At 42.8% G+C, this 72,089-nt stretch overlaps 2 long non-coding RNA genes across 4 annotated transcripts; both read right to left on the bottom strand.

Annotated features, from left to right (window-relative positions):
- Window positions 1-33,670: 33,670 nt before the first annotated feature.
- Window positions 33,671-46,317, bottom strand: LOC124524540 (uncharacterized). Of its 3 annotated transcripts, none has more exons than XR_006965270.1 (5): window positions 45,773-46,317; window positions 39,255-39,426; window positions 35,284-36,133; window positions 34,868-35,143; window positions 33,671-34,638 (listed from the first exon to the last, which is right to left on the bottom strand). It is a non-coding gene; the product is annotated as an uncharacterized LOC124524540 (long non-coding RNA). The 3 variants fall into 3 exon arrangements; XR_006965271.1 differs by having other exon boundaries at window positions 35,538-36,133; window positions 45,773-46,315; XR_006965272.1 differs by lacking the exons at window positions 33,671-34,638; window positions 34,868-35,143; window positions 35,284-36,133 and adding an exon at window positions 38,163-39,115 and having other exon boundaries at window positions 45,773-46,297.
- Window positions 46,318-46,336: 19 nt separating this feature from the next.
- On the bottom strand, window positions 46,337-48,385 carry LOC124524542 (uncharacterized). Its single transcript, XR_006965273.1, has 3 exons — window positions 48,107-48,385; window positions 47,808-47,958; window positions 46,337-46,622 (listed from the first exon to the last, which is right to left on the bottom strand). It is a non-coding gene; the product is annotated as an uncharacterized LOC124524542 (long non-coding RNA).
- Window positions 48,386-72,089: the final 23,704 nt, after the last annotated feature.

Here is a 72,089-nt window from a genome sequence, read left to right as displayed (position 1 = left end):
CAGCAAGGAGTTTCAGACCCAGTAGGTGAGAGAAGAATGAAGAGGATCCCTGCACTTTCTATAAAGGCTTTAGGTTTTCCAAGCACTTTTACTTTTTGCCCTTGAATATTTATCCTAAGAAGTAGGCACAGAAGGTAGACATTGTTATTGCCAATTCACAGGTGGAGAAATTGAGATCTGAGGAGATACCTGACTTTCCCAAGTCTCACAGCTAGTAAGTGACAGAGCCAGGACAAGAAGCCAGGACCTGTGAGTGATTCTCTCAGAAACACACCCCCTGCTGCCATGTTGCCGTGGGGCGCCCAATTGCCCTAACTCCGAAGAGAGACAAGGCCAGAGAACAGAGTTCCAGGTGGGGACCTTGAGCCTAGAGCCCCTCCCCCCATGTCTCTACTCTCAGTATCACATGCACAAAATACGGGCCATTCTCACTTTGTGAACCGTTGTGTGTCTTGGTTGAATACGAGCTATTTAGTAGATACTGATACATTGGTTAATTTATGTACATACTCATTTATTTATCCAGATGGAAGAGGCTAGGTATGTATTTACTCGCTGTAAAAGACTTGTTTCTGAAATCAAATAGTTGTCTCCTAAATTCTCAATAGGGACCATCTTTTTGTGGCTAACTTTCACTACATTGTTTCTCTGAATGACAATTTCACTTGGGAAAAGAGAATTATTTAGTCACATGATTTAATACTTAGTCTCTCACTTGCATATTTAAAGCCTGTTGGGTTACCTTTTCTTGGCATTTTAAAGAAAGAAAGAAATTTTATCTCATTAGGGCTGGTAATCCATAGGATAAGTACCCACGCACAGTTCATTACTCATGGCATATGGCGTTCTACTACTTTCCAGTGACAATTTCCTTCTCTCTCTCTCTCTCTCCCTTTTTTTCTCTCTCTCTCCTACTTGCTTCATTCCCTTTTCTCCTCCCTCTGCTTCCCTTCTTGGACTTTCTGGGGGTGTCTAGCAGATAAATCCCTCACCTCTGGACCAAAGGGTCTTTCTCAACACCTTCTAATAGCTGATTCTATCTCCTACAAAAACCATTCCTAAAAGCTTGCTTGCTTTCTTTCCCAAACTTCATAATAGATGATTTACCTATAAAGTCAGATTTGGGTCTGGAGTTAAAAGAATTATGTGAATAATTAAGGCAAAAACCTCTACTATTGTTGAAAAGGCTATTTAAAGCTTAACAATGCAGACAACGATTTATTTGGTTAAATCAAAGTCTACTCAAATATTTACTTCACAACGCTAGAGCTCTGGGCATACATTTTAAACCTATTGTTAGTGGAATCATTCGTTCCTGCTCATGCAACCCTAACTTCTAAATAGGTTTTGACCAGAAGATATACCATATTCAAGAAATAGCAGACCAGTTGGAGTAAAATGATCGTAAGTTTGGTTCCTACCTGGGACACACTCAGTGAGTCACTTCAGCGACAGCAGAAAATTTCTGAGATAAGTTGTCAGGTTCTCAGAAGTGTCCATCCACTTAGGTCTATAGACTCTGAATGCATCCATATGTATGGAGATGTCTATATGTAGGTTATGTAAGGCAGTGGGGAAATTACCGTTCTGTCAGCTTTAATAATTAACTTTCATTAACTTTTACAACAATGGAAAGACTCCAATGTGGTCTTGACCTTTGAGACTCCGATCAGCAGAAGGGATGGTGACAACAGTTTCCTCAAGTTCCTTGTGAGATTATACCACTCATTGCACTCTGTGTGCATGTGTGTGTGTGTGTGCATGAGAGACTGAGAGAGAGTTTTATTGGTTTGCAGAAATTTACACAGAGAGGTGCACATGTAAGTTAAAAACAAATCTCTGCAAGTGTTACCTCCTTGACATTTGACCTGTCAGTCTAGAAGGGAGGTCCTAGTGACTTTCAAATGTCTAACCCCAGCCCTCCAGACCCACATATTTAACTGCCTACTCATCATCTCCACTTGGATGTCCCGTAGGCATGTCAAACTTGACACATCCAAACCTGAACACTTGATTTTTTTCTCCCCAATCCGCTTCATCTCTAATCTTCCCCCTCCCAGTAAAGACCACCCCCTGAACTCACGTCAGAAACCTGTTGCAAACACTCTTCTCTTGCACTCTCCCCACCCCCAGCCAATCTATCATCATCAAGGCCTGATGAATCGACTTCCAATATGTATCACAGAGCTATCATTTTCCATCTCCACATGTCTCCCTAGCCTGAGCCACCACCCTCTCTTGCTAGAGCCCCACGCTGCCCTTGCTTCCTCTCGGTCCTCTCAAGTCTCTTTGCCACCCATAGTTGTGATCTCTTTCTGCTAGACTCTTCGAGGAGCTAATAATTATCCTTAAGATGAAAGGCCTCCAAAGTCTTGCATGATACCCCCCCTGCTCACCTCTCCAACGTCATCTGGTCCTGCTCTCTCCGTTGTTTTCTCCACTCCAGCCACAGTGGCGTCTTTTAGTCCCCTGAATTTTCCACCTCCTTCTAGACATTGTTTCCTTTGCTTAAAAGCTCTTCTTTCCTGCCTCTCTGGCTTTACTTAGCTTCAGTTTCTCAGAGAGAGCCCATTTGATCCCGGAATCTAAAGCAGCTACTCTAGTGGTATTCTTCCGTAGCTTCCTGTACTTTTCTAACATAGCATCATAATTTTAAGATAAATGTTTTTGCAACTTCTTGTAATGGTTGCCTCCCTCATTAGAAAGAAAGCTCCATACAAGCAGGGACCTTGGACTGTCTTATTCACTACTGTGAATAAGTAGCTAGAATAAACCTATCACAGAAATGGTGGAATGACAAATGGATGAATTATATTCCACACAACACAATTCCAAAATAATTTGGATGAGTCACTAGAGTTTGTTCTAAATTAATGTCACCTGTATTTTTTAAAATCTTTTTAATGTTTATTTTTGAGAGAGAGAATGTGAGCGGGGGTGGGGCAGAGAGAGAGGGACACGCAAAACTTGAGGCAGGCTCCAGGCTCTGAGCTGTCAGCACAGAGCCCAACGCGGGGCTCGAACCCACAAACCGTGCGATCAGGACCTGAGCTGAAGTCGGACGCCCAACTGACTGAGCCATGCAGGCGCCCCAATGTAACCTGTATTTTTTAACTTGGCTCAACCAGATACTAACTATATAATTGAGTTAGATATGGCATCATTTAGAGCATATATAGTACTTTTGAACTATTGTGCATTGATCAAACTGTGTTCTTAGGTTTGGTTGCTAAAAGAATTAGAAAATAGTGCATGTAAAGATAGAATCTCAGAACCCTGAATCATACTAAAAATGATTTATTTTGGAACAAACAATAGTTTGGTGAGGGTGACAGGATACAAGTTGAACAAAGATGAATCAAAAGCATTCCTACATACTAACAAAAACTAAACAGAAAATGTAAAGAAAGAAAGGTGTCATTGGTAACAGCAACAAAAGCTATTAGGACAGGTAGGAATAAATTTTACCCAAAGACACATAAGACTTTTATAGAGAAAATTGCAAAACATTACTAGGGACCAAAGGAAACTTGAGAAAAATGTACAGCCATCTATCTTCATGAATGCAAAGGCTCAATATCAAAGATAAATTAACCTATTACAAATTACTCTGTTACATTAAATGTTACTGCAATACCAGTCTAAAAGTTTTCCCCCCATAGAACTTGAGGAACTTGTCCTGAAACTTGTATGGAAGCAAAAAAGGGCCAAGAGAGTCAAAACTATTCTGGTGAGGAAAAAATGGGAAGACTCGCTCTGTCAGGTATAAAGACGTATTACAAAGCTTTGTTAATTCACTCTCTCGTTGTGCTATGGGACACAAATGGAATAGAATGGAAGGCCAGAAACATATATTAAAACTTAATATACGATGGAGGCTGCATTATAGCAGAAAAGAGGTGAACTGCTCCAGGATGGTTATCTACGTGCAACAAGTACAATTTAGACCCCAATTTCACAACATACACACAAAAAAGTTTTTACATTGATGAAAGACCTAAATGTAAAAAGCAAAATTTTTAAACTTTCAGAAAAAAAAAAAAAGAATACCATCGAAACCTTGGGATAACGTATTTTCTTAAACAAGTCACAAAACTGTGCACATCGTAAAGGAATTTGGTATCAATAAACCCTACTCTGTTTGAATTAAAAATGAAATTCACTGTAACAAAAGTGAAGACAAGCTGTTAGACTGGACAAGATATTTGCCCCAGTTAAGTCTTCAGAAAGATTCATGTCCAGAATATACAAAGAACTTCTACGAGTCAAGAAGACAAAAGGCAAAATCTCCATATGAACTGTCAATTTCCGGGGAACCTGAACTGCCAGTTAATATATGAAAAGATGTTCACCAGTAATCTGGAAAAGTAAATCAAAACCACGGTGAGGTACATTTCACACCTTTCATTCGGAGGGGTGGAACTAGATTTGGTGGAGCCTGAAGTTTATATAATTTGTGGAGTTCATTTTAAGAAAAAGAATACAAAATTACAAATACGAAATGAGCTGTGGGGCTTTAAAGGGCCCCGGAAAAATGAAGGGCTCTGAAAGTTGAGCTCCATTTACTTCGTGGTAAATCTCTTTTGCCTGCAATCCCTGAAAATGCCAAGGGTACCAGGGTGTGGAACTATAGGAACTCTTACACTGCTGTTGTGAGTATAAACTGGGGCAATCACTTCAGAGAGCAGTTTGGCACTGTCTTGTCCAGTTGAGGACACACGTATTCTAAGACTTGGTGGTTTTCTGAAGTACATATCCTTCAGAAATGTTGCCAAGTGTTCGGAAATGTTCATAGCAGCAATGTTTTAATGGTGGTGGGGTGGATATCCTAAGTGTCCAATTATAAGACGATGGATAAAGAAATTATTCTTTGTTCATAAAATGGAATTGCATACAGTGATGAAAATTAATGTATTAGAGCTGCACATAACACGAATTCATCTGGTGAGCAGAAATCGAGTGAAAAATATTATGAAGTAAGTGCAACATGATTCTGTTCATATGAAGCTAAAAAAAACATGAAAAATACATACGATTCAGAGACACATAGCAACTGTCTAAAAGCAAGCAATGAAATGATAAGAAATTAAGGATAGAGGTTACTCTTGTGGCCAGAGGGAGGAAACTTACCGGGGGAAGACCTACTGACAGGGCTTCAACTGCATCTGTAACATTGTTAACATTTCTTTTTCCTACTGCAGATTTCTTTTGTGTTAAAATTTGAGGTATGAGTTTCCTAGGGTGACCATAACAAAGTACCATCAACTAAGTGGCTTGAAACAACAGAAATTTATTCTCCCACGGTTTCGGAGGCCAGAAATCCAAAAGCAAGGTGTCACAGGGCTCGGTCCCCTGAGAGACCCTGGGTGGAATCCTTCCTTGCCTCCTCCTAGCTTCTGGGGGTGGCCACAAGCCTGTGTTCTGTGGCTGGCAGCTGAGCAGTCCTGATTCCTGCCTCTGGCAGTGCTTGGTGCTCTCACTGTGTCTCTGTCTTCCCTTCTTTTTATAAGGAGACTAGTCATTTTAGATTAAGGGCCCATCCTACTTCAGTATGACCTCATTTTCACTAATGACAGTGGCCCTATTTCCAAATAAGGTCATTCTGAAGTACCTAGTTAGGACTTTAACATATCTTTGGGGGGGGGGTGGGGAACAATTCAAGCCACTCAAGGTGTAATTTACATGCAGCGAAATATACAAATCTTAAAGGTATGTTTTGTGAGTTTTGACAAATACCCACTTGTATTAGGTTCTATTGATCCTGTAACAAATAACCACAAATTTAGTAGCTTAAGACAGCACAAATTTATTATCTTATAGTTCTGTAGAACTCACTGGACTAAAATCAAGGTGTTGATTGAGCTGTGTTCCTTTCTGTGGGCTCTAGAGGAGAATCTACCTCCTTGCCTTTTCTAGTTTCTACAGACATTCCACATACTTTGGATCTTAACCCCTTCCTCCGTATTCAAAGCCAGCAGTGTTAACATTTCTTTGCCCTTACTTTTGTTGCCATTTTCTCTTTCTGACTATAGGTGGGAAAGATTCTCTACTTTTAAGGGCTCATATGATTAGATTGAGCCCACTCAAATAGTGTCCTCATCTCAAGGCCCTTAACGTCAATCATATTCCCAAAGTCCTTTGTGCCACTTAAGATAACATATTCACAGGTTTGGAGCATTAGGATATGGATGTCCTTGGGGGCCATATTCTGCCTGCCATCCCATGTAACACCCATGCCATCAAAGTATGGAACATTTCAGTCCCCCAGAAAATGTCTTCATGCCTCTTCTCAGTCAATCTCAGCCACCCCCAGAGGCAACCTCTGTTCTGATTTCTATCGCCTTTGATTAGTTTGGTCTGTTCTAGAACTTCATGTAAATGGGGCATACAGTATGTTCTCTTTTCTGTGTAGCTTTTGTCTCAACCGACCGAGCCACCCAGGTGCCCCTCACTGTGTAATATTTTTGAGGTTCACCTATGTTGCTACATGTATTAGCTGCCCATTTTTAAATTGTTGAATAGTATTCCATTGGACGAATGCACGAAAATTTGTTTGTACATTCTCTTGTTGACGGACATTTGGGTTGTTTCCAATCTGGGGTGATTATAAACTTTCTTGTACAAGTCTTTTTTGGACATGTGTTTTAATTTCTATTGGATAATGACTTAGAAGCATTGCTGGGTCATGACATAGGAATATATTAACTTTATGTGAAACTACCAACTTGTTTTACAAAAGTAGTTTTACCAGTTTAACTTCCCACCGTCCATGTATGACAATTCCAGTTACTCCTCATCTTCACCAACATTTCGTATTATTGATCTGTGCAATTTTAGCCATTAGATGAGTGCCTGTATTCCTTTTTTTTTTTTAAAGCAAAATGTTTTTCTTCAAACAACAAAACAAGAAATATTCCTCAAAAGGTTAGCTCAAGTTTCAAGGGTGTAAAGCTTTGGGAGGATACGTTAGCTAACTATTTTTAATGCCATTGTATGATTATAACTTAGAAGCACTCTTAAAAAATTAGCAGCTATTGAGCCTTAACATAACAAATGTTACTGATTTACACATATCCTAGGAAATAAATCTTTTCTTCAAAATCTTTTCATCATCACAATTGACATGATGCCTTGAATTAAATACTTCTCTTGGATTTTCAACATTTTCCCATTTCCTGAACATGGAATAAACAAATAAATAAGTAAACATGTGTCTTCTTTATTTATCTTTCTATCCCTGGCACAGTGTTGGAAATATCACCGGTGCTCTAAAAGGCTTTTGAGTGACTAACACAAATAAATACGCATATTGATTTAAAGCATGAATATGAAAGACCAGCGTTATCTATCTCTCTTTTAATAGAAAACAGACTTTCAAATTTGCACTAAAATTGTAATTTGATACCAGCTAAAAATTTGGGTTGAGATAAATCCTTTTTATCCCATTCTTCATTTATGGTGGAAGAATCTGCTTAATTGAAGAAGAAAATGAGCACTTATAAAAAAGAGAAGTCGAAGACATTTGATGTTCATGTTCTAAACCACGAAGTTTCCATCCACAAAGTTGTTCCAGATGTGGTATCACGTGACTCATAACACTTTCGAGATGGGTGTTTTTATTTTAGTAGCCTGGTATCACCCTCTTCTACAACATGGCGTGGCCTACGAAATGTACTGAATTCTATTAGAAGAGCCTCCGGATAAAATTTTCATGAATCAAACCCAAGTTGAATGTAACAGAAATGCCTGTCTGGGTTAGAATTCAGAAACCCCATTAGCACTCCGTAAAAACATGTGTGTGAGTGTGCAAGTGTGAATTTTTCAGTGGCCATAGTTCTCATCAGATTCCCAAAAGCCAAGAAATATGAAAATTATAGAGCAGAACTAATAGATTTAATATCGCGGCTACACTGACGTGTCAAACATATCCGTTTGTATATAACGATTAGTGGACTCATTTAAATATTTATTCATTTAAATAACTCATTTAATAACTGTATTAAATAACTATTTAAGCAACCTGATTTTTCTTCAGAGTTGACCATTTAAGTGTTTGGCTGAGTACATGAAAACAAATTTCCTGGCAAAATGAAGGTGCATCCCCAGATGTCATTGACAAAATGGGCAGAAATTACACCAGGAGGCAAATCTCTCAGTCGGGAAGAGAACTAGAAAACTTCAACTCTCCTAGATTAACTGTTAGGTCTTGACTTTCAGTCATTACTGATTTTTCTGATAGAGCCCAGGGTGTTTTTTCACAGATTCAATTTGCCCATGCAGAGCATCTTTCTCTGTTTCCTTCAGGATTTAGGCAATAAGACAGTTATTTGTTTGTTTATTCATAAAGACAGACCCCCAAACGATTCCTATCCATCAAAGAAAATAATTCCCAGTTTAATATGAATCTCTTTTAATCCCTCTTAGTGTCAAAACCAGGCACTGGATGGAAACTCGAATTTCAGAATGGAGAAAAAAGATTCCAACAAACCAGCAATCAGCGATCGGAAGCAAATCAGGAGTGTGCGGGTGGCTAAGTTGGTTAAGCGACTGGATGGATTTAGGCTCAGGTCATGATCTCACGATCTCACAGTTGTGAGATCGGCCTTGAGCTTGGCATGGAGCCTGCTTAAGTTTCTCTCTCTTCCTCTGCACCTGCCCTCATGTGCCCATGTACTCAAAAGAGAGCCCATGCTCTCTCTCAAAAAAAAAAAAAAAAAAAGAAGAAGAGAAAGAAGCAAATTAAACCTTTTGATGTCTTTTATTTTGGTTCAACTTGAGACTTGATTTAGAAAAAAGCACACTGGGAAGAGGCGAAGCAATCCCGTAGAGCACAGTCGGGTGGAAGCCTTTAGATCAGAGTGACCTCGTGGAGGCCAAGTCATCCTGGGTGAATCCAGGGGTGGGCGTGGTGCACAGAGGGAGTGGGAGGTGATGCCGAAACATTTGCAGGAAGTACATTTTGTCCAAACTTGAAGACGGTCACCTGGGGCTCACAACTCTGATTCCAAGCTTAAGTCACATTTCCTTTATTGTTTATTGTCACTCCGGTTTGTTTTATTATGTGTGGTGGTGTGATAAGACTTCTTAATAGCAATATTGGAATGAAGGATTACCTTTTATATGTTTGAAGATAATATTATAACCTTCTGACCTCACCATTCCGGGCTCCCCTCCCATCCCCCATCTTCATTGCAGAGGTGGGACTCCCAGTACAACAATGGGCGTTATTGCCAACATTCCTTAACGGTTTGGAAGGAAGCCAACTTCATCTTGGGAGGGTTGTAAAAGAGTTGGCAGGGTTTCGCACCAGCTTCATCATGGTAGAATTTTCTAGTAAACAGTAAAGGTTTCCAACAAGAAACAGTAAGAGTCACCAAGACTCCGGACATCTGGACACTCATAAGACTGAATGGATCTATTTTTATTTTATGCCAAAACAAAGGGGTCCTTTTTGGTCATTTTCTTAGTTCCTGATGTCACATGTTACACTTTTTGCTTATTTTCTGGAATTCTTATCCTTTTGTCCATGATCGTAAATTCTCTTTATTCTTCTTTTTTTTTTTTTAATTTTTTTTTTAACGTTTATTTATTTTTGAGACAGAGAGAGACAGAGCATGAACGGGGGAGGGTCAGAGAGAGAGGGAGACACAGAATCTGAAACAGGCTCCAGGCTCTGAGCAGTCAGCAGAGCCCGACGCGGGGCTCGAACTCACATTCTCTTTATTCTTCTATCTCTGAGGGCAGTCACCTTCTGGCTTGTTCTTCTATCGGCCATCACCTCTGGTTGCCTGGGCTTTGTTTTGTTCCTCCGCTTTTTTTTTTTTTTAATGTGTATTTATTTTTGAAAGAGAGAGACAGAGAGACAGAGTGTGAGTGAGGGAGGGGCAGAGAGAGACGGAGACACAGAATCCGAAACAGGCTCCGGGCTCTGAGCTGTCAGCACAGAGCCTGATGCGGGGCTCAAACTCACAAACCATGAGATCGTGACCTGAGCCGAAGTCGGATGCTTAACCGACTGAGCCACCCAGGTGCCCCTGTTTGTCTGCTTTTCTAACTCTACATTCACTCTTTTAGAGGAATTCATTCTCTTTACAGTCATGGTTCCAAAATCAGCATCTATCTCTCTCTCTACTCATTCAGGTGTAAATCTCATTCTTCTAGTTGCCTACAAGAATGTTCCCTTTAAGCCACCCTGCAGCTTCTCAAACTAAGAACATCTAAAATTACTGTTACTATGGGTCCATACTAGCACAGTTCAGGGTATTCCTCAAGCAAAGTTTTCCCACAGTCAAGCCCTTTTCCTTCCCACCCCTGAGTCCTTTCTGTAAATTCTCATTATTTGTTGAGTAAAAAACAGCAGGTAAGTGGATGAAGCCCCAAATTTGCTACTCAGTCCTCAAGAATTTGCATCAAGATCTCTCTCTATCAAAGTATTTCATTTTCTTTTCTACTTTTCCTTAATTTGACTCAAATCAATCCATTTGTCTATTGTCCTTTCCATGTTCACTTTCTACTTTTACAAGTTACGCATGCACATTGTAAAAAAAAATAGAGAAAGAGATACAGAAATACACAGAATAAAAATGAATGTCCCCTTCCACCACTTCAACTGTGTTTTTCAACAAACAAAGCTAATCAAGAGAGAGCATAGAATTTTCCATTATATCAATAGATTTAGACAAGAAGAGAAATTATAATAATCTTTTACCTTCCATATCTGTTTAAATAGCACTGACCTTTGAAGATTTTTAAAGGATTTGGTGGGTGCAAGACAAAAATTCTATTTTTCCTCTGGATGTGCTCATAGGACAGGTAGACATTGCTACCTCTGCAAATGCCGAACAGAAGAACTGGAAGCAAATAGTGGCTAAAATAAGCAAAGCAGATAAGCCTTGTATAGGAGTTTCCCAGAAGAACCAACCACGGCTGGGTAAAAGCAGATACCATCCGGTGTAACCAGGTACTTATGCCCTCGGGTTCTGTCTTCTTTCTTCTTCCCCTCCTCCCCCTCTGCTAGTGTGTGAGGCAGAGCGGTGGGCTCACCTCCCCTCATTTGACATAGATCATTTCCCAGGAACCATCTGTCTCTTGAGCCCCAGGCACAACCATTCCTAGGAGTGCTCAACAGTGCCCTCCGAGCCTCACTGATCGTCTTGACAAAATTCCTCATAGGCCCTCTCAAATAAATATCATCTGTACAGTTTGTTTTTTGGACTGCGTTGGCCATTGATTTATGTACACATTGAAAAGTGTATTAAAAAGTGTATTATTGAATAGTACACAGGCATATAATTTAGAATTGATCAGATGTGAATGCTGTGGTCATTTCTAAAAATATATGTATAGATAGATAGCATCAGGCGTTTGGTTACAAACAAACACAACTCTGCTACTGAAGCATTGTTCTTATGAGGAAATCAGATTTGATTGACAATCTTTTGATTTATTAGACCTTTTTGAGGAATGCAACCCGTTGTAATTTTAAGAACTGCTTGTCCTAGTGTTATTACTGTTTATAATCACTGGATATTTGTTGAATTCATTATGAAGAGATTGAATAGGGAAGTATAGCCAGCTTTATCGCATTCTTTACCATGTAATCAAAATTGTAGAAATAGAGGGAAAGAACATATAAATCATGGGCACTTGGGTATGAAAGGGAAGAAAAATTGACTCCCTTTATTGAAAAGGAAGGAGTTTTCTTGACAAATTCACTAATGCTAATTACAGTTAGTGCTGTTTTGCTCTATCTCCAAAAAAATTAAAAACAGGATTCCTATTGACTTTTCTCTTTTGTGCCAGTAAACATTAAAAAATATTTTATCGTGGGGCGCCTGGGTGGTTCAGTCGGTTGAGTGTTTGAGCGTCCAACTCTTGATTTCAGCTCAGGTCATGATCTCATGGTTGGTGGGATCGAGCCCTGCATCTGGGCTCTGTGCAGAGAGTGGAGCCCCCTTGGGATTCTCTCTCTCTCTCCCTCTCTCTCTGCCCCTCCCTTGCTTGTGCTCTCTCTCTTTTTCTCTAAATAAATAAATAAACTAAAAAAGATTTTTTTTACCGCCACACTCTATGATGGAAGCTAACCTAGCAAGGAAAGGCAGCCAAGATCAGAGGACAGGCTATTATCTTTAGAGACATAATCGTTAGCTCAAAGTTCATTACCTTACATTTAATTTAAGTGAGTTATCAGCCCCCAATTGTTATCTTCTACTTCAAACATTTATAGAGCCCTGAAAAATCTTCAAATTGTGTTAAGTCCCATTGGCTTGTCTTTCACTCTTCGAAACAATGTTGTCATAAATAAACTTTTGACCATCTAGTCCCTCTTCTTGATAATTAAGGTATTTGGTGAGACCAGACTCAGCAATTAAGGCTAAGACCCCTTGGTTAACCCTTTCCTGTCTGCAGATATTCATTTTTGTCTTTATCCTTTCTTTCCTGTTAGTTTGAGGTAACTCATTTCCTCATATTCAAGTTCTTAGATATTTCCCCTCTGTGTTTATAAAGGGAAAAGTTTGACACCCAAGAGTATGAATTGGATATTCCCATATCTATTGTGAGTTTCAGGGTGTGCATTGCAAAATCTCCAGTTCATGTAACAAAAATCAGCATCTTCTTGCTCTTGATGTAATTTTCTAACAAGTTTGCTGCGATTTGTCTTTTATCATCCATCCATCCATCCATCCAGCTTATTTTACAGCATTAGGAAAAAATGTTGTTTAAAATTCAAATTAAATTATATAAATGATTGCCTTCCTTCCTCTTCTCCTCTTCCTCCTCTTCTTCTTCCTCCCCTTCTTCCCCTTCTTCTTCTTCTTCTTCTTCTTCTTCTTCCTCTTCTTCATTTTCTTCTTCTCCTTCTCCTTCCTCTTCTAGGAAAATCTAAAGGATTAGTGATACATGAATTTCCTTGATTTTTACCCTGTGGAACCCACCATGCCAGCCTTGAATTACTTATGCCTCAACTGTAAAATAGGGGAGAAAATACTCCTATTTTGTTTAAACAAGTTTGAATCTCTGTAGAACAGCCAAGAAGGACCCTTGGGGTCTCTGAGACCCTTTTAGTAGATCCCTGAGGTCAACTCTATTATTATAATAATACGGTTGTAAGCTGAATAATGGTCCCTTAAAGATATCCACATTCTAATTCTTGGAACCAGTGAACACGTTACTTGAAATGCAAAAGGGACTTTGCAAATGTGATTAAGGATCTTGAGATGGGAGTTTACTTTGGATTATCTGGGTGGCCCAGTGTCATCACAGGGACCTTATAAGGTGGAGACAGGACAGCTGAGTCAGAGAAGCAGCTAATGATGCTGCTTTGCTGTTTTTAAATTTTTATTTAAATGCTAGTTAACATACAGTGCAGTATTGGTTTCAGGAGTAGAATTCAGTGATTCATCACTTACATACAACACCTAGTGCTCGTCACAAGTGCCTCCTTAATACTCATCACGCATCTAGCCCACCCCCCATCCACCCATAACCCTCACTTTGTTCTCCATCTTTAAGCGTCTCTTATGGTTTGTTTTTCTCTCTTTTTTATCCCCCTTCCCATATGTTCATCTGTTTTGTTTGTTAAATTCCACATATGGATGAAAAGATATGGTGTTTTTCTTTCTCTAACTGACGTATTTTGCGTGGCATAATACACTGTAACTCCATCCATGTTGTTGCAAGATTACATTCATTTCAATGATTGAGTAATATTCCATTGTATATATGTCACATCTTCTTTATGGATGGACATTTGGACTCTCTCCATAGTTTGGCTATTATTGTAATGCTGCTATAAACATCAGGGTGCATGTACTCCTTTGAAGCTGTATTTTTGTATCCTTTGGGCAAATACCTAGTAGTGCAGTTGCTGAATCATAGGGTAGTTCTATTTTTAACTTTCTGAGGAACTTCCATACTGTTCTCCAGAGCGGCTGCACCAGTTTGCTTTCCCACCAACAGTGCAAGAGGGTTCCCCTTTCTCCACATCCTCACCAACACCTGTGTCTTCTTGTGTTGTTAATTTTAGTCATTCTGACAGATGTGAGGCAGTATCTCATCATGGTTTTGATTTGTATTTCCCTGATGCTGAGTGATACTGAGCATTTTTTCATGTGTCGGTTGGCCATCTGGATGTCTTCTCTGGAGAAGTGTCTATTCATGTCTTTTGCCCATTTCTTTACTGGATTATTTGTTTTTTGGGTGTTGAGTTTGATTAGTTCTTTATAGATTTTGAATATTAACCATTTATAAGATATGTTATTTGCAACTCTCTTCTCCCATTCCATAGGCTACCTTTTAGTTTTGTTGTTTGTTTCCTTTGCTGTGCAGAAGATTTTTATCTTGATGAAGTCCCAATAGTTCATTTTTGCTTTTGTTTCCCTTGCCTCCAGTGATGTGTCTAGTAAGAAGGTGCTCTGGCTGAGGCCAAAGAAGTTGCTGCCTGCATTCCCCTCTAGGATTTTGATGGTTTCCTGTCTCACGTTTAAGTCTTTCATCCATTTTGAGTTTATTTTTGTGTATGGTGTAAGAAAGTGGTCCCAGTTCATTCTTCGGCATGTTGTTGTCCAGTTTTCCCAACACCGCTTATTAAAGAGACTTTTTCCATTGGATATTCTTTCCTGCTTTGTCAAAGATTAGTTGACCATATAGTTGTGGGTCCATTTCTGCATTTTCTGTTCTCTTCCGTTGATCCATGTGTCTGTTTTTGTGCCAGTACCAGACTGTCTTGATGACTACAGCTTTGTAATATAGATAGAAATCTGGAATTGTGATGCCTCCAGCTTTGGGTTGCTTTGACTATCTGGGGTCTTTTGTGGTTCCATACAGGTTTTAGGATTGTTTGTTCTAGCTCTCTGAATAATGCTGGTGGTGTTTTGATGGAGATTGCATTAAATGTGTAGATTGCTTTGGGTAATATAGATATTTTAACAGTGTTTTTCTTCCAATCCACGAGCATGGAATGTTTTTCCATTTCTTTGTGTCCTCTTCAAGTTCTTTCCAGTTCTTTGTGTCCTCTTCAAGTCCTCTTCAAGTTCTATAGTTTTCAGACTACAGATCTTTCACTTTTCTTTTTAGGTTTATTCCTACATATCTCATTGTGTTTGGTGCATTTACAAGTGGGATTGATTCCTTGATTTCTTTTTCTGTGACTTAATTTTTGGTGTATAGAAATGCAACAGATTTCTGTACATTGATTTTATATTCTGCAACTTTGCTGAATTGATGTATTAGTTCTAGAAATTTTTTGGTGGAGTCTTTGGGGTTTCCTACATGGAGTATCATGTAGTCTGCAAATAGTGAAAGTTTGACTTCTTCCTTGCAGAACTGGATGCCTTTTATCTCTTTTTGTTGTCTGATTGCTGAGGCTAAGACTTCCAGTACTATGTTAAATGTGATGGTGAGAGAGGACAACCCTGTCTTATTCCTAACCATAGAGGAAAAGCTTTTCCCCATTGAGGATGGTATTAGCTGTGGGTCTTTCATATATGGCCTTTCTGGTGTTGAGGTATGTTCCATGTATCCCTACTTTGTTGAGGGTTTTTAATCAAAAATGATGCTCTATTTTGTCAACTGGTTTTTCTGCATCTATTGACAGGATTATATGATTCTTATCCTTTCTTTTATTAACGTGGTGTATCATGGTGATTAGTTTGTGAATATTGAACGGTCCCTGCAGCCCAGGAATAAATCTCACTTGATCGTGGTGAATAATTCTTTTAATGTATGGTTGGATTCAATTTGCTGGTGTCTTATTGAGAATTTTTGCTTCCATGTTCACCAGGGATATTGGCCTATAATTCTCCTTTTTAGTGGGATCTTTGTCTGGTTTTGGAATCAAGGTGACTGGCCTTGTAGAAGGAGTTTGCAGTTGTCCTTCCATTTCTATTTTTTTTGAACAGTTTGAGAAGAATAGGTATTAACTCCTCTTTAAATGTCCGTAGAATTCCCCTGGGAAGCCATCTGGCCCTGGACTTTTGTTTGTTGGGAGATTTAAAACAAGTTTTTTAAAAAATATATTTACTTTTGAGAGACAGCAACAGAACATGAGCGGGGGAAACACAGAGACAGAGAGGGAGACACAGAATCCAAAGCAGGCTCCAGGCTCCGCACTGTCAGCTCAGAGCCCGATGCAGGGCTCGAACCCACAAACCCTGAGATCATGACCTGAGCTGAAGTCGGACACTCACCTGACTGAGCCATCCAGGTGCCCCGTTGGGAGATTTTTGATTACTGATTCCGTTTCTTTGCTGGTTATGTGTCTGTTCAAATTTTCCTATTTGTTCCTGTTTCAGTTTTGGTAGTTTATATGTTTCTAGGAATTTGTCCATTGCTTCCAGCTTGCCCATTTTATTGGCATATAATTGCTCATAATATTCTCTCATTATTGTTTGTATTTCTGCAGTGTTGGCTGTGATCTCTCCTCTTTCATTCGTGATTTTATTTATTTATCACAACAGCTTGAGCACATCAAACATGAGAATCCTGTTGTCTTTTACTAAGCTAGATATTAAGAAGTTTGCAAAAATATAAAAAACAATACCGCTTCTCTCACTAATTTTTGTTTTGTTTGGGAAATTTTAGTTATTTTTCATTTAAAATACTTCTTTATATTAACATATGAGAGGTCTCTTTGTTTTCATTTTAAATGAGTTAATAGTTTTTAAATTCTCAGTTTTAATTTCTAGTACAGTAAATACTGATATATATAACCTGCATAAATGAAAGCTATTTCTGGTTTTCAATAATTTTTAAGGATGCAAAACGATCTTAGATCAGGAAATCTGAGAACTGTTAATACACCCTAAATCACATAGTACCAAAATTGACTGTTGCAATTTCAGGTCACAAATCCACTCCCTACGCCCTACAAAAGAAAGAGAGGGCTTTCCTCCCCAAACATCAAATAGATGCGCCAGCTTTCACTGTGATTGAACCAAACTTAGGATCTCTGCCCACTCTTGTACCAATCACTGGGACAAGGGGAGGGATGACTCCGATTCAGTACTCAGGGCCCAAGCCCGGAGCTGGGGTTGGGCTCGATCCCACTTACACCGTGTGGTTGCTACATCGTCGGAGAAAGGGACATACGGATGCCGGGGCGTCAGCCAACAATAGTTACTGTACAAAATAGTAATAATGATGATTGTAAACACACAGCATTTCTTGTCAGGCTGTTCTAAGTCCTCAGTTAATTCTCACAGCCACTGAATTAGAAAGGTATTATTATTTATTGTAATATGGGGATATACCCTCTGCCACCACGTCAGCTCAGAAATATGCTTGAGGAGGGGCGCCTGGGTGGCTCAGTCGGTTGAGTGGCCAACCTTGGCTCAGGTCATGATTTTGCGGTTCATGGGTTTGAGCCCCGTGTGGGGCTTCTGTGGTGACAGCTCAGAGCCAGGAGCCTGCTTCGGATTCTGTGTCTCCCTCTCTCTCTCTGCCCCTCCCCCCGTTCACACTCCATCTCTCTCTCAAAAATAAACGAACATTAAAAAATAAATAAAAAATGAAAAAAAGAAACATGCTTGAGGAGTGTTCAAACGCTTGACTTTCCTAAGATTTTGACCGAAGCTTAACCGTTAATGAAAGGCCAGGAGTAGAGTGCGAGTTTACGGCAGAGGCTTTGGGATAGGACCGATGTTCTCACACTGTGCTCAGATTTTGACTGAGAAAATACTAGTGTTTTTAATCTAATACCTGTATGATATCCTTTATAACTCCCCTGCCCCATGGTATTTGTTAGTGGGGGAAGAGTTATATTTTACTCTGCTTAAATAGGATAATTGAAGTCAACAATGGGAACAGTCTATTTAGAGTTAAATATTCTGTTTCTTTTGGGACCGTGCTCAAGTTTGTCAGCTTCTGGCCCCCTCTTTCAGAAAGTGCTAAGTGTTTTGGGGAAAGGGTGGGAGGAGTGTGATTGGAGCTAAGTGCTAAGTGCTAAGTGCTGCTCTGTGGTGGAGGACTGTAAGAGCCTCAGAACCACATCCTGGACTGGCCTTGGCTGAGGGTGATTGGACCGGCCCCTAGGTATTCTGTGGGTGTCTGCGGCTGAAGTGGGACGGTGGTCTTCTCATTGGTTTGGTTAAGTCCCCCTTCTCTTCACGAACACCTCACCCCCATCTTGGTCTTTTTGCTTTTTTAATGTTTTAATTTATTTTTGAAGGAGAGAAAGACAGAATTCGAGTTGGGGAGGGGCAGAGAGAGAGGGAGACACAGAATCCGAAGCAGGCTCCAGGCTCTGAGCTGTCAGCACAGAGCCCAACGCGGGGCTCGAACCCACGAACGGCCAGATCATGACCTGAGCCTAAGCTGGATGCTTAACTGACTGAGCCACCCAGTTGCCCCCCACCTTGGTCTGTAGTCGGCCTGAGGACACGATGGACATGATCGCTGTTGGCAAAGTCCTCAACCAGACTCTAAACTCATGTTCCTGTCACACACTCCTGCCCTCCGACCCCAAATATCCCACATGGGAGCAGAAGTCCTTAGGAGAACTGAAGGGAGGCCCTCCTCCTGCCTAACCATGCTACATTCTGAATTTACTCCAACATGGCTGCCTCCACGTTGGTGCAGGGCAGTTCATGAGGTGGTTCCTTCCCAGAGTCCTTGGCAGAAAGCAGAGCAGAAGCCCCTCAAATTTAGGCTTTCTCTTCACCTTACCTTCTACTACTATTCTCTCAAGGACATTAACACACAGAAGGAAGATTGTGACGCATGTGTCTCCCTGCCTCTCTGATTCCACTCTTCTCTCCATAGACCATTGACAGGAGAAAGAGCAGGCTTTTCTCTATAGAGACCTCTCCTTCGTGAAAGTCTGTGATCAAGTCCTCCAGTCATGGTTCTTGATGTGGTGAAGGAGGACCTAGGAGAATTTAGAAAAATCCTTTTCTCTATTGACAAAACCCGACTTTCAAACCTGTTGTCTTGCTAAGGAATTGAAAATCTGATTTTGGATGTTAGAAGCTGAATATTCTCTCCCTCTCTCTCTCTCTCTCTCTGTCTCGTGTGCATGCACGTTCTCGCTCTCTCTCTGCATTCCTGTTATAATAATCCCAAACTCATACTCCTACCACTCCTGGATATGCCTTGGGTGCTCTGGATGGAAGATTGTATACATCTGAGAGAAAAGAATACAACATGAAAATATGTATGTGGGGGGAAAAGGTACAGCCATACACCTGGTAAGTTTACCCCAAGACATGGACAAACCCAGATTGGATCCTGGGTCCGCTACCCATTACTTGTGTACCTCTGGGCAGGTTAACACCTCTAAATTTTGGCTTCTTCGTCTGTTATTCAGAGAAAACAATAGTATCTACTTCATAGATTGGTTGTTAAGGTAAAATGAGGTAAGCTACATAAAGCACTTAGCAGAGTTCCTGCCACCCAGTAGGTGTTCCATAAATGACAATTATATATTTATTGTGAGCACATATGTTTTTTACATGCCTGCCAACCCCATTTACATACTCACTTGGTTTAGCACTTGCCCTGTGAACAGACATGCTCCTGTGGCTCAAGCTACACCTTGTTCTCAAATTAGCCGTGTTAGTCTATGTTCAGGATGAAGTGGACCTCAGTTCGTACTGTGAGAAAATGTTACTCAGTGACCGGTTAAACCACTTTGTTAGCACTTTGCTTTTCGGTCAGTTCTTTCCAATTCTTACAGACAGTGAAAAATGAGACCCCTGAGTCTACAGGGACATCTTTACCAGGTGGAAAAGTGGTCACTCCCCTTCTTGAGTGATGGAAAAGTGAGACTGGAAAGAAAGGAAGGAAGGAAAGGAGAGAGGAAAAGAGGGAGGGAGGGAAGGGGGAAGCAAGAGAGGGAGTCCCAAGCAGCATCATTATAATCTTTTTTTTAACTAAAAAATTTTTTGTCAATGTTTATTCACTTTTGAGAGACAGAGCACAAGTGGGGGAGGGGCAGAGAAGAGAGAGAGGGAGACACAGAATCCAAAGACGGCTCCAGGCTCTGAGCTGTCAGCACAGAGCCCAAGGTAGGGCTCGAACCCACGAACTGCGAGATCATGACCTCAGCTGATGTTGGACGCTTAACCGACTGAGCCACCCAGGCGCCCCTATTATAATCTTTGATACTAATTTGGCTGACCAGTAGAAGACTGCTGTCACCCTTAAGTAGAAACATCCTACACATAATGGGAAGGCAGTCTAGTTATTGTGGGAGTCTTTAATGGACAATTCAGATTTTCACATACTTTATTCAATTAACAGATTCCCTAAGCTTCTGTAAAACAGGCATGAAATTACGATTCTGCGACTAATATGGACCTGTTCTGTAGCTCACAGAAAAGTGTTTTAGATGCACAATGCATACCTATAAAGAGACAATGTAGGCAATCACCTATATCAGCATTTGGCACACTTTTTCTGTAAAAGGATAGATGGTTAATATTTTAGGCTTCGTGGGTGATCTGGACTCTACTGCAAATGCTCAGCCCTGCTGTTGTAGCTGAAAGCATATATAGACGGTACGCAAACGAATGAGCGTGGCTGTGTCCCACTAAAACTATCTATGAATACAAACATTGGAGTTTCATATAATTTTCACTAGTCGTGAAGTACATTTCTCCTCTGATTTTTTTTTCAACTAGTTAAAAATGTGGGCAAAAAGGCAGTGGGCTACATTTAGCCCCAGGTCTGTAGTTTGCTGACCCCTGATATACAATGTCATTTTGGAAACACTGAGGGCTCTTTCTACTTGCTTCCACCAAAACCCTGCAAGTCCACAGTGGGTATTTGAATCCTTTAGCATAGGGTTTCTTATTTTTGTTTTTGTTTTCAGGAGATACAAATTCCCAATTGCCAAGTGCAATGGTTCCACTTAGCAGCCTTTACAGTTGCATTGTAATAAAGTTCTGATTCTTGGTCGACTGTAGTGGGCAGAATATAGGAAGACTGTTACATGTTCTCAGGAGGAAAGAGGAGCTATCAGAGTGTGGGTAAGAGGAAAAGCTGGACTAAGGGGAAGCTTCGGATGGCGTGAAAGCCCCCCCTTGTTCAACATTTGGCCCATAATCATGGCGGCTTGAACAGACTTTAGAGAAGGAATTGATCGAGTGTGGAAGGCCTGAAGGTGATGTCAATAATGATCGTTTGAAGAGAAAATCTAGGCTATCGGCATCAACTTCACAGGGCTTTGAGAAAGCCAGTCTAAAGACATGTTGGACAACACCTGCCAGTGCCTGCTTCCCAATGGACTTTCTCCACGTGGGCATCGTCTTTTGATAGAAGCAGAAAACTCCAGTTAGGAAGCCATGGACAACACCTGCCAGTGCTAACTTCCCAATTGACTTTCTCCACATGGACACTGTATTTTGATAGAAGCAGAAAACTCCAGTTAGGAAGCCATGGATGGGAAAGATAACAGGGTTACCTTCCCCAATTGGTCAGATGAAGGGCTTGCCCTCAGTCACAAAATTCTCTAATGCACCCACCCACGCATTATTTCACTAGACTTGTTCATTCCGGCATGGGAGCTACTAGCCAGGTGAGGCTACTGGGCACTTAAAATGTGTCTAAATTGGTAAGTGCTGTCAGGTATAAAAGACACATTTGATTTTAAAGACTGAAGAGAAAAAAATGTGAGCTATCTCACGGATAATTGTAAAATATGGATTTTATGTTGAAATGACCCCAAATACATTGGGTTAAATAAAATGCATTAAAATTAATTGCACCTTTTTTTTTTTTTTTTTTTACTTTCTAAACTATGGTGATTAGAAAATAAAGTTACACGTGTGGTTTGCATTGGGTTTCTGTTGGAGGGTGCTGAACCAGACTTTGGTAGCAGAGTGCCATGAAAAAGTACTGGAGGGAAGTCAGAGGCCTGGGTCTTACTCTTCCCTTTGTTTCTTACTTGTTTTATGACTTTGGGTGAGCCACCTATTTTAAAAAAAATTTTTTTTAACCCTTATTTTTGAGAGACAGAGCACGAACGGGGGAGGAACAGAGAGAAGGAAACAGAATCTGAAGCAGCTCCAGGCTCTGAGCTGTCAGCACAGAGCCTGACACGGGGCTCAAACTCATGAACCACAAGATCATGACCTGAGCTGAAGTCGGACACTTAACCGACTGAGCCACCCAGGCGCCCAGACTGGTAAGTCACCTATTTTAATCTTCAAAATCTGAGCATGGAACTAGATGATCCCGAAAGCCTCATCTAGATGGAAAAAAAATTATTCGGGCTAAGAGTATTCTTATCATCTCTCTCTAGAGAAGCCTTTGCATCCAAACGAGGAGCAGCAGTAGTAGAATTAACTACAACTAATCTCAAACATCATTATTATTTTTATTATTTCACATAATGGAAAGCTAACATTCTTCTTCTACTTATCTCCTGGGCTTTAAAGATAAAACTATGAACCATTTATAAAATGTATCACTTAATATTCCAAAGAAAATGTAAGAAAATGCCATTTGATAATGACAGTGTCAGTGTAACTATAATTAATCTGTCTGAGGCTCTCTGCACTTTGCTTTGCCACATTCTGTCACCTCTCCTGTCTTCTGGCTCCTGAAATGGGCAGAGACCTGGCTGAGAGGTCAGTAGGAGCTTCACTGTTAGAGCTTTATCCAGCCATAGCTTCTAGCGGGTTCCGGATCTCCCTGAGACCACTGGCTTGAAATTGTCTCTGCTTTTCTTTCACCCGGGCTGAAATCACACCATTCTGTGGATGCATTTAATCACACACCCTGTGTCAGTATTATGAGTCTTCGACGAAATAGATATAAAGAGGAGAGGTCCTTCTCTCAGGGACAGAACTCAGAAACAGTAAATGAAAGGATTCTTTGGGTCTTAAACCCCACAACAATTTTTCTTGTCACTTTGATTCAGTGGACTCCTAAATAGGTCTAAACATTACTGTAACCCATGATTTTTTGTTTATTATGTTAAATCCACATATTACATATTTTTCTATTTATTCATTTTTGTTGGATGCATGATAGCCATAGCCTTTGGAAGATATGTCTGAATTCAAACTATGTTTTGGTTCCTTGGAAAGGGTGGACCTCATTTATATTTTTCAAACTGAGTTTTTTATTTTCAAATAGCTTCAGATTTACAGAAAAATTGCAAAGTTAGTACAGAGAGTTCCCATATACCTGACACCCAGGTCCTCTAGGATTAACGTCTTAGTGTGGTACATTTGTTTTGATTCATAAACAATATTTGTACATTATTAGTTCAAGTCTGTACTCTCTTCAGAGTTCTGTAGTTTTATCTAATGTCCTTCTTCTGTTCCAGTGTCCCACCCAGGATACCACATGACATTTGCTTATCATGTCTCTTTAGATTCTTCTCTTGGATTGTGGTGGTTTCTCAGACTTTCCGCTTATGTATTTGTTTGTTTATTGAATCTTTGTGGGTTTTTTCTCTTTTTTATTTGTATCATTTTTTAAAGATTTTATTTTTATTTATTTATTTAATTTTTTTTTTTTTTAGTGTTTATTTATTTTTGAGAGAGACTGAGAAAGACAGAGTGTGAGTGGGGGAGGGGCAGAGAGAGAGGGAGACACAGAATCTGAAGCAGGCTCCAGGCTCTGAGCTGTCAGGCCGGAGCCTGACACGGGACTCGAACCCACGAACTCAACTGCAAGATCATGACCTGAGCTGAAGTCGGATGCTCCACCACCTGAGCTGGCCGGGCTCCCCGCTTCTGTCTCTTTTTAAATCGAGCTATAATTAACATACAATGTTATATCAGTGACTGTATGAGTTAGGGTGCTTTAGAGAAACTGAACCAATTGAATATATGTACTACATACACACATACACACACACACACACAAAGAGATTTATTTTAAGGAATTGGCTGATGTGACTGGGGGGCTGGCAAGTCTGAAGTCCAAAATCTTCAGCCTGGCAAGCTAAAATAACAGGCAGGAGAGGTGCCTGGTTGGCTCAGTTGAGTGTCTGACTCTTGATTTCGGTTCAGGTCATGATCCCAGGGTCATGGACTCAAGCCCTGCATCAGGTTTTGCGCTGAGCGTGGAGCTTGTTTAAGATTCTCTCTCACTCTCTCTCTCTCCCTTCTCTCTTCTCTCTCATTCCCTCGCAGTCTCTCTCCCTTTGCCCCTCTCCCCTGCTCACACACTCTCTCTAAAAACAAACCAAACCAAACAACCCCCTCCAAAAATCAGATAGGAGTTGATGTTTCAGCTTTGAGGCAGAATTTCTTCTTTTCTGGGAAACCTTTTAAGGCCCTCAACTGATTGGAGGAGGCCCTGTCCACATTATAACCTCCTTTATTAAAGACGAGTCAACTGATCGTGGATGTTGACCATATCTCAATACAGCAACACCCATATTGGTGTTTGATTAAATAACTGAGTATTTCAGTCTAGCCGAATTGATACAGAAAACTAAGCATCACCATGACCCTCACAGTTTTGAGGTGTATTGGTCAGATATTTTGTACAATGTTCCTCAGTTGGGATTTGACTGTGTTTTCTCATGATTAGAGTGGGGTTATATATTTTTGGATGAACTGGATTTTATGGGTCAATGGACCGAGGAGTGACTGTGGCTGGGTTGTTTGGAAATAGGGTCCTTAGAAATACAATCCTGGCCCGGGCCCTGGAATATACATACATTCCTGCTCTGGTCTACCATTTGTATTCTGCTGGATGTTGAATTTGACCTGCTGACTGTTATTATTATTTAAACTTAAAAAAAAAAACTATTATTATCAGCACTATAACAAGTTGCAAAAATAGTACAAGAATTCTTATAGACACTTTACCCAGCTTCCTCTAAAGTTAATGTCTTACATGACCACGTACAATCGCCCAAACTGAGAAACTGACATTAGTACAAGACTGGTAACTAAACCGTAAACCTATTCAGATTTCACTAATGTTTCTACTATTGTCCTTTTACTGTTCCTGGATGCGGTCAGGAAGACACCCATTTTGTTGTCATGTCTCCTCAGTTTTCTTCAATCTGTGAGTTTCTCAGTCTTTCATGACCTTGACGCTTTTGGAGAATTCTGGTTGATTATTTTGTAGAATGCCCCTTGGTTTGGTGTGTCTGATATTTTCTGATGTTTCTGTGATTTTATGCTTAGACTGAAATTAGGTGTTATTGGAAACCATACCACAGAAGTGATGTTCTTTCTTAGTGTATCATATCAGGCCACACGATATAGCTATCTCTGACCAATGATATGTTAACCTTGATCGCTTGGTTAAGATGGTGTCTGCCAGTTTTCACCCCTGTATGGTCACTATTTTTGTCTTTTTTTAGTTAATAATTTCTTTTGCTGGGGAGGAGATAATTTGAGACTATGCAAATATCTTAAATTTTTTAAAATTTTCACCCACTGATTTTAGCATCCACTGGTGGATCTTGCCTACAGCCCTTATTACTCTGGTGTTCAAATGGTGATTTTCTTTTCCCCCTCATTCCTTCTATATTACTAATTGGAATATTCTGTAAGAAAGAGTTGGTCTTTCTCCTCCATTTATTTATTTATCCAATTGTTTATTTATATCACTATAGACTCACCTGCTTTTATTCTTTGGGTTATACACTGATTAAAAAAATTTTTTTTAATGTTTAATTATTTTTGAGAGAGAGAGAGAGAGAGTGTGAGTGGGGGAGAGGCAGAGAGAGAGAGGGAGACAGAATTTGAATCAGGCTCCAGGCTCTGAGCTGTCAGCACAGAGCCCGACATGGGGTTCGAACTGTGAGATCATGACCTGAGCCGAAGCTGGACGCTTAACTGACTGAGCCACCCAGGTGCCTTTACACTGATATATTTTAATTCTAGTACAAATTTGAAATAGAGGATTTTAATGAATCTTTGAGTGAGAAGATTTCCTCATGTGTTATTATGTATCTTAATTTTCCTGAAAGGAACTAATATAAAATCTAAATCTCAGAAATGTAAGGAAGGAGTAGACAGTCTCGTGAAGTGGTTTTCAGAACAAGGCTTCTGGAATCACACTGCTCAGGTAAAGTTACCCTCTCTGGTTTACCTTTCTCACCTATAAAACGAAGATGTAAGCAATATGTACCTAAAAGGATGTTTTAGGGGATAAAATCTGATACTGTATGTAGAATGTTTAGAATAGTATCTGAGTTTACGGCAATTGCTCAATAAATTAGTTTGCATTACCAAGAATACATAACTGGAGGCAGATTAACCCCATTTGTCATGATCGAGCCAGAGATAGTAAAGTAAGGGTTTACTCGAAATCACATCTTAGGCTGGTCCCACATTTTGCTTCTGTTTTCCTTCCTTCCTTTATGTGCTCAGTAAATACCAAACTCAGTATTTGTCCTAAGAATTATTCTTTAAGTTTTCTGAAATAGATCTTGAGCAGTTGGTAAAATCGTGGAATTAGAAACAAGCAAGCATTATCTTCCACGCGCAACCCCCCTCTGTGTCAATCCCTCATCCCTGAGGCTCCCTTAACCCTGTGAGCAAATATACCAACCCTGTGAGCGATATACCAAAACCTGCGTATAGAGCCAGACGTACTACCCTCTCCTGTCACTCCATCCCCTGCCGATTTGGCATATTTCACTGTTACTCCTCTGGCCAGTCAACGAATATTGATATGCACCGGCCTCTATATTCAATCCCTTTATTCTCTTGTGGGATCACTCGCGTGTCATTTTACGATGCCATTGTTCCTCAGCATAACGAGAAATCTGGGGTCTGCACAACAAAACATTTGACGAATATCCTTTCGCTAACCGTAACCCCCAGCTCTTCCTCGCGCTCCAGCCCCTCCCACTTCAGCCTCTTGGACTTCTTGCTGTTCCTTGAACTCAGCAAGCTTTTCGCTGCCTTAGAGCCTGTGCATCTATGGTCTCTTCTGCCTGGAATAATTGTCCCCCCACGCCCCCGGCCCTGCCCCACCAACTCCTCACTTACCAGTTACTCATTCTTCGGATCTCAGCTTATGTTGCTTCCACGAGAGGCTTTTGCTGATCTCCACACCTTTATTCTTTCTCGTTGACCCTTGCTCTTTTCTTGCCTAACCCTTATAACACTGTGTTATTATGTATTTCTTCATATGTGCCTTTTTTTTTTTTTTTTATGCTTGACTCCCTCCCAGAATGTAGGCTCCACGAGGGGCAGAGCCACATTTGTTTTGTGTTGTGGCTGTACTTCTTATGTCTAGTACAACATCTGGCACATAATCACAATCAATAAGTGCTTTGTTGAATACATTAAACAGTCAACATCTGCAAGATGAGAGTGTTTAATTCAATGTATTCCCTGACCTTTCATCAAACATTTGTTGACTGCCTATTATTGCCGGGAATAAGAAATGACTAGGTCACATCCCCTGCCCTTTTGGAGGTCCCAATCTGTTGGGACAGGGTAGTAGGCTGAATGTTGACCCTTAGAATGTTAAATCCAAGTCCCCGGAACCTGTAAATATTACCTTATTTGGAAAAAAAAAAAAAGGTCTTTGCAGATATGATTAAGGATCTTGAGATGGGGAGATTGTCATGGATTATCTGGGGGGGCCCTAAGTGTCATGACATGCGTTCTTATAAAAGGGAAGCAGAGGGAGATTGTACAATTCACAAGGAGGGAACGGTGATGTGAAGGTGGGAGGCAGAGATTGGGGTGATGTGGCTGCAAACCAAGAATGCCTGCAGCCACCAGAAGCTGGAAGAGTCAAGGAACACATACATCCCTATCGCCTCTGGCATGTGTGTGGTTTTGCTGACACCTTGATCTTACCTGGTGATGGACTTTGGATTTCTAGCCCCCAGAACTAATAGAGAATACATTTCTATTGTTGGGCTGGGGCTGAAGTAATTTGTTACAGTGGCCACAGGAAACTAGCACAGAGGTTGATACAAATAAACAAATCCTTGCAAAAACAGTATCACATATTGAGGTAAGAAACAAGGTAGTGTAGAGGCACCTGGGTGGCTCCCTCCAGTTAAGCTGCTGACTTCAGCTCAGGTCATGATCTCACCGTTGGTGGATTTGAGCACCGTGTGGGGCTCTGTGCTGATAGCTGGGAGCCTGGAGCCTGCTTCAGATTCTGTGTCTCCCTCTCTCCCTGTACCTCTCCCACTCATGCTCTGTCTGTCCTCTCTCTCAAAAATAAATAAACATTAAAAAAAAAAAAACCAAGGTGGTGTATGCTTGCAGAGGAAAGAGCTGTCTGCGAAAGTGTTGCAAGGGAAGGGACGTTGATGCAGGATTTAAAAGATAAGCAACTGTTTTCCAGGCAGTGGCCAAGGCTGGTGCATGGGGAGGCCATGTTGGGGGAAGCAGCAGTGTGTGTAAAGACATGGGGCCACATGGAGCATGGCAGGTTCAGGGAACTGGAACATCTGTGTTGAGCTGGTAGATGAAGAATGGGGGGAATTAAGAAGAGAGAGAATCCAACTGTGACCAGGCTTTGAATGGCCTTGCCTGTTCTTACCCCTTATTCTGTAACTGACAGGAAACTGATGAAAATATGGGGATGACTGACTTGTGGCAAATGAGGTTCCACAGCAACATGAATAGCGGACCAGCTCAGAGTCTGCGAGGGAAAACAAACAGGGGAGCAAATAATGGTAGGCTGTGGCAGAATCCTGTGAGAGATGAGAGACTAAGGCAGTAAGAACAGAGATAGAAACATGGGGATATTTGGGAGACAGCGTCTTCGTTTACAAGCTGACAGACCCCGGAGATACCACTGACTGTGGAGCGTAAGAGAGGGAGGACTTATGGGTGCACTGAGGATTTTAGCTGGTGAGGCAGAGAAATATCACTCACAGAATTGCACAGGGGAATGGTCTAGAGAGTTAGTTCTGTTGAATTTCAGGTGCCCGGGGGATGGCCAAATAGAGACTTCAGGAAGGTGGTGAGAAACATGGGTTGAGTCTAGAGGCACAGATCTGGAGGTCATCAACAAGAGATGGGATTTGAAGGCATGAAAGGGAATGAACAGGCAGAGACAAGAGAAAAGGATCAAGGTCAGAGCCCTATACGGTACTAGTTAATTGAATAGGAGAAGAAATACAAACTGTGTGATGTACCGAAAGGGTTGTAGACATGAGTGAGTATTCTGGAGTCCCGGAGGTGTTGATGATTTCTGTAAATTGCCTTTTTTTGAAAGACTTTTGGGCGTCTTAGAAACTCGAGTTGTCCCCAGGCTAACAAACTGGGAACTTGGTCAGCAGCCTGTATGTCTATGCCTGCCGGCTTCCTGGGATCTGGCCTAAGGATAAGGCTGTGTAATTTGGTTAACCTGGACTCCTATAAAAACCGAACTTTTGACCAAATCATTAAACAATTAATCCAGCGAGCACTTCATGATCTGATCAAATTGGTCAATAGGCTGACCATAATGAAAAGAAAAATCCCCCTCTGTCACAACAATTGAACCAATTCATCATGTAGACATTTCTTGAGATAAGCGTTTAATTTTTCAGTCATTAACAGGCTTCCGGTCGTATTGGCAATTGCTCTCAAGCTATACACGTCATGTTTAAATTAATGAGGTCAGGCCTCAGTAACCTCATGCACCTTCGTTGCCTTTTCTGAGTGTTACCGGCAGACCTGAGGCATGAGCAAGGGAGGGGGAAAGAAGGAGGGAAAACAAGGCACGGAAAGAGGTAGGAGAGGAAGAGAAAAGGAGAGAAGAAAGCGAGGAGAGAGGAGAAGAACAGAGAAACAGAAAAGGAAGCGGTTTATCTGAATTTGCTCCTAAAGCGTAGGATGAAATATTTCTAGTGACCACAGGATCAAGGCAGCAGTGAGATGTAGCAGGAAGCATGCAGTGGGGGCCAGGCAAACCGGGGCTGTGAGCCTCGGCTCTGCCATTCTAGTTGTGTGACCTTGAGCCAGGTAATCTCTCTCTCTCTCTCTCTCTCTCTCTCTGAGCTTCATTTCCCTCATCCTGAGAGGTGGTTTGGCACAGAGTTGAAGAGCCAAGTTTCTGGACCTGGGTTTAAGTCCTGATTCTGCCCTGGAGCAGCTGCATGACCTTGGGCAGGTCACTTAACCTCTTAATGACTATGTCCTTCTGTTCTAGAGCATGCATAATAACAGAATCTGCTTTATCTAATTGTTGTGACTCTTAAACGAGTTACTACTTGTAAAGCAAGTGAGGACTGTGCTTGATAATGTTAGCCATTAGCTATAAAATTGTATCAGTTAGATTGTAAAATATTTGTAAAAGCTCCCAGCCCAGGGCTTGACTTACGGAGGCAGGCGCTCAGAAACTATGAATCATTTTCCCTTGTTTCAACTCCTCAGATGCCCCAGATGGGAGAAGAATGGCGACTTCTAACTTCTCTTCTCTATCTCCATCCGGGCACATCCAAATCCACTTGGACCAGGCTCTTTGGATCCTCCATCCATAGCCTGGTCTCACTTGGCCCTGGGCCAAACCTGCGTGCTCCCAGATGGAGCACCGCCTGGGAGGAGGGTTTTAGTGGGTTGCTTTTTTCCCAAAGAAATCTGAAGAGTAGTCTAAGGTCTTCATGGTTAACTTTGCAACAGCATCCAAAGCTCAAAACTTTTGGAATTTAGAGGTGGTATATGCATAGTATGTTGATGAAAATGACAACCCAGAAGAGAGATCTAAGAGGATGGAAATTAAAGTCAATACCAGTAAAGCCCAATAACTGGACGGTCACTGCAGTGTCCACACTTTTGAGTGTGGTTTGGGTGGAGAACATGGAGTGAAAGAGTGAGGCAAGTGTTTTTGCCCCTTTCCCCTTAACTAACAGGGGGCGGGTATATACCAAACATGCTTGCGTGTGTGTGCGCGCGCGCACACACACACACACACACACACACGCACACACGCACACACGCACACACACACTCTTCCTTTTCATACACTTCACTAGCTGCCTGGAACCAAAGCTTGATAATTAAAAAAAGCAAAATTTTAGCACAATTCTTGCAAGCCCAAAGTCAAATATTGGGCAGGCATAAGTCCCGAGTGGAGAGACATCCATGAATGAATACGGAGAGCTCTGGCCGGCGATTTTGCTCCCGCAAAGAGCAGAGCACGAAAGACGCCTCCTTCCACTTCCTGCAGCTTCCAGATCACCTCTACCCTCCTGTGATTTCCCACTTGCCTCTCCTGCCCGGCTCAGGGGATGGTAAGAAGCCAAGACAGATCCCCTCTGGTGCCGGCCAATGTAGATGATGCTATGTAAATAGTTAAAGGAGGGATGAGCCCGTGGTGCGGGTGTCTCACTACCTGACGTGGGTACATTCACACTCAGTAGGGGTATAAGTTGCACAATTTTCACGCCCTTCTCCTTGCCTCATTTTTCTCATGTCGAAAACAGCGATAGCCATAGAACCTACCGTACAGGGTCGCTGGGGGGATGAGACAAGATGGTGAAATGAGACAAAGTGGTGCGTCCAGGCTCTGTCTCCAGTTTAGCAGCCAATATATACAGAGTTGCTATTGTATTCATCTGAAAACTTTGTGTCCACCCTAGAATGGAGGGCCGCGTTTTCCACTGTGCAAGGAGAAATCAAGTTTGGCGTGAATGCAGCAATGTGTGAATCACATTGCTTTTATCAGAATCCGGTTATCTTTTGAAAGGGTGTACCGTGCGTGTGCTGAGTTATCGTTCATGAATTGCTATCAAGGTCACATGTCAAGTGGCTTGAGATTACTGATGAAATGTTACTACTAACCATCTACCTCTTCTACCTTATATGTGGAAGCCTGAGCTTCCCAAAGGGATGTGAAGACTCCTGAAGAGCATTTTCCAGAGATAATCCAGGGAGGAGGGCTGCTGACACCTGCCAAGTCCAGACTCTGGTGTGGGAGATGGTGGGGTGTTATGCAATCACTCCTGTATTTTTACCACCCAGCTGGTCCTGTGACGACTTTCGCCAAGGGAGCATCTCTCCTCTCTTAAAGTTGGCTTCTGCTTCTCTCCAGGTGATATCCCAAGGTCACCTGGGAGAGGGAGGTCAGTGGTGGGGGCGGGGGGAGGGCTGGGAGGAAGCAAAGATAGGCTTGTCTTTTGGGCTTGACCTCAGCAGGGCACATCATCTTCTACACGTGATCCTGACACCACATTTAGAGATAAGATCTAATCGGAGGGTAAATAAAAGAAAAAGATGCTTGCGGGAGGTGTGGGGGAGCAAAGAGGGGAAATTCAGGTGATATGTAGTGGCACCAGGTGTAGATTGCTGCCCATCTGGAGCCAGCAGGTGCATTTTTGATTTGAACAGAGTTCCACTGGGATTGAACTAATGATTCAACGTCAAGCATGCTTCTTGCACATCTCCCATATTTCTGTGCCCTGACTCCTTCTTTGGTCTCATCGAATTGATGAGTCAGCATGGGCACTTCACTTGCAGGGAAGGGATGGGCGTTGCCTTGAAAAATGAAAGTAGGGGACACCTCTGTGTCCCAGCACACTCTCCTAAATTTTTCTTAATGTTTATTTATTTCTGAGAGAGAGACAGAGCCCGAGCAGGGGAGGGGAGGAGACAGAGGAAGTTGCAGGATCAGAAGCAGACCCTGGGCTAGAGCCTGAAGCAGGGCTCGAACTCACAAACAGTGAGATCATGACCTGAGCTGAAGTCCGATGCTTACCTGACTGAACCACCCAGGTACCCCTCCCAGCACACCGTCCTAAAGGCCCCGGGGAGGAAGCTGGTTGTGATGGGGAGGGGGTACTTTGGAGAGCCTCCCCTGACCCTGCTCTACCCTCCGCAGTGACAATCTGCCTCCTGTACTGGGCTCCCTGACCTTCACTCTGTCTTCCTCACTCTTACTCGCAAGTGCATAGGAACACCTCAATTCCTTTTTGTCGAATGAATGAAAGAACTTGGGTTTTGAGGCTCTGTGGATTAAAACTACATGTTGTGTGTGTGTGCTCACCAGAAAGCCTGGGAAGAGTGAGGTTTATAGTTGAAAATATATTTTTCCCCCACAAGGAAAGTCTTAGAAGACCAGAGAGGAGGTAAGGCATTTTTTCCCTCAACCTTTCTCTCAGGGAGGTCGTGGAAGATTTGGCCCTAACTGGTCTTTAGAGGATTAATAAAGGGCAAAGATCCATATCACAGACTCGCATCAGGTACATTCCTTATGAAGCACAGGCTGAACCGGCCAAGAATGCGGTAAGCCCCACCCTGAACCAACACCACAGAGACTCTGAGACTGTAACAGACGTATGGAGAGGGAGTGTGTAATTTATCTCTAAAGCTATTATTCTTAAGTAATCTCTGCATCCAACTCGGGGCTCGAACCTACAACCCTGAGATCAAGAGCTGTATGCTCTGGGGGCACCCCGGTGGCTCAGTCGGTTAAGCGTCTGACTCTTGATTTTGGCTTAGGTCATGGTCTCAAGGTCATGATTTCAAGGTCATGAGATTGAGCCCCGTGTTGGGGGACCTCCCCCTCCCTGTGACGCACTGGGTGTGGAGCCTGCTTAAGATTCTCTCTCTCTCTCTCTCTCTCTCTCTCTGTCTCTCTCTCTCTGCCCCTCCCCCACCTCAGAAAAAAAAAAAAAAGGAGTCATTGCTCTACTGACTGAGCCAGCCGTGTCCCAGACAGCTCCCCTCCACCACCAGCACCAGCACTCCCCTTCCAGCATAAATCAACCACCAACCTAGACTCAAACTTAGGAGCAGGAGGAAAACACCCAGAAGGAAAGGGGAAGGTTCACATGACACAAAGGACAAGAATGTAGAAGCTGGTGACTAAATTTTAATCACCGTACCTTCTGATGTGCGAGGACAGTAGTGATAATGCCCAGGGTTGGAGACAGAACACCTATTATCTAGCGATGACACTCAGAGTTTATTGAGGGCAGGGGAGGCCTCCTCTTTCTAGATGTCCTGAGATCTGCTGCTTTGCAGCCGGAAAATACTGGATTGTAAACCCTAGGACATGACCCGTCACCACGCACGTATGTACCGCGAAGGCAAATACCTTATGTGGGTGAAGCCTCGCGTTGAGGGAGTACCAGGTACGTATGTTGCTCACGTGCTCAGGACATTTCACCAAATTGCAGACTCCAATAAATAATTCTCCCGAGCCTGCAGTTATTGCTTCCTGGGTCATTTTGAAGTCTGATTTAGGGCATGCCAAAGGGAACATTGGCCCTGAAACCATTAACCGCCACCCACAGACTCTAGCTGAAATGCTTCCCTTCTTGGCGTAATCTGAAATTGTTCTTCCTGATTAAAGCAAAGGGCTTTCTAAAGTCTCCATTAAAAAAAGTTTTATACCCATTAACACCCATTAGCTCTGGTTAGTTTATCAGATTTCTGCACCTGACTAGGACCCAGAGGGTAGGGTAAGCAGTGAGGCAAGAGGGAGTGGGGGCCGGGAGTGGGGGAGGGTACGGAGGACGGAGAGGGTTCTCACCGCACCCACACCACGGCTTGATGAGGGAGGCAGGGCAGTGCTGACTCCATTTTACAGTCGGGATCGTTGTGGTTCAGGGAGATAAGCCCCTCGCCTGACGCAGGGCAATGGTCCTTCCATCAGGTTGCCTCCACCTGGGACTTGCTGGGTTTGTGCTGAGAATTTCGGGGACACACCAGGTGGGTGCACATAGTTCAGGGAATGTTAGCTCCCCCTCACGCCACGCGGCTCCTGAGTTCTGACCTCTCCCGTGCCAGTGACACCAGCTGAGAAAACACGCACGTCCTGTCCGGAGGGGAAACAGGGAAGTGGCTGAAACTGTAAATGACATCAAACTATCGAGTATCCATGCAACACGTATTGATCGATCATCTATGATGTTCCAGGCACCGTTCTAGGCCCTGGGGATATAACCGTATGTAAAAGAGTTAAAAAAAAAAAACCCTCTCTTCCCCTTGTGCTTATATTCTAACGAAGAGAAGCCTGCCATGAACCACACAGATAAGGCACATACTCAGTAGGGCAGATGGAAATAAACACGACTGAGGGAAGGGAAAGGCAGAGTCCGGGGGGCGTGCTGATGGACAGATTGCTGCATCGGGTGGTCGGGGATGAACTTCTCGATATGATGAACTTTGAGCAGGTGTCCCGGGCGTTACAGGAGTGAGCCATGAGGCTGTGGGCGAGGACTGTCCCAGGCAGAGAGAATATCGGGTGCGAAGGGTCCAGTGCATGCACCGAATCACGTGTGTGAAGAAAACCCCGAGGGAGAAATGTTATTTGGTGGCTCCTGCAGACACGGTTTTTGATTAATGGAGATAAATACTTAATTAATTAATATATAAACCTACCATTTAAACATTTGGCCTATAATTACCCAAGAAGAAATCAATATTTGAATCTTGGACTATGGTTTAAGTAGGAAATTACCTTTTTAAATCACCTCTTCATTAGGAAAAGCTTTAACTGATTAATTAATAATTCACTGACTGGGAGAAGGTCTTGCATAACGTATTGATCAAACCTGATTCATATTTGAGAAGTGTTTGAGTTCGCGCTTTGGGGTAGCACAGGGCAAAGGTATTGGGGCACACCCCGATGTTCTGGTCACAGTGGACACAACCTGGTTCCACAAACCCCATGGAATCACCCCAGAAGCGTCTCGACACAGAGAAGAAACGTACTTGCAAATACTCTTCACACAACCTGGGTTTCAGTGCAGTTCAACATACGTCCTTGCGTGGCCGAGGGGTGGGGGAGCTTTCTGAGGTCTCTTTTATAAAAGACTGTCCACTCTCATGACCTAATTACCTCCCCGAGGCTCCACGTCTAATTACCATCCCATGGGGATTAGAATTCGACCCATGAACTTTAGGGGACATAAACATGTGGTCTATAGCACCCACTTTGTGCTAGGAACCGAATGAGGTGTTGGGGATACAACGGTGAACAAAGCAACGACAGAACCTGCTTTCGCGGGGCTTCCACCCCCAGGGAAATACAGGTGATAAACAAGTCAATACGCAGAGAGTAAAAAGGGAAAGGTCAGTGAAGCAAACCAGTGGGGGCACGGTGACAGCCTAACAGCAGGCATTCGATGTGGTTCCAGAAAATCAAGGAGAGCTTCTCAGAGGAGGTGACATTTAAGCAGAGATCCGCAGCATCCGAAGGAGGCACTCAGGGAAGCAGCCGCTGAGGGAAGAGCGGGCACAGAGGGGCGGCAGTGGGAAGGCAGCCACGTCCAAGGTTGTGGGAGGCCAGCGTGCTCAGTGTGGCGAGTCTGTGAGGAACAACATGATTGGCCACCAATCAACTGTTTCGTACAGGACACCCAAGTCAGCAGTGTTCCTTTGCTGTATGGACCACATGGATGCAAATTATGTTGCAGGAGCCAAGAATGGGGTTTGCCTCAGGGCGCCCGGGTGGGACAGTTGGTTAAGTGTCCAACTTTGGTTCAGGTCATGATCTCGTGGTTTGTGGGTCTGAGCCCCGCATCAGGCTCCGTGCTGTCAGCATACATTCCCTCTCTCTCTCTGCCCTTCCCCTGCTTGCTCTCTCTCTCTCTGTCTGTCTCTCAAAAAGTAAATAACCATTAAAAAAAAAGAATGGGGTTTGCCTTTACCTTATGAAGAAGGCGTATCACTTATGTAAAACATCTATTTAATGTTTATTTATTTTTGAGAGAGAGACAGAATGTGAGGCGGGGAGGGGCAGAGAGAGAGGGAGACACAGAATCTGAAACGGGCCCCAGGCTCGGAGCTGTCAGCACAGAGCCCGACCCGGGGCTCGAACTCACAAACCATGAGATCATGACCTGAGCCAAAGTCAGACACTTAACCGACTGAGCCACCCAGGCAGCCCAGGTTATTGCTTATTTTTAAAGTCAGCTTAATTGGGATGTAATTTACATACCTTCCCTAGGTCCTAAATTGTGTCTCTGGAGTTGCCATCCAGTATGAGGTGCCCTAAATATCAAATGACTACGATTATGGTCCCCCTCACCTTTCACTTAGTGCTGCACTAAGCTCATTTGGGCAGGGTGGAATTTAATGAATACAGTAGATATCAAACCACCGTAACCCATCTAAGGGACTAAGTGACGCAGCAGTATCTGGGCCATATTTTCTGAATAACGAATAAGGAAATACGATTTGATAAATGGTTTGGTGGGGGGATTCTGTGTATTTTATTATAACATTTACTTACTATTTGAAGAGCAATTAGAATTTCTGGGACATTTTGGTGACTTTTGAGGACAACGAGACAGGATATTTAAAATCAGCAGGATGGTCCTGGAAAATCCATGATGCAAGCTTGCCCAGCGGATCAGTGTTAGAGCCACTCGTCTTGCCACCGTCATAACAAAGGTGGGGCTAGAGGCAGTGGACCTAACTTCAGAGTTACGGTCATGTACTTACAGGCTCTGGAGTCAAAGGAACTTGGGTCCCAACCTTGTTCTGCCTCCTCTAACGGTGTGATATTGAGAACCTTTCTTCACCTTTTGGAGCCTCCGTTTCTTCACCGAGGTTAACGTGGTCATGAAGTGAGGTAGTATTTGTAATGCTTAGTGCAGTATATGATACAAGCAAGACCTCAGTTGATGATAGTGATTATCATTATTGTTTTCTTCTTTTTGTAAATATATAGGGAGAAGGGAAGGTGAAATTTAAGACTGGCTGATTTTTTTTTTTTAACGTTTATTTACTTTTGAGACAGAGAGAGGCAGAGCATGAACAGGGGAGGGGCAGAGAGAGAGGGAGACACAGAATCTGAAACAGGCTCCAGGCTCTGAGCTGTCAGCACAGAGCCCAACGCGGGGCTTGAACTCACGGACCGCGAGATCATGACCTGAGCCGAAGTCAGACGCTTAACCAACCGAGCTATCCAGGCGCCCCAAGACTGGCTGATTTTTGTACCAAAGGTACAGAAGAATTTGGGGCACCTAGGTGGTTCATTCAGTTGACCATCTGACTTCTGCTCAGGTCATGATCTCGCGGTTGGTGAGTTCGAGCCCCGCATCGGGCTCTGTGCTGACAGCTCAGAGCCTGGAGCCTCCTTCGGATTCTGTGTCTCCCTGTCTCTCTGCCCCTCCCCTGCTCATGCTTTGTCTTTCTCTGTCTCTCAAAAAATAAATAAATGTTAAAAAAAAATTACGCACACACACACCAAACAGTTGCAGAGAAATTCTTTTGTACAATGAGAGCTTCCAAATTTTCAACTTTTTTCCCTAACTTGACAGCTAAAGATGTCTGGAAATTGCCCACTATATTGCTTTTCTGTTTTTGCTGTGCAAATTGCCACAAACTTAGTAGCTTAAAACAACATAAATTTATTATCGTACAGTTTCGTAAGTCAAAAGTCCTGGGCAAAAATCAAGATGTTGACAAGGCTCCGTTTGTTTGTTGTTGTTTTCCTGGAGGTTCTAGGGAAGCAACTCCTTTCTTGGCTTTTCCAGCTTCTTAAGCCTGCCCGCTTTCCTTGACTCATGGTTCCCTTCTCCATCTTCAAAGCCAGAAGAGTCCTCTCATATCACGTGTCTCTGACCCACTTTTCTGCCTTCTTCATCCACTTTTAAGGACTCATGCAATTAAACTGGGCCCCTCTGGGGAATCCAGGATCATCGCCTTTCAAGCTCCTTGACCTTAATCACGTCAGTAAAATCCCTCTGCCACGTAAGGTCACATATTCACAGGTTCATTGGATTAAGATGTAAATACAAGGGGCATTATTCTGCCTACCATAGTAGTAAATTCAAAATACAATCCGACAGAGAACTAAATAAGAGAAGAGAGGATATAGAGAGAGAATGTATCTATAGCCTATATATTAACTCCCAAATCAGCAGAATACCCAAGTATCCCTAATTAACTATTTTTAACTCCATTAGTCTTATTACAGAATTTTTCCAACATGAGTAATTTTCTTATATTTACTATCCAAATAACCCAATCATTGAAATACTTAAAAACGTAACCACTTGAAATAATGCTTCAAAGACAAACACATTGGCCACTCAAACTATACCAAATTCAACGATGTGGTTTTTTTTTTTTTTTAATTCCTTGTAATGGCATTACACTCGAGGAGTCTCGGTGGACTGCAGCTAGAGAATGGAATCCCCCAGCTGACAGACGTGGAGAAGGCTCAGTTGGAGTAGTTGATGAGGAATGAGCTGCGCTTGCTTTTATTCCCGGCATATTAGATTGTTTTTCTTTTTTCAATGGCTTTAGCAGAGCTCGGGAGAAGTTCCTAGTTCCTGTGACTGATTCATGGGAAAAACAAAGAGGCAGGGAGGTGGGGGGGGGGCAGTTGTAGAAAGAGGCATATGTGCATAAACTCATGATTAGTTCCGTGCTTTTGGGCAAAATCATCCAGAAACACATACTATTTTTCTCACGTACCATTCTTTACTACTGTAATAAACACATATGGATGTCATTGTCCATTCCTCCTGCCAGTCTGTGCCTCGAATCATCTTTCCCAGAGTGACGCGTTCGAATTCATATTTTTCCCAATATTCCCCATGACAGGAACCTATATTTGCAGCATGACCGGCTGGAGGGGGCGTGCAGTCTGTGGTTAGAGAAGGGAGGAAAGATCACAGGTACCTTAAATGAGGGTAGGTAAAGCCTCTATGGTAGAAAAAGGTTTACTATAAGAAACAAATGTTCTCTTCCACTTACTTCGCCTACTGTTTACCACCAATGGCAGATCAGATCTCTGTCTTTGACCTTGCCCAGGGTCCCTGGGGATTGTGATCGCTTGGATTAATAGCTGGTGGAGATAAACGCAACTGTCTGCCAGTGAAACTTGAAGGCTTAAACATGAGCTCACCGGATAAAAATATTTCCCAATAACACGGGGCTCTTCGAAGCAGTAGCCAGCCCCTAGCTCTCAGGCCATGCTTGGTAAGGCGCTGTTCCAGAGACCCAAGAATGGTAGTGCCGAAGGCACCATTGTGTGAGAACGGAAGCTCAAATGGAGACCAGTTCTGGTGGCTTCTGGTTTTTCTCACCTAATGGCTTCCTTGGCCTATCACAGCTGGCAGTGAGCCTTGCACAAGTGGATGACAGTAATAAAATGAGAACATGGGAGCGAGACTAGCTGCTCTTCATTTCACTCCAGAATCACGCCACAAGGCCCCAGGCACTGGGCTGCTTGATTTTGCCAACTTTCAAATCACTTCCCCAATCCAGAGCTCCAGCCTCTCCAGCGTGGGCAGGGCGGCATGGCGGGTGTGGACCAAATGGACTTTAACATGGGTGGGGTCCATGTCCAGAGGTTTGATATTACTCACTTAAATGATATTAAACTGGAAGTAGGGTTTGGAAAATTGGGAGGGGAGGCTGGGAAGGGAGAGAGAGCATAAGAATGCAGACTCCAGAAAATAGAGGCACAGCCCTGAATCCGTGCACTTGACTTCAAATAGGTTCTGTTTATAAAGAACATGCACTGATGCTTTATGTGCCCGAGTCACAGGCTCAGTCACTCAACAAATATTTACTGAGCACCAATTTAGGGTCGGGCTCTGTTCCAAAGACTAGAGAACAAGACAGATGGAATCTGGGGGGAAGCTTACATTCTAGTAAAGGGAGACAGATCACAAAAAAGTAAAGAAATAACGGGATCAAGTGATAGACTGGAGAAGGAGAAACTTGAGCTGACATCCGAGTGTCAGGAAGGAACCAATTGTGGGAAATGCTGGTAAAGACACCGCAGGAAGGGAGAAGGGTGAGTACAAAGAAAAAGCCAGGTGTAGGGTGCCTGGGTGGCTGTTTAAGCTGTTTAAGCTTGTTAGCGTCTGACTTCAGCTCAGGTCACCATCTCACAGCTTGTGGGTTTGAGCCCCGGGTCGGGCTCTGTGCCGACAGCTCGGAGCCTGGAGCCTGCTTCAGTTTCTGTGTCTCCATTTCTCTCTGTTCCTCCCCCACTCATGTTCTCTCTCTCTCTCTCTCTCTCTCTCTCTCTCTCTCTTTCTCTCTCTCAAAAATAAACATTAAAAAAATTAAAGGAGTGCCTGGGTGACTCAGTCGGTTAAGCGTCCGACTTCGGCTCAGGTATGGTCTCACAGTCCGTGAGTTCAAGCCCTGCATCCGGCCCTGTGCTGACAACTCAGTCTGGAGCCTGCTTCGGATTCTGTGTCTCCCTCTCTCTGCCACTCCCTCGCTTGCACTCTGTCTCTCTCTGTCTCTCAAAAATAAATAAATGTTAAAAAATTGTTTTTTTTTTTTTAAGAAAAAGCCAGGTGGTCTTGAGCAACAACAAAAAAAGGGCCAGTGGGCTGGGAATCTTTTCTCCTGAGACTTGGATTTGTTTAATTTTTTTTTTAATTGTGGTAAAGTATATATAAAAAGATTTAGCACTAACCTTTTTTTTTTAAGTTTATTGATTTATTTTGAGAGAGAGAGAGAATGAGAGCAAGCGGGGGAGGGGCAGAGAGAGAGGGTGAGAGACAGAGAATCCCAAGCAGTCTCCGCGAGTGAGCACAGAGATCATGAACCACAAGATCATGACCTAAACCAAAATCAAGAGTCTGAAACTCAGACTGAGCGACCCAGGCGCCTCTAACCATTTTTACGTATACAATTCAGTGGCATTAAATACATTCCGTCATTGTGTGGCCATTGTCATCATCCAGCTCCAGCATCCTCTCTCTCATCATTTCGAATGGAAACTGCCCATCGAACACTAACTCCCATCCCCTGGTCCCCCAGCCCCTGGCAACCAATGTTCTAGTTTCTGTCTCTATGGATTTGACTTCTCTAGGTACCTCACGTATGTGGAATTATATACATTTGCCTTTTGTGTCTGGCCTGTTTCACTTGGCATCACGTTCTCAGGGTTCATCTATGTTGTAGCACGTGTCAGAACTTGCTTTTTAAGGCTGCATAATATTCCATTGTGTAGTTATACCACATTTTGTCTGTCCACTCATGTGTTGATGGACACTTGGGCCGTTTCCACCTTTTGGCTATTGTGAATTACGCTGTGAACACTGGTATTGAGACTCATTTCTTTGTGGAGCTTTTCCTTTTTATTTTTTAATTTTTGTTACATTATTTATGGTAAGTTTTTTTTTTTTTTTAATTTACATCCAAATTAGTTAGCATATAGTGAAGCAATGATTTCAGGAGTAGATTCCTTAATGCCCCCTACCCATTTAGCCCATCCCGCCTCCCACAACCCCTCCCATAACCCTCAGTTTGTTCTCCATATTTATGAGTCTCTAATGTTTTGTCCCCCTCCCTATTTTTATATTATTTTTGTTTCCCTTCCCTTATGTTCATCTGTTTTGTCTCTTAGAGTCCTCATATGAGTAAAGTCATATGATATTTGTCTTTCTCTGACTGACTCATTTCACTTAGCATAATACCCTCCAGTTCCATCCATGTAGTTGCAAATGGCAGGATTTCATTCTTTTGGATTGGCGAGTAATACTCCATTGTATATATATACCACATCTTCTTTATCCATTCATCCCTCGATGGACATTTGGGCTCTTTCCATACTTTGGCTCTTGTTGATAGTGCTGCTATAAACATGGGGGTGCCTGTGTCCCTTCGAAACAGCACACCTGTATCCCTTGGATAAATGCCTAGTAGTGAGTTGCTGGGTCGTAGGGTAGTTCTATTTTTAATTTTTTGAGGAACCTCCATACTGTTTTCCAGAGTGGCTGCACCAGCTTTCATTCCCATATTTTTAAATTTTAATTGTAATTTTTTTATTTATTATAGACAGGGTGTATAGAGGAGAATCTTAAGCAGACTCCATGCTCAGTGCAGAGGCCAAAATGAGGCACATTCTCACAAGTATGAGCTCATGACCTGAGCAGGAATCAAGGTTCGGATGTTTAACTGCTTAACCAACTGAGCCACCCAGGTGCCCCAAGACTCAGTTTTAAATGAGGGCACCCACAGTCTAATTTAACTCTTGAGATGGATCGATATGTGATTAAAACACATGCAGACAGTGTTGAAAAAAAAACAAAACAAAAACAAAGTGGCAAAATGACTTCACTGATAGTGTATGTTCCCCACCTCTGAGATTTTTATTTACATGGTTATTTTACTTATTTTTATTTATTAATTGACTTCGTGTTATGCGTTTCTAAATATTGATTGGGAGTAATTATGAAGAATATCTATTGAGTCTGGGGACTGCCTTTTAAAATCACTGTATTTATTTTCTTTCCTGAAGTATTCAATGTAAAGTATACAGAAAAAATAATTTTTTTAACTGCATAATGTGAAAAAGAATGCATATATGACGTGGTCTCTGAATTGCCCCGAAATGCCGCCAGAATATTCCAGAGGAGGGGATGCCTTTTACTCTAATAGAACAACAACAAAAACCCAGCTTTCATGTGGCTGTGCCTGTATCCACAATACTGAATGCAAGCTGATTCAATATGCCATCAGACATGTTTCTCTCAAGGTCGTTGCAACTTTTTTCAGATAGTGGGACTGAAATTCCCTTAAATCCCATTTTACCCACAATGATGGGAGCAGTGATTTTGACATTTTGAAATCTTAGCTAGTTTCCTTAGTTAGCCAGATAATTCAATTAGAGCTGAAGACATTCATCCAAGGAAAAGTCTCCCCACTCTTACATAACCCTGGTTTAATTTTTAAAAATTTTTTAAAATTCACAAACCCTCCATCATACAGAAAGATTGAGCCATGTTACTCAAAGCATGTGTGCACTGTAAGCTTTTAGGAGACCACACTAATGAATCACTGAGTTTTCTAGACCCAAAAATCACTTGTATCCCTGGCATCCTTTGCTGTGAAGGACTATGTAAGAATCACCCTCAGGGAGCCTGGGTGGCTCAGTCGGTTGAGTGTCCGACTTCGGCTCAGGTCATGATCTCACTGTTCGTGGGTTCGAGCCCTGTGTCGGGCTCTGTGCTGACAGCTCAGAGCCTGGATCCTACTTCAGATTCTGTGTCTCCCTCTCTCTGCCCCTCCTCCATTCATGCTCCGTCTCTCTCTCAAAAATAAATAAACATTAAAAAAATTAAAAAAAAGAAAGAATCACCCTCAGCTACTGTGATCCTATCACATCTACTCTACCAAGGATTTCCAGACATCAATGAATAGGACTGTCCTCAGTGGTAAAGGACCTGCTGTGTGGGGGGGGGGCGGCGAGGAGGGGAGTGGGGGAGTGGGGAGGAGGGCTTATTGAAAAGGTATCATTTTGCAAAGATTGCTGCCATTGGTTCTGTGGGCAGGCATGATGGGGAATGCAGGGAACAGGTGGTGAACTGGAAAGCATGTTGCACTAATTTTGAATTACTGTTTATTTTTTTAATGTTTATTTATTTTTGAGAGAGAGAGAGAGAGAGAGAGAGAGAGAGAACACCTGCAAGGCAGGGAGGGGCAGAGAGAGGAGGTTAGAGACTCTGAAGCTGACAGCATAGAGCCTGACATGGGGCTCGAGCTCACAAACCATGAGCTCATGACCTGAGCCGAAGCTGGACGCTCACCTGACTGAGCCACCTTGAATTACTGTTTCTTTCTTTCTTTTTTCCATAAGGACAGAAGCAGGTTTTTCCCTTTGCCTTTTCCCACCAGTGCCGCAGACACCAATATCTGTAACAAGAGCAACTCCTGGCACCTCACCAGAGCTTTCCCAACCCTGGACGTCATTCCTTCTCAGGGTTTCTTCCAATTGGAGAGTCAGAGAGCCAAGTTGGTCCAGGTGCCTGGCATTCCTCTCCTGCTCCGAAATTCCCATACCAACCTAAAATGCCATCAGAACACCAGCCTCGAATTAACCAGAATGTCAACACACTTCCAATCAATGCTGTGAAATCTGCAGACATCTTTGTGCCAGGAGACCTGAAGGATGTCTGTTTCTCGTGATTCGCCTCCGTGGTGTTTATACCATTGAGAAGATTAGCTGTAGCCACGTTTAACTGGGCAGGATCTAAACAAATTAATTCCTTGCAACCCTGGTCAGTTTCTTCCTGCCTGTATCTATGTTTCCCTCAAATGTAAAAGGGATTTACAGCCCAGGAAAAATCTCTGTGATAGATGCAATCTGGGAAAGGTGGATATACCCTATGACATAGAAAGACAGAATGGAAGACTGTGGTTCGCAAAATGACCGTAAAAGCTAAATAAATATCCCCGGTCTAACACTATAAAGAAGAGACTCTCTGGCAAGACCCTCAAGTACATAGCTCAGACTTCAGTTTTTTTTTAATGTTTATTTATTTTTGAGAGACAGAGAGAGAGGGAGGCACAGAATTGGAAGCCATCTCCACGCTCCGAGCTGTCAGCACAGAGCCCAATGAGGGGCTCAAACTCACGAACCGGGAGATCACGACCCGAGCTGAAGATGGATGCTTAACTGACTGAGCCACCCAGGCATCCCAACATAGCTCAGACTTCAAAAATCTGATCTTCCCTGCCGGTCCCTTTCCCACCTCTATTACCCTGGCCTCTACCCCCAAACTTAGAACCTTATCATACCCTCATTCCCAGAGTAAAGATCAAACTCCTTAGCAGGCATAAAACATAACAGGCTTTCCCTTGATCTAGATTCTGTGTGCCTTTCCAGCTCTGGCATCGGACATCTCCCTCTCCCACCCCAAGCTCCAGGCACACTGAAGTTCCCAGTCCTTCGAAAGCGCCATGCTGTCCCTCAGCCCAGATCAGGCTTCTGCATATATTGGCTTCTCTGCCTCAGTGCCCTTTCCTGCCTGCTTTTCACCCAGTTGTAGAAAACATTCAGCGCGTTTTGACCCCCAGCCTCTGAACCTTCTTCCCATGTGTGAGGACGTTCCTCATCTTATAAACCCTATTGGGAAATAGCACCTTTAACACCTGTCTTCTTTTACAGAAGTCAGAAAGACTTCTCTGGCACATAAGATGTGGGCGGGGAGCCCAATCTTGGCGCATCAGCTTGCACCTACCTGGGATGTGGATTCTGGAAGCAATGCCACCCAGAGGCGGGGCAGGGAAGACTCCCTCCTGGCCGTGGTGGGGGCGATGGCAGCAGCGTGCAGTTTCCCGGGGCCGTCTCCAATGCCACAGCACCAACAGCCTCATATCACCTCGGCACTGTTTTTCCCAATGGTTCTGTGGCCTTCCTAGAGACTGTGTGGCCAGCTGATGGCTCTGCGGTTTCCGGCTCCGGTCTATTTCTGTTGCTCGCAGTTAAAACTGACAGTTCCCCCGACCAGCGTCAATTTGTTCCTCAAGACCGCGCTTAGTTATGACTCTGTCTAGAAGCAGCACCCATCCCTGGCCACCAGTCTTCTCTGGACTCCCATGGAAGTCTGGTCTACCGTGGCTCAGCACTGGTGAGGCTGTGTCCTGACCTGCCGCTCGACTCCCTGCCCCCTCTTCTAGACTATAATTCCCTGAGGCCAGAGGACAGGTTTTGCCCCTCTCTGTCCCCAGAATGCAGCACAGTGTCTAACATGATATGCGGTAGTAGCAGCAGCTGCACTTCTGGAAGCAATAGCGATAATAACATAACTAACATTCATGGAACATCTGCTCTGTGCCAAGAGATAGGCTATCTTGTCAGGCACAAGACAAAAGATTTTTATTTAATGAATAAATGAATGGATACCAAGCGATGCTCCCGAGATGTTTTTGAAGAGTGTGGCTCAGGCAACCCCAAGGAAACACTGGGACGATGCCTTCCCATCAGTGAATACACCTTCTTGGCCCTCTTCTCTCTTTCTCTGGGTACGTCTCTGGTGTTCCACGTCTCTGGTGTTCCACGCTTGTCCTCAGCTAGAAGCTATTTAACATCTAGAAAGTTGATTAGCCATGGTTACGCTGTTAGTCGCAAGTGCCTTTGTCTTTCAGAGGCTTCTCATATCATGAAAAGGTTTCAGAAGAAAGAGTCTTTATTGTGCAATGCCTCATAGTAGACCACACTTTTTTTTTTAAACTACATATTTGGGGAGAACGCAACTGGGGGAGGGGCAGAGAGAGGGGGACAGAGGATCCAAATCGAGCTCTGTGTTGACAGGCGGACAGCAGAGAGCCCGATGCAGGGCTCCAGCTCATGAGCTGTGAGATCACGACCTGAGCCGAAGTCAGACGCTCCACTGACTGAGCCACCCAGGCGTCCCTGACCACACTTGTTTTTATGGTGTGGGCACAGGAGCTGGGGCTGGAGAGAGAGAATGGCTATGTACCTGTGTGAAGGATCGGGGAAGCCGCTCCCACCCTGGCGAAGAATTTCAATCTGAGATTGAATCAGAGGATATCAAATGGGAAGTCTCATGCATGTGCCCTCAGAAAAACATAACTTAAGGGGCGCTCAGATTGGTCAGCTGGTTAAGCATCTGACTTTGGCTCAGGTCATGATCTCACGGCTCTTGAGTTCAAGCCCCATGTCGGGCTCTGTGCTGACAGCTCAGAGCCTGGAGCCTGCTTTGGATTCTGTGTCTCCCTCTCTCTCTGCTCCAACCTTGCTCATGCCCTCTCTCTCTCTCTCTCTCTCTCTCAAAAAAATAAACATTAAAATTTTTTTAAATAAATAAAAAAAAGAAAAACGTAACTTGACTGAGAGACTGATTTCCTGTAAATGCTTGATTTATACAAAATTGAAAATATTGGAATTTTCTTAAATGATAGGGAGTTAATCAGAGATTGCCTCTTACTGACCTTGGAAAGATTTTGCTTATGGTTTCCAGGACCTGAACAAGAAATGACCCAGCTCGGGCTGGCTTACAAAATGAGCTAAATTGAGTTTTGTTTGTATGACTGGACCGGTTCTACCTGCCTGGGGAATTTTCAAAGCTGGGTCCACTTGTTTTGACTTCAACAGACTCTAACTGAACTCCCTTGCGATTTCCGAGCGTAAATAGAGCCCGCCCCAAACACGCGGCTGACCTGTTTGTAGCTTGCTGCTGTTTGTGTGTCCTGAATGGCAATCCCCCTGCTATTTCTGATTAAACTCATCTCTTTGAACTTGCCTCAATTTACCTCTTTATTTAAGTGGACACACCCCCGTCCATTTTTTCTCAAAGGGTAATCCTCTTCTGGGGTCTTCCTAAGCCCCACAGAGATTTTTTCCAGTGCCTTGGCCATGTCATCTCCCTGGGGGCAGGCTCACGGTGAGAAGGAGGACAGGAACCTGTAGACAGTCCTGTTTATTCTTCTTTTTCCATCCCCCACTCCCCTGCCCCCTGGCTGAGCGAACATAGAAATGACTCGCCGTCTCTGAAAGGCTGCTGGCCGTGTTCTGGACCCCCTTGCTGTCCAGCACTGGAACCATATCTTACCTTAACAGAAAGTCAGGTGAGCAGAGGGCCCTAGGGTCAGATGTGAACCCACCCTAAAAACACAAGCGAACTGGCAACCAGAAAGCAGGACAAGGATGGGGCAGGGCTGTGACAGAGGGTGGCCCAGGTCCGACTGTTCCTCAGGTCCTCAGGTCGGACTTTCTGCCAGGCTGTCCTGTGAGGTCGGGAAGATGTGGTTGGAGGAGGCTGGTGACTTGTTTCAAAACAAACAAGGTCCTCGAAGCCTTCGAACAGCTAAAGGAACAGAATGCTGCATGAAGATGTACTCTTCTCTCTCCTCCGAACTGAGTTGATCACAAGGGAGGCTGGCCTTGGCCGGAAAAATGGTGGTCAGATATGGATCAGTGGCCCGAGTGTCTTCTGCATGGGCCTTCATGTCCCGAGGCCACAGGGAAATATGAATTTTTAAACTAGTTCACTGTGGTAAGTGGCTCACCATGTTTCTGACTCTATGTTTCCTGTCTCTGGGCCAAAAGCTTCACAAGTGTGGCTGTGGGGAGATTTGACCAGGTATTTGACCTCAGCAATGAGTCTCTTCCTAACTCTCTACTTTGGAATCCAATCCACATAGAGAGCCCTTTGAATGTGGGGTCATGTACATACACATGGACCACGGTGCCTGTGAGTCCTTTACCCGTCATTCTCACAACACAAGCAGCTTGGAGCCCCGTGATCTCCTGCAGAGCATCTAAATGAGACTGATTCATCAGGAGGACCTCAATTCACATCCCCCAGTTTGGGATAAATTGACCTCAATTATCAAGACTAGTTTACCTGCACTGTACAGATCAGCCGCTGACCTATTTTATGTTACACGGAGTGTTTCAAACCTTTGTGTGTTTCTCCAGATGTACGCTAAGATTCTTAAGGTCAAAGCCTTTAAAATAAATATTAAAATTTAAGAGCTTTGAGGATTATTATTATTTTTTCTTTTTTTTCTGCCATGCCCCCTAGGTAGAAGATTCCAATTCTTCTCACCATCTGCCCTGCTCCAATCCTAGTTCAAGTCACTGCCAGCTATTTCTCAAACACAGAGAAAGTCCGCAGACACACCTCTCCCACCTCTACTCTTACCCTGCTCCCCTCCCAGCAGTGAGAGGTATGTTTATTTTTTTATTTATTTTTTCTTTTAATGTGAAATTTATTGTCAAATTGGTTTCCAAACAACACCCAGTGCTCATCCCAACAGGTGCCCTCCTCAATGCCCATCACCCACCCACCCCTTCCTCCCACCCCCCATCAGCCCTCAGTTTGTTCTCAGTTTTTAAGAGTCTCTTACGGTTTGGCTCCCTCCCTAACTTTTTTTTTTTTTTCCTTCCCCGCGAGAGGTATGTTTAAAGGTAAATCATGTCACATCCCTCTCTGGTTCAAAACTCTCCCAACCCTTCCCCTTACAACTAGAACAAAACCCACGCTCCAATGGGCCTACCAGATCCACCTGACAGGGGCACCTGGGTGGCTCAGTCGGTTAAGTGTCCAACTCTTGGTCTTGCTCAGGTCATGATCTCACGGTTCATGAGTTCAAGCCCCTCGTTGGGCTCTGAGCTGACAGTGTGGAGCCTGCTTGGGATTCTCTCTCTCTCCTTGTCTCTCTGTTCCTCCCCAACTTGTGCTCTCTCTCTCTCTCTCTCTCTCAAAATAAATAAATAAACTTAAAAAAAAAAAAAGATCCACACCTGACCAGGCTCCTGGACAGCTCTTCCAGCTAACCTACAGCTCCCCCTGACGCCCACCTCTCCAGTCCCTGCAGCCTTCCTTTTGTCCCCAAATACACACCAAGCTTGGTCCCCCTCTGGGCCTTTGCATTTGCTGCCCTTCCTGCCATTTGCAGTTTCCCGAGATCTCTGCCTGGCTGCCCCACCTCATGAGGACCTCAATTCACATCTCTTAGAGGGACTTAAAAGACCATTCTAGGTAAATCGGCACCCCCTGCCCACCTCTGCCACTCTATCCCATACCCCACTGTAGCAGTTGTAGACACTTCAAGTGAAATTATTTCAGAAGTTTTTTAAAAAATATTTTTAATATTTATTTTTGAGAGAGAGAGAGAGACAGAGAGAGAGAGGCAGAGCATGAATAGGGGAGGGGCAGAGAGAAAGGGAGACATGGAATCCGAAGCAGGCTCCAGATTCTGAGCTGTCAGCACAGAGCCCGACTCGGGGCTGAAACTCATGAATCGCGAGATCATGACCTGAGCTGAATTGGAGGCTTAACTGACTGAGCCACCCAGACGCTCCAAAAGTTTTTTTTTTTTAATTTTATTTAAATCCAAGTTAGTTAACATATAGTGAAATAATGGTTTCAGGAGTAGAATTTAGTGATTCATCACTTACATATAACACCCAGTGCTCATCCCAACCCATGTCCTCCTCAATGCCCCCCACCCATTAGCCCATCGCCCACCCACCTCCCCTCCAGCAACCCTCAGTTTGTTCTCTGTTCTCAAGAGGCTCTTACGGTTTGTCTCCCTCTCTGTTTTTATCTTATTTTTCCTTCCCTGGCCCTGTGTTCATCTGTTCTTTTTCTTAAATTCCACATATGAATGAAATCATATATTGGTCTTTCTCTGACTGACTCATTTCACTTAGCATAATACCCTCCAGTTCCATCCATGTAGTTGCAAATGGCAAGATTTCATTCTTTTTGATTGCCGAGTAATACTCCATTGTATACATAGATCACATCTTCTTTATCTATTCATCCATCGAGGGACATTTGGGTTCTTTCCATACTTTGGCTATTGTCGATAGCGCTGCTATAAACATGGGGGTGAATGTGCCCCTTTGAAACAGCACACCTATATCCCTTGGACAAATACCTAGTAGTGCAATTGCTGGGTAGTAGGGTAGCTCTATTTTTAATTTTTTGAGGAAGCTCCACGCTGTTTTCCGGAGGGCCTGCACCGGTTTGCATTCCCACCAGCAGTGCAAGAGGGTTCCTCTTTCTCCACACACTCACCAACATCTGTTGTTTCCGAAGTTGTTCATCTGAGCCACTCTGACAGGTGTGAGGTGGTAGCTCATTGTGGTTTTGATTGGTATTTCCTAAAAGTTTGGTTTATGTGTTTGTTGCTGGCCTGCCTCCCTACCCAACACTAGAGTATCAGCTCCTCAGAGGCAGGGACTCCTCAGACTCAGATTCTCTTAGCCACTGCTCTCCGACCAGTACCCGGAACAGGGCCTAGCCTGCCAAGTATTTATTAACTGTCTGACCGTGTAACAAATTTAATATTTAATAAAATGTATCCAATAAGTGAGCGAACTAATGATCATGAGACAGCATGGATGACTCTCAAATGCGCCGTGTTGAATGAAAAAAGCCAGACTCAAAAGACTACATACTGGGAAAACTATTGGGACAAAAAAAAAAAAAGATCAGTGCTTACCAGCGGTTGGGGTTGGGGTTGGGGTGGTGGGGGTTGTCTACAAAGTCACAAGGGAGCTCTGTATCTTGATTTTGATGGCAGTTACACAGGTGCGTGTTGTTAAAACCATATGAAAATCATTTACCACACAGGATTAATTTTTTATCTGTAAATTACACCTCGGTTAATTTGATTTTATTTAATAGCCTGGCAAAATTCTTCACTCACCCTAAGTAAGCATCCTTTAATTTTATTTTTTAATTTTTAGTTTTTTATTACTTTTTTATTGAGCTCTAATTGACATAGAACTTTATATTAGTTCAGTATACGACACGAGTATTCAATATTTGTACATATTGCAAGAGGATCGGCACAATAAGTATAGTTAACATCTGTCACCACACGTAGTTATAAAGATTCCTATTCTTGTGATAAGAACTTTTAAGATCTGTTCTCTTAGCAACTTTTAAGTATGTAATACGGTTTCAATGTGGTTCACCATTCTATACCTTATATACATGCACATGACTTACTTATCTTATAACTGCAAGTTTGTACCTTTTCACTCCCCTCACCCATTTTGCCCACCCTCATGCTTGGGGGACCACCAGTCATGCTCTGTATCTATGAGCGTGGTTTTTTATTGTTAGATCCCATGCATAAATGAAACCATTTAGTATTTGCCTTTCTCTGTTTGACTTATTTCACTTAGCATGATGCCCTTGAGCTCCATCCATGCTGTTGCCAATGGCAAACTTCCCCTTTTTTACAGCTGAATAGTTTTCTATTTTGTGTGTACGTGTCCATACCATGGCTTCTTTATCCATTCTTCTGTTGACAGACACGTAGGTCGTTTCCACATCTTGGCTATTGTAAGTAATGCTGTGAGGAACATTGGAGGTGCCGATATCGCTTCCAATGAGTGTTTCCATTTTCTTCAGATAAATACCCAAAAGTGGAATTGCTGAATCATAGGGTAGTTCTATTTTTAATTTTTTGAGGAACCTCCGTATTGTTTTCCAGAGTGGCTGCACCAGTTTAGGCGGAACAAGCATTTCACGGTTTGCAGAAAGGCTCTTCTATTGAACGTTCAGTGAACAATCACCGTGTGTATACATCCTGCTCTCAAATACCTTGGGAGCAACATGGTGTCATGGAAAAGCATTAGGTGGATAGTAGATATCCATCAGATGGACTTCAGTTTGAACTGTGGCTTTCCCACAACAGCACAATAATCACTGTGTGTTTTGGTTAGGATTTCTTAGTTGTAAGTTATCAAAACTAGCTCTGGCCTAGCCTGCCCACCCCTGACTACACCAATAGCTGGAAAGAGGAAAGACACAGCTTCTCAACTCATACTGGGAGGCAGATACCTGGAATTATGCACCCACCAAGACTACATGCAGTGGGAGAGATGTGGTTCCCCCAAAGAAGACGAGTCTGCTCTCAGGATTCCAGGCAACAGTAAGCAACGTCCAGTATATTGTGTAACCTTACTAAAACTCTCTGAACCTCAGTCCCCTCATATTTAATACCTACCTCTCAGAATTATAAGAATTAAACAAAATAGGGGCACCTGGGGGACTCAGTCGATGAAGCATCTGACTCTTGGTATTGGCTCAGGTCTTGATCTCATGGTTCGTGAGTTCCGGCCCCGCAAGACCCTCTGAGCTGATGGTGCAGAGCCTGCTTGGGAATGTTTCTCTCCTTCTCTCTGCCCCTCACCTGCTCGTGCTCTCTCTCTCTCTATCAAAATAAGTAAACTTAAAATATTTAAGAATTAAACAAAATAGCTCCTCTAATGAAAATTTAGAGTGCTTAGAGCATAAATATTATTTTATAGAATTTCTCTTTTCCTTTTCCTTTTGCCCTCTAGATCTGAAACTTGTACATCTAGCTTTCCTAAAGTCAGGTAGAAAGCTTAATAATTTACCTAGTTCCTCAAGCCAGAAATCAGGGAGTGAGCTTCAGTCTATTTTGCCGTTGGTTTCACCTCCTAAATACAGGCTATCCATTTCCTCCGGACTATTACATCAGCCTTGTAACTGGCTCGCCCTCCTCCCCCCTCTCCCTCCCTGAGGTGCTATAGCATGATGGTACTATGCCGTGGACTCTGGAGCCAAACTGTCTGGGTCTAAATCTTGGCTTTGTTCTTCAATAGTCATACAACCTCAATTGACTCCCATAATCTCTGTGTGCCTGTTTCCTCATGTGTAAATTGGGGATGATAATAGTTCCTACTTCAAAAAGTTATAATAGGAATTAATTGAGTTACTCTATGTAAGCACTTAGAGCAGTGCTTGGGTTGTGGGAAGTGTTTTACAATGCAGGCTTCTTAAATAAATCTGCCTCCTCACCTCTTCCAGGCTTACCTTCCTAAAATTTGTCAATAGGATCGGAACTTTTATCAAATGCCCATTCTTACTACTCTGGTGCTGGCTGGGCTAAGACAAAGGCTCGTAAGAAGTAGCAATTTTCAGGCACCTGGGTGGTTCAGTCGGTTAGGTGTTCGACTCTTGATTTCGGCTCAGGTTGTGATCCCAGGGTCGTGGAGTTGAGTCCTGTGTCAGGCTCGGCTCTGAGCATGGAGACTGCCTGGATTCTCTCTCTCTCTCTCTCTCTCTCTCTCTCTCTCTCTCCCCCTGCCCCTCCCCTGCTCTCTTTTTCTCAAAAAAAAAAAAAAGTAAAATAATTTTTTTAAAAAAGAATTGCCTTCTACAATTTATAAGACAATAGCTATCAGTTTAAAAAAATTACTCATTTTGTTGAAAAAAACAGTACTATATGGCAGATGGTAAAAAAAAACAACTTAAATAATATGAGAGTGTCTATTCACATGTAGATATTCCTTTCATCTTTCTTCTTCCCCTAGAGACAATTGTTAACAGTGTCTTGAGTATCTTGAAATTTTTTGCACCTATATGTAGATAGATATATACTTTATAGAACGAGGAACAAACTCTATTTCTATAGAAATAAGAACAAACATCTTCTTCATCTTGCTGTTTTTACTTACTAGCTTGTCTTGACAACCTTGACATCAGCAGGCACCTTCAACAAAGATTTACCACCTCGGCTTAGCATGGCATGGTCTGGACGCCCCAGCCCCACTTTGGATGTTTGGACGGTTGAGATTACATACAACACCTCAGAGAAGATCTCTGAATATTCATCTTTGTGCACCTGTAGAAATATATTGAACTGGATACTTTAACCGTTAAAATAGGCAAAGGTATCCAGAGACTTCTCCCAACCCGAAAAGATTCATTGCATGGGGGTGGGGAGGGTTGTAACTTGCTCCTTGCCTGGGAGGAGTTCCCAGGACTACAAAACAGAAGGCAAACATCACAGGGCCATAAAGTTGAAGGACGTAGTTGTCACGGTTGCAAGAGATATTGGTGCTTCCACTGTTCCACTTGATATGGTGAGGGGGCATCTGTGTTCTAGAAACAGCACTGGCTTTAGCTCTGCAGGAAAATCCCTTTACCGAGAGCTTTGTAAAAACAGAACAAAACAAAATTCTAGACTAGGTTCCCTGTAATAAATGCCCAAGGAGCCTCCCCTGAGCTCTGTTTTTCTGCTGGTTTGCTGTGGCTCTGGGAATGCTTACAAGGCAGTACCTCATAATGCCTAGGAAAGACAAAACCAATAGAGGTGTCTTCTTAGTAATAAGGCGTGACCTTCCATTTCTAATTCATTCTCCAGTGCTGCCCGTGCATACTCTTTCCCTGGTCTGCTACATTTTGTTTTAATTCAGCACATATCTACTGGGTATACACCGTGTGCCAGACACAGTACTAGGCTCTGGGGAAAGAAGTCTTGATAACAAGGTAGAGTTGCCACCCTGCTACCCTCCTAGACTTTGCAGTCTCCTGGGAAGGGAGGAGATGCTGAGGAGTAAACAGGCTTTTTATTCACTCATCCATTTATGTAAACTCAATAAGTGATTCCTACGGGCAAGGCGCCACGTTAGGGAGTTAGAGATGAAAAGACGCATAAGATGGTCAAGGTCCCAGACTTCTTGAAACTTACGGTTTAGTAAGACAGAGAGAAAGCAAACGCCGCAAATAAGATGATTATAAGTTGTCACAAATTCTAGAAAGAAAACCGGGTTTTGAGACAGAGTGCAATAGGCGATTGTACTTTAATAAGAGTGGGCCAGAGAAACTGCCTCTGGGAAAGTGTCATTTTAAGCCAAGACTTGAAGAGCCAGCTCTGGGAATAGTGGAGGGAAAGAGACTTCCAGTCAGAGGCCACAGCCTATGCAAAGGCCTTGGGCAGGAATGAGCCGGGCATGGCGAGGAAATGAAAGGAAGCCAGGGTCAGGGAGTGGTGAATGAATGGGAGAGAGGCGTGAATGAAGTGTGGGGAGTTCATGGTGGCGTCATTCAAGGCCATGCTAAACAGCTTGACCCTGATTTTATTCCAAGCACACTGGGAAGCCAGGGCAGGACTTTTATGCCGAGGAATAACCTGATCTAATTTGTGTTTGAAGAAAGTCACTCTTGGAGCTGGTTTGTGAGTGAAGTGAAGAGGGGGCAAGAATGGAGGCAGAGAAAACATTAGGAGGCTTTTACAGTATGCCAGGTAAGAGGTGAGATAGCATGGCTTAAAGTGGGGCTGGCTGGTGGGGGAATTGGAGTTATAGTTGGGGCTAGAGTCATCAAGTCAGAAGGCTGGTATTGCCATTCCCTGAGACAGATGAGATTTACAGGAGGAACAGCAGAGCCAAGAGGGAGGTGAGGGTGGGTAGGGAATAAAAGTGGAAGTTTCTTACGGCGTGTTTTGGGGACATCCCGTAGGAGGTGTTAAATAGGTAGAACATACTTTGATGGGGACAATGGTAGATAGATCATGGTTTGAGAACTGCTGGACACTTTGGTTCCTTAATGTGCTTGTGCAAGTAGAAATGTCCAGCGTATGATAAAGGACCTGATTCTAGAGCTCAGGAGAGAGTCTGGAGCAAGAATTCTAGATAGCAGGTGAAGTCAGACCCGTGAAGAATTCAAGAGAAGGGGACGAGGGGGGCGCCTGGGTGGCGCAGTCGGTTAAGCGTCCGACTTCAACCAGGTCACGATCTCGCGGTCCGGGAGTTTGAGCCCCGCGTCGGGCTCTGGGCTGATGGCTCAGAGCCTGGAGCCTGTTTCCGATTCTGTGTCTCCCTCTCTCTCTGCCCCTCCCCCGTTCATGCTCTGTCTCTCTCTGTCCCAAAAATAAATAAACGTTGAAAAAAAAATTAAAAAAAAAAGAAAAAAAGAGAAGGGGACGAGGGATTTGTCGGCTGCATCCCTGCATTGTCCGTGCTGACCCCAGCCAGCCACCAGTCTCCTATTTTTCTCCTATCATACTACATGTGCCATAGTGTACATATGTTGAGATTTCTCCTAAATCTCTCCAAAAGTCTTCGCTCTCAATGTTAGAGCCAAGCACGGGTATTAATGAGAATCCTGGAATGAAAGAAATGCCTTCAAGTTACTTGGTGGAAAGTGACATGAACTCCTTGAGTGAAATATAGACCTCTTTGGAAACAGAGTCCATTTGCCATTGTAAAGTTTCCTTATGTATGTATTTATTGATTATTAAGGATTTTTCACAATAACGAGACCTAGCCAAGCAGGTACGATGACTGGGTATCACTGCAAATATTTTGCGATTGTGAGATCTAATTTCAATACTGAGTTATCAGTTGCGCCTAACCTGTAATGTTTTTATTACCTTGATAAGCATGAACAGGATTAACCTCGAGAATTACTTTAGAATATTATCAGATTTTTTTCCACTTAATATTTTTGATTCATCCACAGTTTGATTTTTTTGGGGGGGCCAAATAGAACAAGGTTTAAACTCTTGCCTGTACATCTAATTTCTTTGCCTCCAATATATAATAAAATATTTCATTGACACGACTATTATTCATCATGCCAACTTGAATGACTGTCAGCTTAAGAATATATGTATTTCCAACTTAAAAAAATTTTTTTTTCCAGAATGATTTCAGGCAAGTTATTTATATTCAAAATGTTTAGGGGCGCCTGGGTGGCGCAGTCGGTTAAGCGTCCGACTTCAGCCAGGTCACGATCTCGCGGTCCGTGAGTTCGAGCCCCGCGTCAGGCTCTGGGCTGATGGCTCAGAGCCTGGAGCCTGTTTCCGATTCTGTGTCTCCCTCTCTCTCTGCCCCTCCCCCGTTCATGCTCTGTCTCTCTCTGTCCCAAAAATAAATAAACGTTGAAAAAAATTTTTAAAAAAATGTTTAATAATCAGTACTATGCGAGTCCTAACCAGTCAGGAAGGTCATCGGGCATACGTTATGGATACAACCTGCCTCTGTGTCCTGGCTGAATATTCCCCCGACTTCAGCATAGCGTTCCACTAGAACCTGTTGATTTCTATTTTAAGGCAGCAATTTCAAACTTGAAAACTTAGAAGAGCCAAGGAAATGATAGGCATAAAAGAAGGGGGCTGAGTGTAAGGCAAATATAAACTGGAGAGATCTGGTCAGGCTTTAAAGCTCAACAATCATTACCCACAGAGGACAGGAACTCCTCAGCGCCAGCCAATAGTGGCCCTTGGAAAAGCAGATTGGAAAGAATCTCAAAGTTTGGATTTGGGGATTATGGGCTGGGTGTGGGCCAAGGGCTGACAGTTTGCTCATCTGTGTTCTAAGCCCCTTCTTCAGCTTTCACTGGAAAAAGTGCAGAAATTTCTCATTTGTTTTGAGTACCCTTTGGTCAGGATTGACTCAGAAGAAGAAAAAGAAGTTTAGGATTCTTCTTTGAAAAACATTATTGTCTTTTCCATAATAAGCCTTTGTGTATTTAGGTGTATACAAGGAGAATCATAGGCGAATTACGCTGTTGGATGAATGTTTATTGATCCTATTTTAAGGAAATACGAACTTTATAGTAAACATAAAACTACGTTGTGTTACACCTTACGTAACTTATAATCTTTGGCCTTTTCCTCACTCTTGGCTTTTGTTCACTATTTGCAGAACTGGATTTTTTTTCCTAATTAAATAAAATCAAACATAAATGTAAAGGGGGTAGAAGTGATTCTGGATGGCACATCTGTTTCCTCTTACTTCCCAGCTGGAACCACTCCAAATTAATCTTATTTAAAGTTTTTTTTTTTTTTTTTTCTGGAAAGCAGAAGAGGGAGGAATGGGAGAAGGAAAGAAAATAAGTGGAAGCAGTGTGGATAGGTGGAGTCTATAACCCCATAAAAGCTAAAAAGGTAATTCTGAAAAACTAAAGATGCTACATATTTAGCTCTTATCTCGCATCGCTTAATTCAGTAAGTATTTATTGAGTATATATTATATACCAGGCACTGTTCTAGGTTCTGAGGATTGAGCAGACCAGGCCCCTGCCCTCTTACAGTTTCCATCCTAGTGGAATTGATAATGGCAGAGTAAAAAGAAATAAGCGACATGATTGCAGAGAGTGATGAGTGATGGGTGACGTGTCAAAGAGAAGGTGAGGAGGCCCCTTGTCTGTGTCAGCTCAGGCTGCCATAACAAAATACCACAGAACAGGTGGTTTAAACAACAGAAATTTAGGGGCACCTGGGTGGTTCAGTCAGTTGAGCGTCTGACTTTGGCTTGGGTCATGATCTCATGGCTCATGAGTTTGAGCCCCACATTGGGCTTGCTGCCATTAACACAGATCCTGCTTGGGATCTTCTGTCCCCTCCTTCCCCCCACCCCCCCGTCTCTCTGCCCCTTCCCCCTTGCACTCTGTCTCTCACTCAAAAATAAATAAATCTTAAAAAAAATAAATAAACAACCGAAATTTATTTCCTCACAGCTCTCTGGAGGCTAGAGGCCCAACGTTCCCATTTCCAGAGAGACAAATAGGAAAGAAGGAAGGAGTGATGGGTTCCAAGTAAGTCCAAAGCTTAGCAAGTCACATTCCTTAGATCTTAAGGCTCGAGAACAATATTCTTTGGTTCAGTGCTCCACCTTGCAGTCCCACTGGGGTGGCATCATCACTCCCGCGGCTCTGCAGAACCTTCCTATCCCTGCAACCCAGCAGGGATCTCTGCTAGGCTCTCTGCCAGGACCTCACTCTCTGGAAGGAGGAAGCAGCCACGTCCCTGGTCCCTGTGGTGGGAACAGCAGCTCAGATGATCTTGGAATCACCTTCGGTTTTATTCTTCCCTTATCTTGAAGAATAACGTAAGTTTGCAGCCCTCCTTTGCTCCGTCCTATTTTCTCTGTTTTCTTTAGTCACACCTGGCAGAGTTTCTTTTAGAACAATGTCATCTCTATTCCTAGCTTCTGCTGAAATGGATAATTAGACTCATGGTTCCCGTTCATGCTAATCTTATCAAATGGTTGTTCAGCCACATCCTTAGTATTTTCTTTTTTTTAAGAACATGATTTCTCATTTTTTCCAACATGAATAGGCTGAGAATCTTCCAAATCTTCAAGTTCTGTTTCCTTTTTGCTTAACAGTTGCATTATTCAGAATTTAGCTAAACTACTCTGTAATACTGCTCGTTGGCATCCATTCTGTGTGGCCAAACCACATGCAGGGGCTTTAACCGACCCTAGTCCCTCCCTGAGCACAGGTCCTAGGTAACAGCCTGCAGAGTCACACAGCAGTGTAGGTTCCTGATAGGACTCTCCCAGTGACCTTGTGTTCATCACTCTCCTCACACCCTAGGGCCTTCCCCTTATTCACATCTTAGATAAGATCCCCCCAATCCAAGCTTACCAAAACCTACATGTTTTTGGTATGAATCGATCAATCTGGTCTTAGCCCAGGAACTGTAAAGCACTCTACCTGAGGACCCTAATAAAGGCATGTGTCTCAGGTACTGCTGTGGTCTCTACTACCTGTACCCTGCCTTGACCTACCCATGTGGCCCCTCAAGGTGTTCTGTGTACCTCCTTCAGGACCTGTGAGCAATAAACTTACCTATTTTGCTATCCCTTTCAGTATTTACTTGAATTGTGGCTCACCTTCTGACACCCAAGGGCTCTGCTTAACAAATGTTGATTAGGGGTGCCTGGGTGGCTCGGTCGGTTAAGTGTCTGGCTTCAGCTTAGGTCATGATCTCACAGTACATGGGTTCGAGCCCTGCATCGGGCTCTGTGCTGATAGCTCAGAGCCTGGAGTCTGCTTCGGATTCCGTGTCTCCCTTTCTCTCTGCCCCTCCCTCACTCACGCTCTGTCTCTGTCTCTGTCTCTCTCTCTCAAAAATAAATAAACATTAAAAAACCCCAAGTGCTAATTAAAGAAAGTCACAACATCCTTCTTCAATTCATCTTTCTCCTTTTGGATCTCACTATTAGCAGTCAGGAGGCACAAAGCTGCTTCTTCAACATTTCGCTTAGAAATATCCTCATCTAACTGTCCAATTTCACCACTCACAAATGTCACCCTCCATGAAACACTGGAGCACATTTCGGCCAAGTTCTTTGCCATTTGATAATGAAGACTTCCTTTCCTCCAGTTTCCAATAACGTGTTCCTCATTTCTGTCTGAGACCTCTCCAGAAATGTTCTCAATGCCCACATGTCTAGCACGCACCTCAAAACTCTTCCATCCACTACCCATTTCCCAATTCTAAAGCTGCTTGCATATATTTAGGTATTTGTTACAACAGCACCTTACTCTTGGTACCAAAGTCTTTATTGGTCTGCTTGGGCTGCCATAATAAACTACCATAGACTGGGGGCTTAAACAACAGAGATGTATTTTCTCATAGTTCACATCAAGCTTCCAGTGCGGTTGGGTCCTGGTGAAAGCTCTCTTCCTGACTTGTAGCTGGCCACTTTCCCTCTGTGTCCTCCCAAGGTGAGGAGAGAGAGAGAGGGAGAAAAAGAGAGCAAGCTCTCTGGTGTATCTTCTTGTAAGGGCACCAATCCCATCATGATGGCTCTGTCCTCACGACCTCACCCATAGTGTCTCTCTAGAGTGGTGATCAAGGAAGACTTAGCATTTGTACTGAGACCTAATGGATGAAAAAGAACCAGAACCAGGATTTTCTTCTGATCTGTTTGCTCTTGTATTCCCAACGCCTAGAACAGTGCTTGGCAGAGATTTGAATGTATTATGAACGAGCATAAGAATGAATAAACGAATGAAGCCAGCAACCCAAGTGGAGCTGGGGAAAGAGTATTTCAGGCGGACGGATCAGCCTAATGCAAAGATCGCACAGTAGGCAAGGTCTTGGCATGCTTGTGGATCAGAAAGGTCAGTGTGGCTGGAGAATATGGAACTGGGGAATCGTGGAATGAGATTAGCATGGAGAGGGAGGCAGTATTATTGGATGTTGCTTGGTGATCTGTACTTAAATATGCTGTGACATTAAGGGATGGAATCTGGAACAAGAATATCTGGATTCAAATCCCTGCTCCATCACTTACTACCTGTTGGACCTCGGGCAAGTTAGTGAACCTCCCTGAGCCTCAACTTCCTTGTGTATAATATGGGAAAGATGACAATACAAAATGTATTAAATATAAATATTGATATTATTTTATATTTAAATAGAAATACTGTATTAATATAATACAAATATAATTATTATATTAAATATAAAGAATAATAAATAATAACAACATAATCAGCTTGTTTTAAAGATTAAATAAGTTCATTCTGAAATGAGCTTAGGGGCTCCTGGGTGGCTCAGTCAGTTAAGCATCCGACTTTGGCTCAGATCGTGATCTTATAGTTCGTGAGTTCAAGCCCTGGCTTGCGCTGACAGCTCGGAGCCTGGAGCCTGCTTCAGATGCTGTGTTTCCCTCTCTCTCTCTCTCTGCTCCTCCCTCACTCATGCTCTGTCTCTGAAAAATAAATCTACGTTAAAAAAAATTTAAAAAAAATTAAAAAATAAAATGAGCTTAAAAAGTCCCAATCAATAACTTTGGATATGTGGCATGTTTCATGATGTTTATATTTTGGTAGGAGGTTCCTGTGTTTCTGACCATTTGTTTTCTGTCCTTTGTGAGTTGCCTTTTTTGTCACTGTTGTTATTCACCAACTGTTCCGCTGGAATGTTCCGTGTTTTGTTTTCTGACTTTCCTTTGAATATTATGAATATTAAAACTTTGTCATGGGCATTGCAAATATTTTTCCTAGCTTTTAATTTGCCTTTTAATCATGTTTATGGCATTTATCTCATTTAGAAATTCCAAAGGTTCATGTATTCAATCTATTCTTGTATTATTTTAGTTTCTGAATCACACAAAGCGCAAGAATACTTTCACATATTCCACCTATATTTCTTCTAATACTTTTAAAATTTTTATATCTGAATCTTTGTTCTAATGGATTTTTTTAAAAGAGTGACATAGGGGTATTATCACTGTTAGCATTTTGGTGACTACCTTTTAATGCATACATACATACTTCTAGGATATGCATACAATTTTACATCTATTTTATAATATATATTATATATAATATATAGGAGTATGATCAGAGGCAAGCTAAACAGCCCTATTGACGCTGATTACCATCCCTATACTACCCACCCTCTAAATAAGGAAAGGGCTGGAAATAAGGAAAGGGCTTTTTTAAAATGCTTGTTTGTTTGTTTATGAGAGAGAGAGAGTGCAAGCGAGCAGGGGAGGGGTAGACAGAGGGAGAGAGAGAATCCCAAGAAGGCTCCGCACTGTCAGTGCAGAACCCGACAGAGGGCTCGAACTCTCAAACTGTGAGATCGTGACCTGAGCTGAAGTCAGACGCTTAACCGACTGAGCCACCCAGCCGCCCCAAGACCCACCTCTTATCCCCGGCTAGATACTAGCTGGGTAGCCACACATAGTGCCCTCTATGTGGTGCTGCTATGGGTGGAGAGTCAGCTGAACATTTTCAGCTTCCTGAATGTCCTCTGAGGGTAAGGAATTTTCTGCGTCAGAGACTGGTGGCTAATTCTTGTTTAGAGATCTCCGAAGGCAGAGGGCTCTTTGGAGTAGTCCTTTGGGCAGGGCCAGAAAAGATTGTGGTGTAGTGTGGCTGGGAAAAAAAGGTCGGGTGGCATTCTCATCCCCGTATCCTGTGGTTCTTGGAGAGCACTCCGATGAATGCGCATATGTAGCCCCTCACTCCTCCATCATATCTGGTGCTTCTCCTATGCTTCCTGGTAGGTGAAAACGATCACCACAAACCACAAGTCCGGAAACTGAAGGTCATTGCCATCTTCCTCTCTTTTATCCCTTATCTCTAGTCAGCCACTAGCCCTTTGGTTGTGTATTTTTATAATTTCCTCAATCCCTTTTTTTCTCTCCACCTCAAGCATGTGCCAGTTGATGCTTGGGTTACTTCAAGAGGTCTTGTAGGGTGGGGAAAGCCCAGGATATCAATGTCAAATACAAAGGTGTAACTATTAGGAATCTTTCTGTTGCAAGTGATAGAATTTCTAACTCAAACTGGTTTAAGCAAAAAAGGGAGTGTATTAACTCCTATGGCTGAGAAGTCCCTTGAACTAAATACAGGCATGGCTTCATCCAAGACTCAAAAAAAAAAAAAAATCACCAAGATGTCATTTTTCTCCTTTTATTAGCTGTAAGTCCTTAGTGCTTGCTTCATATTAGAGCCTTGCATGGGAGCAAGACAGTTGCAATGTCTCCAGTTCCTCTATTTAGCTGGTTGGACATTTAGAAGGAACAAAAGCATGTTTCCCTTTCTAATTGTGTCCGAAGTCCCTGAACCAATCACTGTGGCCCTGAGAATGTGTTATGCTGATTGGCCAGACTTGAGTTACATGCTCTATTTCTAGCCTTTGGAGCAGAGATGTCCAAAAAATATACAATGGGTGTCACAAATGTAAAACGCAGATGTAAGCCACACACATAACTTTATTTATTAAAATTTTTTTTTAACTTTATTTATTTTGTGAGAGAGAGTAAGAGTGAGCTGGGGAGGGGCAGAGAGGATCCAAGCAGGATCTCTGCCAGAGCAGAACCCGATGCGGGGCTTGAACTCACAAACTGTGGGATCATGACCCGAGTCAAAATCAAGGGTCGGATGCTTAACCAGCTGAGCCACCCAGGTGCCCCCACACATGTAATTTTAAATGTTAGTAGCCACATTTTAAAAGTAAAAAGACAGAAGAAATAAAACTTAATAGTGTATATCCAAACTATTATAATTTAATAAATATAAGATACTACTAATGAATTATTTTACCCACTTTTTTTTATACTAAGTCTTTAAAATTAGCATTTTAGCAAGACTTCGAAGTGATGATAGTGTGTTTTTAGGGGGTTGGGGGGAAAGTATCTCTGAAACAAACTTTGAGAAACACTGTCCTACAGGCTCTTTTCTTTCTCCTATGTTCCCTGAATCACACTGATAGTGGTGGGAGTACTGAGTGATCTGAAATATATTTGAGTAATTTAGAACTGAATGCAGCGTTGTTACTTGTTAGATCAAGGATGACACCGAACACTGGTTGCATATTGCTGCCACCTGTTGGTCATAACATACGTTGCAGCCAATAAACAACAGGACAGGTTTTGGTCATTTGTGAGCCCTTGACATTTCTGGCAACACACCTCTTCATCTGTATCTTGAGATGACTTTCCTTTGGAATTTCCATCCATACCAGAGCCCAGAAAGCCTTAATGGTTTGTATTATGGATTCTCAGACTTACACTTCCCAGGATGATTTTTTTCAATCTATGGCAGCACACAGATTTCTCCCTTAAAACCCTTGTTATCCATGTAGGTCAGTGATTTATTGTAATTATTGCTGCTTTCTGCTTCTGCAGGTTGCTTCTCTCATTCTTCTTGTACACCTCGTGAAGGCAGTGGCCAGAGCAAGTGTCTTAACATCTCTAAGCCTTAGTTCTTTTAGCTGTAAAATGTAGCAGAAGATTAAATTGCACGCTGTTTGTCAAGCATTGGCGTGGTGACTAACATATGTAAAGAACTGTGTAAGGACTACTGTTCACGATACATCTTAAATGGAAATTTGGACAGCGACTGGATATTTGATGTCAGCGAGTTAATTTTTATGTTCTATTCTTTTAATCTTTTTGTTTAAAAAATCCTTATCCTTTAGAGACACATATTGAAATAGCTACAGAATGAAATGATTTGACTCTGGGTTTTGATTTAAAACAAAACAGGAGAAGGGAAGTGGAGGGTGATATATGTGAAAAAATATTGGTGATGAACTTTAAGAATTTTGAAGCTGTTGATGGATAGATGGGATTCGGTATGTGATTTTTGTCTCTTTTGTATGTGTTTGAAATTGTTCATGGAAATTGAATGAAAAGAATAACAAGTTTTTCTGTTGCTCACAGCATTGTATACAGTGTTAGATGTACTGTGGCTACTACTACTTGATTTGGTGATTAATTGCTATCATGGGATAGAATTATGGCATTTTTAGGAGAGAGTTACTGTCTTGTTAAAAGATGGATTTAGGCTAGCAGACACATGAAACGATGGTCAGCATCACTCATCATCAGGGAAATGCAAATCAAAACTACAATGAGATAACACCTCACACCTGGCAGAATGGCTAAAATCAATACAAGAAACAACAGGTGTTGGTGGGGATGTGGAGAAAGGAGAACCTTCTTGTACTGTTGGTGGGAAAGTGAGGGCAGCCGCTCCGGAAAACAGTATGGAGGCTTCTCAAAAAGTTAAAAATAGAAGTACCCTACAATCCAGAAATTGCACTACTAAGTATTCACCCAAAGGATACAAGAATACTGATTCAAAGAGACATATGCACTCTGATATTTATAGAAGCATTATCAACAATGGCGAAACTATGGAAAGAGCCCAAATGTCCATGGACTGATGAATGAATAAAGAAGATGTGATATACCTATCTCTATCACCTGTATCTGTATCTGTATCTGTATCTCTATCAAATCTCTAATGGAATATTACTCAGTCATCAAAAAGAATGAAATCTTGCCATTTGCAATGACATAGATGCAGCTAGAGAGTATTATGCTAAGTGAAATAAGTCAGAGAAAGACAAACACCATATGATGTCACTCATTTGGAATTTAAGAAAGGAAATGGATGAACACAGAGGGGAAAAAAGAGGCAAACCAGAAAACAGACTCTTAACAATAGAGAACAAACTGAGGTTTGCTGGAGGAGAGGTCAGTGGGGGATGGGTTAGATGGATGATGGGCATGAAGGAGGGCACTTGTTACGATGAGCACTGGGTGCTGTATGAAAGTGATGAATCACTGAATTCTACACCTGAAACTAATACTACACTGCCTGTTAACTAACCAGAATTTAAATCAAAGCTTGAAATAAACACAAAATCCCAAAACAAAAAAAGATGAACTTAAAAGAACTGGCAGCCCATGGTTCCAGAAAAATGTTAGGTAGGTGCATGTTTTGACTTAACAATTAATGTATTCAGAAAAATCGTGATATGTTGTAACACCATCAGCACAGGGAAATTTGGCAGTTTTTTAAGAGATGCAGGAAGAATGGATGGCAGAGATGACGCTGAGCATCTTTCTTCTTGATTCTAGTAAGTAAATGAAGAAAATACCTACTTGGCCTGTGGATAGTAATCAAAAAGATGCCTGATTTGTGCAGATGAGAATGATGTTCTTGAGCACAGTGTATCAGAAAACCCGCTTAATCGCAGGGACAAGCTACATTTCCACAGTAGTTGAATTTCCACAGACACTCTCCATTTAATCCCATTACATCAAGTTCATTCATTAACCCGCCCCTCTGTCCCTGTTCACACAGTCATGTCGAGAACAAGGTCCTCCCTGTTCAATACATTTTCTAACATGTCACCACGGTTTTCTCCCACATTATTTCTAGCTCTATTAATCCTTGGATAGAGCAAAAATCCTCTCACCTCACTGTGTATTTATCCTTGTATCCTAAGTGTTTGGCCATTTAGAATCTTTTTCTTTCAATTTCTTAATGGCTAGGATGAACTCACTCCTTAACTGGAAACGTTAAATGAAATATGCTGAATGAGATGATGGGTATTTCCGACTTATCTCCCTTCAAGTACCATTTCCCCTTGAAGGGGTTTAAATTCTGTGAGAACAAAAACTATGAAGAGGAAATCTTTCATAAGCTGGCAGACGATGGCCTTGAGAGATACACTCCAGTTCTCCAATGGCTCTTATCTCAGCCTCAGTGAGAGAGAAACAGGGACAGAGACAGAGAGAGGCACAAAGAGAGGGAGAGAGGGAGAGAGGATGACGTCTAAGCAGCTACAGAGTGGAGAAGCATGAGGAATTTTTCAATTGGTTGAACAGATCAACAATATAATTGTGTGGGTCAAATCCATGATAGTGGTTAGAAGTAGAGAAGTCTTTAATGAAAAGAGTGACGGACTTGGAATCAGGAACCCTGGATATGAGTCCTGCCTTAATCACTTCATAGATCTCTGCGTTTAGACAAGTAGCTTCATCTCTCTAGAGCAGAAAGTTCTTATTTTCAGATATGATGATACCGGGGTGCCTGGGTGGCTCAGTTGGGTGAGCATCTGACTCTTGAATTCGGCTGAGGTCATGATCCCACGGTTGTGGGATCAATCCCCACTGGTTGTGGAGCCGCTTAAGATTTTCTGTCTCCTTCTCCCTCTGCCCCTTCCCCCCACTGTTAAAAAAATAACAAAAAACCCCCGATATGATGATATTAATAATACCCACGTCAGGGGCGCTATGTAGACCAGTGTTAGTATGTGTGTGTGGCAGAATTTTATAAACAGTAAAATGCCAGTCACCTAGCCACTCTTAGACATCCTTAAAGATTCATGCTTTGAATCATGCTTTGAATTCATGGCCACCCACCTTCATCCATTGTATGGAAAACAGACCTGCACAAACGCAAGTCGAGTGACTCAAAATGTATTTTGCACGGGAATTCAACAAATCTTCTTGATAAGTGTCCCAACAAGTTATAGCAGTGTGATAACAATTTCCCTTTCCAAGGACCTCCTATGTGCCAGGTGCATTATTTAAATTTTTAAAAATCCTTTTAACCAGCTTCGATGTAAACATTCTTCTTCTTTTTTTTTTTTAAATATAATTTCTTGTCAAGTTGGCTAACATACAGTGTATACAGTGTGCCCTTGGGTTGGGGGTAGTTTCCCTTGATTCATCGCTGCATCATTCTATTTCACAGATGAGGAAACAATTTAGAGAGATTAGCAAATTTGCCGGAGGGCACAAGCAAAATGAATTACGGAAGGATTCATGACCCTAAAGCCTACGCCATTTTCCCTCCACCATGCTGTAAATTATTGTGATTTTTTTTTTTTGCCCTTTATTCCTATTTGCCCAGTTGTCGCCATGCCTCAGATATCACAGGCTCCTTGGTTTTCCTCTCTGTCGACATCCTGCCCACCTTCAAAGACCTATTGAAGTAATTATATCTTGCCAGAAGACTTCCCTCGGGTGCTCAGCCCATTCTGATCCTTCCACGTCCAAATTCCTGTAGCTCTTACCTTTTCTGCTTACTTCCATGTCGCCATAATGTTTTTGGAGTGTCTATTCCGTGCAAGTCACTATTCTAGGCTTGGGGGTCTATCAGCAAACAACACAGAAATCTCAACGCTCAGGGAGCTTAGATCCCTGTGGCAGCAGAAAACTTTACGAAATAAACGGGAAACGATTATACAGTGTCCTAGAAGATGGTAAGGGCTGTGGGACAAAGTAAAGCCAGAGCGCAGAGAAGGAGTGTGAGGGCAGAAAGAGTGTTGATTAGGGCTGTCAGGACAAGCCTCGCCGAGAAAGTGACTTCCGAGTAAAGACTTTGGAGTAAAGGCATTGCCTGATCTCAACTAGATTGTCAGCTTTCTGAGATCAGGGACGTTTATGACAACACGTCTGTCTTCCTTTCAGTGTCCTGCACAAAATTCTGCACTTTGTTAGGTGCCCAACGAACAACACTTGGTCCTTGCTGACTTACTAATTCTGAGCACCAGTGGCCTAATATCTTCGTATTTAGGAGCATTTTGAAGCAGGAACGGTGGACTATTTTCTGTGTACCTACACACTGTTAACTAGGTGGTAACTCATTATTTCCCACTCAATCAACCATGAAAGCTTAGTTAGCATTTGAATACAATTTTATCGTTGCTGTTTAAGCATCATCTACGTAAATAAAATTAGGAGAAAAAGGAGATGATTAAGAAATGAAGTATAGTTATTTCCTCTATAAAACCACAACATCTCCAAAGGAGAGGGCTGTATAGCAGCAACTCTGAGACCATTTGAGGTGTTTTGTCTCGCAACAGACGGGCGAAAGAAAGTGCCAAGGAACCCTGTTCCTTACCAGTTAGTACCACGATGTAGCAGAGAATTGCCGCTTACTGACTTCATGACCTTAGCGTTGTTATTTAAACGCTCTGTGCTTCCGTTACTGTCTCTAAAAACTGAGATTAATAACACCTGTCTTGCAGTGTCATGCGACTTAAAAGTTCATTTAAAGTGTCTTGTACACAGTAGTTTTTCAATACGTGGTTGTGTACCAGTCATGATTCTGGATGGCAGGCCATCTCAGAAATAATATCCGGCTCGCTTTTGCAAAAAGGAATTTATAGGCGAGCTGATAAGCACGGAACCAATGTAGAGTTTCGAGAGGGAGGCCGGGAGCTAGACAGCCCTACATGAGATTTTCCCTAGGAAGGGCCGGAATAGGACACCGCCATTGCCACTACCGACCGCCAATACTGGAGTCACTGCACCTGCCAGCAGAGTGAATCCCAAATTGTCAGTGTCTTTGAGCCACCCCTCTTAACTCAAGTCCTGGTGGGAGCATTGGATCGGCTTAAGTTCTGTGTCTGCTGCACCTGCTGGAGGCCAGGAGACACAGGGGCGGCCACTAGGGCTTCCTAGTAGGGTCTGGTCTCACCCTGTGGTGGGTCCCTCAAACATAAAAAAGGGATTCCAATAAACAACAGCCCCACAGCAAGAAACATCTACTATAGATAGCTACTGTATTATGTGGGGACTCTGCAACTTAGTGGAATAGCTTTACAGCTGGAGGGCAGCTTGTGGCCCTTCATTTTAAAGTTTGGGAAACCAAGGCCCGAAGACATGACTTCTACTAAATTACACGGAAAGTGAAGAGCACTTAGGTCTAGAACTTAGGTCTCCTAATTGTCAGTCCAGTATACCTCACAATATTCCTTCCAACTTGTCCAAGTCGTTCAGATCCCCTATTAGACCACCGTAGCCCTTCTCAGAATCACACTTCTCAGTTTTATAACGAAAGTATTGCTGCAGGATTTTTTTTTTTTTTTACCTCAATACCTGGGATTCATTGTCTCGCCACTTCGAAGAATGAAGAGGGGGACACAAAATGAGCAGCAGACAAAAGTTTATTAGAGTATAAGATCAGAAAGGAGGAATAGTATGAAAGCCCTCTTTACCGAGAGGGAACATTTGAAAGTGAATGTCCACCTACTATATTATAGGTAAGAGGTCCTTGTTTTATAAGGTCTGGTCATGCCCCACCCCTGTTCCCTTCCCCTCCTTACTTCTCAGGTCCTACGCTCATTGGCTTGATACCTCTAGGTGCTGGGCTGTCTCTTCCTGATTGGATCATTTCCATTATATGAGGGGTGGTCTATGGCCATATCAGTCCTTGTGAGCTATATATTTTATGGTCTACTACTTATTTTTAGTTAGGTCTTTTGTCAAATTCCTGAGGGAAACCTGAGGGGGAGTAGGTGGGGTCTGTTACATTTTTTTTTTTTTAATTTTTAAATTTTTATTTATTTTTAAGAGAGAGACAGTGTGAGCAGGGGAGGGGCAGAAAGAGAGGGAGACACAGAATCTGAAGCAGGCTCCAGGTTCTGAGCTGTTGGCACAGAGCCCGTCGTGGGACTCAAGCTCACAAACCTCGAGGTCATGACCTTAGCTGAAGTCGAAGTCGCTTGCTTAACCGACTGAGCCACCCAGGCGCCCTAGGTCTGTTACATTCTTAAGAGGGACCTTAAGCCTGGGGGGGTTTGCTGTGGTCAGACACTCTTCCCCACCCAGTGACCTTAGGCCCTAATCTTTCCCTCTCCTCCCACTGAATCCTATCTTCTCCTATCATACTGAGTGCTCAGAGCCTGGAACCTGCTTTGGATTCTGTGTCTCTCTCTGTCCTTCCTCCACTCATGCTGTCTCTCTCTCAAAATAAATAAATTAAAAAAAAAAAGTGTGGCCCTTTGAGAATGCATCTATGCTACAAGTGTCCATCACTGTCCATATGCCAGCAAACTTTCAAATCCGTGTCTAGAGTTTTTAAGCTCTAGACATTTGTTTCCAGTAACTATTGAAGATCTCAAATGGATTGTCCAGCTGGCATCTGAAATTCAAAGAAGTTGTCTCATTATCTTCTCCCCAAAGTCATCCTTCTTTCCATGTTGCCTATTTCTGTAATGGTTTCACTACCCATCCAGCCATCTAAGCCAGACATTTTGGAGCCATCTTCAGTGTTTCTCTCACTCTCATTCTCACATTCGGAGTTGATAGAAGTTGGTGATTATTGCCAACCTTACTGGTGGCTCACCTGTATCCTTTTAGCATTCACTTTTCCTCTGTATATTCATCTACAAGCCTTCTTAGAGACTCTGCTAGAGAGACTTCTCTGGCTGCTGGTGCTCACTCGGCTCACCTATGGGGAAACCCAGAAG

Source organism: Lynx rufus, unplaced genomic scaffold (genome assembly GCF_022079265.1).
Source record: "Lynx rufus isolate CCGP_SWC_20201006 ecotype Redwood Valley unplaced genomic scaffold, mLynRuf1.p SCAF_4, whole genome shotgun sequence".
Lineage (NCBI taxonomy): Eukaryota > Metazoa > Chordata > Mammalia > Carnivora > Felidae > Lynx > Lynx rufus.
Note: the sequence above shows the minus strand (reverse complement) of the source record. Positions and strands in the feature narration are given on the sequence as shown.